General features: G+C 52.7%; 1 protein-coding gene across 3 annotated transcripts; it reads left to right on the plus strand.

The window, feature by feature from the left end:
- The first annotated feature begins 9,306 nt into the window (after positions 1-9,306).
- SLC9A3 (solute carrier family 9 member A3) lies at positions 9,307-59,956 on the plus strand. Of its 3 annotated transcripts, XM_066375190.1 has the most exons (18): positions 9,532-9,670; positions 36,485-36,689; positions 41,242-41,544; positions 44,970-45,130; positions 46,999-47,077; positions 47,774-47,951; positions 48,659-48,879; positions 49,961-50,163; positions 50,730-50,819; positions 50,944-51,014; positions 51,870-51,999; positions 54,142-54,257; positions 54,988-55,117; positions 55,430-55,606; positions 55,831-55,903; positions 56,067-56,180; positions 56,511-56,754; positions 58,101-59,956. In XM_066375190.1, exons 3-18 carry the CDS (start codon positions 41,421-41,423, stop codon positions 58,102-58,104), a joined length of 2,115 nt encoding a protein of 704 aa, XP_066231287.1. In that variant the 5' UTR covers positions 9,532-9,670; positions 36,485-36,689; positions 41,242-41,420; the 3' UTR covers positions 58,105-59,956. The 3 variants fall into 3 exon arrangements, with proteins under 3 accessions (XP_066231271.1, XP_066231278.1, XP_066231287.1); XM_066375174.1 differs by lacking the exon at positions 36,485-36,689 and having other exon boundaries at positions 9,307-9,670; XM_066375181.1 differs by lacking the exons at positions 36,485-36,689; positions 58,101-59,956 and having other exon boundaries at positions 9,307-9,670; positions 56,511-56,758.
- Positions 59,957-60,948: the final 992 nt, after the last annotated feature.

Raw genomic sequence — 60,948 nt, forward strand, 5'->3', positions numbered from 1 at the left:
CCTAAAGGGGGTCCCATTGTGACATTTCCAGGCCCCCAGAGAGAGCTCTGGCCAACCAGCCATCCCAGCCTCTCACTTGCTGAGGACAGTGAGGGCTCTCCGGGCCGTGCTGCTGGGTGACCGGGTCCTGATTTTGCCAGCATGGTTCCCAGCAGTCCACAGTGGAATCATAACAGATGGAGGTGAAAATAGAGCTTGAAAGGGGCCATGGGACATGCTGCAGCTTGACCTGTCCCTTGGTACACAGCCCCCGCTTGAGCCATGACAGAGGCTGCTGGGGTTCAGCCCTGTTCCCCACTCGCCTGCCCCCTTGATCAAGGAGCCTACGTCTCCTAGGTTCTCCAGCAGCCTGAGGCAGGAAGACTGGAGGGACAGGGCAGGACTGAATGTGTCCCCGTGGCCCCTGCATCTCTGTGCCAGCTCACCCCCTATCTCCTCAGCACCTTCAGGGATGAGGGAACCCAGCCCTCACTTTGAGGCCTCCAGTTCTCTGGAGGCTGCCAATCAGACTTGAACCTTTGATTACATTTAAGAATATAAATAAAAGTACAAATGCACAAAAATGTTAATAGCCAGTTTTCATCACACGTTAGTAGGAGTTCTAAAGTTATTCTCATCAATAAAGTTGCTATTCCTAGGAGAAATCTCTCTGGATTCCTTTCAGGAGAAATGCTATCAGGAGTGAACATGTTAACAAAGCTTCATCTACCTCTGTGAACAGGGGCTACCGGTCTCTCCAGGGACACTGTGCGTCCCCAGGACAGCACTGGCTCCGAGGGTCCTAAATCCTCTGGCATACTCTACAGCCTTAGACAAAGCCCGGCTGTCCTGCTCTCCCTGTCAAGCCATTGCCACCACGTTTCTGGGTGTTTGCTCTGGTACTATTGACCGACAGGTGAGGTGGGGTCCCAGCCAGGCAAGGCCCACGGTGGTTTTCAGGCCCAAGGGGACCACCAGGCCCACCTCTAGTGTCCCCTGCAAGGGTTCTGAAGGCTTTTTCACACAGTGATATGTTGGTTGTATCTCTCCCCATCTGGGAGGTCCAGGGAGCAGGAGACAGGCTAGCATTCCTGCCCTAGGGCATTTCCAGTTTCTAAATGAGGACCCACCCTGGTGCACAGCACAGGTTGCAGATGAGGCCTCTGGGTCCAGCGCAAAGCCCTATTTATGTTCATGCACCACAGTGGGTGGCCACTGGGGGAAAAGTGAGGCTCTTCAATGTAAACAAGAATGTCCCCAAGGCTGGTGAGAGCCTGGGCCCAGGGTCTGTCTCCCATATCAAGTTCTGGTAAGAAATGCCCAGTGACTTCCAGGCATTTTTAGTCCAAAAGAAAACTATGGAAGTTAGAGTAATGGGAGCATCGGAACTCTCCTCTGGAGGGTGAGTTAGTATCGAGTGAATAATTGCCTGATAAATCAGTTCCTTCCTTCTTCAATAGTGTCCATGGAGTCAGAGTGCAAGGGCCTTAGAAGGCAGACACAGTGATGACCAGGGCCCCATAAGTAGGGCCCAGCTCCTGCCTCTATGGTGACTGGCAGGAATTCCATGAGCAGATAGATAGCAGGAGTGAGTGTCATTGTACGCAGGCCCTCCACATGCCCACTCTGAGCGCAAGTCAGCATTCTGAATGATAATTCACTCCTAGCAGGCACAGCCTCGTGGTCCAGACTCTCAGCCTACTGAGGTGGATGGGAACAAAGAGAGGGCAGGCTACTTACAGTGGATGGTGGGGCCAACACTGGGCCACCCCCTCCTGAGTATCTGCTCCCAGCTGCTTCACAACACCCTGGATGAGTCCAGGGATTCTAAGTACCTGAGTGGGTCCTCAGCCAGCACAAAGCCTAGGGTCAGCTGAGGGCTGCTATGTTGTCTTTGTGGGTAAATAAACCCTCCCAGAGGGTGGGCCTTGCAGGGCTGGAGAGGGGGCCAAAAGCAAGTCTTCTGAAAAATGGGCAAATCCACACATGAGCCAGGTCGAAAAGCCCAGTCCAGAAAACCCAAATGTGTCCAGCTAAAACTTATTCCGGAGCTCCTAGGGTGGGATGGGGGTGGGGTGCTCTAGGCTGGGGAAGAAGCTGAGGAGGAGACCTGGATGACCATTCAAGTGTAGGAAACCTCTGCGGTTTCCCAAAAGCTGAATTCTGCATGAGCAGTGACTGAGAATGCAGCTGTGCAAAGCAGTGGACAGGCCTGGATCTCAGGGACATGGGTGAGGCCCCAGTTGTAGTGCTGCCTCCTGGATCCCTCTTCCTCTGTGTCTCCAGGCTCAACTCTGTGTGCTGTCCTCTGACTGCTACGTGCGAGGGTCCATTTCCCATACATTGACGGAGGACATGTCTGTGCTGCACACAGAACCTAGCAGTCCCAGCCAAGCTGGCATAAGAGAAGTGACTATGACAAGGGAGCTCGGAAATTTACAAGGCCCAAAGGAAGAAGAAAACATTCAAGAACAGACATGCGAGTGAATTCACTTTTCATTGAGCAGAGTCTGAGTGAGTGATGGACCAAACAGAGCTAAGTCTGAATCAGTGATGGACAGATGGAGCTGAGTCAGAATGAGTAATGGACCAGATGGAGCTGAGTCTGAGTGAGTGTGAACTAGACGAAGCTGAGTGATGTGATGGACCAGACAAAGCTGGGTCTGAGTGAGTGGTGGGACAGACCGAGCTGTGTCTCTGGCAGGGAAGTGTACACAACCAGAAAGACAAACGTCTGCTACTCATGTAAACAGCAAGAAGTTAACTGCAACATCCAGATCTTAAATATAATATAGATCAGCCATTTGTGTGTTATTAGTTAAGAATAGATGCATGAGGATAAATCATGTCAGACTTGATGAGAAAACAAAAAAATGCACTTTAAATATACTACTCGCAAAAATTAGGGGATCAGAGAATGTGCAGATACTCCAGTACTTTCAGCCTTTTGTATAGTGCCTTTCCACCAATGAAATAAAAGTTGGTTTTGCATCTCATTTACATAATCAGACAACTGTCTGACTTGTCGTTTGCTTTTCTGATGTTCTTGTTTAATAAAAAAAAATCAAGTGCTTCTTTTTTTAATCTCTTCATATTCATCTTGAAATATCCCTTAATTTTTGTGAGCAGTATATAAGAACACCAGTAGGTTGCAAGCAAATGAATGGGAAATTGTAGACCTTACATGCATTTGGCAAAAGAAAATGGCAAAAGAAAGTCTGAATAGTCTTAAATTTATTTAATAAGTTAAAGCCATAACTTAAAATCTTTCTACCTAGAAAACTGTGGAGCCAGCTGGTGGGTTGGCGAGAACCCTACCATAAGAATCTTGTATATCTTATTGTTGGATTTCTTTTCCCCCAGGTGTTTCATAGTTTTTGATGCCGTATAAATAGTATTTTCATGTTAACTTTTATTTTCTAAAACATTTGTTGTAGTGTACAGAAACAAAATGTTGAGTTTGTAGCCAGAAATCTTGCTGACCTAACTCTCCTTAATTCTAATAATTTGTAAGTCTTTTTAGGTGTTACATACATATACACAGGTGACATTTCACATGCTAAGAGCAACTTTGTTCCTTCTTTTCCCATTCTCATAGCTTTTCTTCCTTTCCGTTCACAAGCATGGAGAACAACAGTGAGCAAGGCATCTGGGCCATTCCTTACCTCCGGGAGACAGGTCCCAGTTTCATCAGCGCTGGGCTCACTCTGTGGTTTGTATGTGCTATTTGTCAGTATACACAAACTTGCTTCTGTTCTAAGTTTACTAAGAGTTTTCCTTCTCACATGTTTTGTCGTGAATGGATTTATCATTTTCCCAAAGGCTCTTTCTGCCCCTGTTGGAACATCGTTGAGCTTTCTCCCTTAATCTATTGAAGTGATGACTCACGGAGCAGCTCTTCCAGTATAAAGCCAGCTCCATGCCTGGCACCTTCTCTGCACTTTGCCGGATTCAGCTGGTCCCTTGTGTTTAGAATGCTTCCAGTTGTTGGTGACTGGGCTGGTTTCTGGGCTGGTTGACAGGCCTTGGATGGGGGCAGATGAGGGGACACAGTTTGGTCACTGGCCAATGAGGAGTTCAGTTTGAGGGTCCTTGATGATCATGGTGGAGGTAGGGGGCTGGGGACCACTGCGCAGGCAGGCTGCAGGGCATTTCCAGGGAAGGGGATCCAGCCAGGGGATGTCAGGGGGCATGGCTCATGGAAGGGGTTCCCTCCCAGGATGGGGGTCTTACCTCCATAAAGGAGAGGGAAGTCAAGACACCTTGGAGGAAGGGGAAAGCCTGGCGCCCACCAACGGGTGTGGCAGGGTTAGCAGGACATCATCACAAGGGCAGGTTGTTGAAAAAGGGAGTGATAGAAGTGATTGGGGGAGGGGCTTTCATAGAGCTTAGTGGGGCTGGGGAGTCCCCCTCATGGAGGGTTCCTGGTGTCCCCGAGGGTGGATGGGGACCTAAGCCAGGGACACAAGGGTCAAGACAGGCCCAAGATCCCCTGGACCTCAACTCTACTTCACACTGCCTCACCCACCTGCTGCCAAGCTTCCCACCAGCAGGGCAATATGGAGTAGGAGTGCAATGCCAGCCCCCAGGTGACCCCAGGCCCTGGGGACTCTGTGGCTGAGGTAGCAACATTGGCGCTGCTGCTCAGCCGGAGACCCTACTGCCCCAGACACTTCTTCACCTGTATGCTGGTCACTGGCCTGGGCTGGAGAAGCTTCAGGCTCACCTGAAGCTCCAGGGTCACCACAGACTGACCATGGAAGAGGCTCTGCTCACAATTTATTTTGAGAAATACAGATGTGTTACAGCAATTAGATAAGGAAGGACAAACACTTGCAATGGTGGTCTGCTCCCAGAGTGGCCTGGTGTCTAGGTAGGAACTGGGCATAGCAGGCCCTCAGTTGGATCACTGGTTGGGAGTGAAATAACACTGGGGTCCTTTCCCTCTTGAACAACTAGTGTGTGGCCCCTGGAGCACCGAGGTAGCAGGGTTTTTTTGTTTGTTTGTTTGTTTGTTTTGTTTTGTTTTTGTATTTTTCTGAAGCTGGAAACAGGGAGGCAGTCAGACAGACTCCCGCATGTGCTCGACTGGGATCCACCTGGCACGCCCACCAGGGGGCGATGCTCTGCCCCATCCGGGGCGTCACTCTGTCGCGACCAGAGCCACTCTAGTGCCTGGGGCAGAGGCCATGGAGCCATCCCCAGTGCCCGGGCCATCTTTTGCTCCAATGGAGCCTCGGCTGCAGGAGGGGAAGAGAGAGACAGAGAGGAAGGAGAGGGGGAGGGGTGGAGAAGCAGATGGGCACCTCTCCTGTGTGCCCTGGCCAGGAATCAAACCCGGGACTTCTGCAAACCAGGCCGACGCTCTACCACTAAGCCAACCGGCCAGGGCCAGAGGTCACTGTTTTAGTCCTGGTCCTAGGCTTGATCACAGGGTCACTGGTTCAAGCCCCGGTCACGGCATATATGAGAAGCAATCAGTGAGTGTGCAGCTAAGTGAACAACAAGTAGATGCTTCTCTCTCTCTTTCTCTCTCCTTCCCCTCCTCCCTTCCTCTCTCTCTTTCTCTCAAAAAATAAAAAGTTAGTGGGTGAATTTTTGGGTTTAAAAATAAAATTTGAAGATAGGTGGTGAATGCCTGCGTTTGTGGCCTTAAACATTTTAAAGTTACATGAAAACTTAACTTTCATTTCTTGCATATTGTCAGCAAAACCATAAATAGATTCTAAAAGTTTTGTCTCTTTATTCACAAGATGTTTGTCACAAGCCATGTGAATGAAATCCATAAGCAGAAATTAGCATGATGAACTAGATACAATGTTTTCCACTTTCATTTTCTTAATTTAGAATTTCAGAAGCTCATGGCAGGTTAGATAAATTGTAGTCCTTCTTGGACTGATTACTTTAATTATTTTAACATTTTTGAGTCAGTCATGTGGTCATGGCATCTCCACATGTGCTATGGGCTGAATGTTTGCGTGCTCCCCAATCCATATGCTGAAGCTGGAGTACCCACTGTATTTGGAAGTGGGGCCTTTGGGAGGCAATTAAGGTTAAGTGAGTTCACAAGGATGGGGCCTTAACCCAATAAATAGGGTTGGTACCCTTATAAGAAGAGGATAAGAAGAGATCTCCCTCCCTATCCTCCCCTCATACCTGCACCCTGAGGAAAGGCCACGTGAGGATATAGTAGTTGTCACCAAAACTGGAAGAAGCTCTTACCAGAATCAGAACCTGGTCCAAAACTTGATCCAAAACTAAAACAATGTGTGCAAGCAAACCCACAGGTGATCCTCACTACTGGGGAGCGGAGAGTAGGCAGGTCTGCAGTGCTGCTCAGCTCTGCCTGATGGCCGTGGTAAGGCGGCTGTCAGATCATCACACACCCACAGGACCCTGAGAGTATCACACACACAAACAAACCCAGGCCTCTGGCTACATTTGGGCACATGGCCATTTGGATTGTGCACTGTATGTTCATAATGGAAACCCTGGAGTGTGGAGTGGTGGTGGGATGTTGCAGCCCTGCTTAAAAAACCACAGCCCTGTTGGGGGAAAAGAGGCCGTGGGGGCTGCCCATCCACCCTGCGGCCCCAGTCCTCATCGAGGGGGTCTCTATGGAGAAGTGGGTCAATGCGTAGGTGGTGTGTCAGGAGGAATGGGGCAGTGCACACACTCCCCACCCACCTAAACTGACTTCTGCTGTGAGGGCGGCTGGTATCGTCACCACTGCATCATTCTCAGCCACGGGCTGAGCAACATCTTCTGTCCCGCAACCTTCCAGCCATCTGGACAAAGGTGTTCATTTTACATGTCCCCAAAGATTCCCGCAAACAGCCTGCTTCTCACGGGAACTTGCCTCCCTGTGCGGTCACACCGTGCTCCCACCATGCCATAGCAGGGGCTTGCTTCCTTTCAACTCTCCTTTGCTTTAGGAAGCCAGTGGCCACCTCTGCCGCACACCATTCAATGTCCAATGACCAGCATCAGCCTTCACTCTGAGTCTGAGAGTGCATGCTACAGTGCTCTGCTCCTCTGCCCTTTGAACTGGGTCTCAGAAGCAACTGCTCCAGGAGAAATGTCGTGAGCTCTTGGGATAGGCTCTGGTAAAAAAATAATAAAAAATAAAAAATACGAGAGTAGCATGGCCAGAGGGTCACTGGGCATCACAGTACATGCCGTCTGGTGAGCATTTGGCCTTCCTGTGGAATGAAAGTGCATCGTTTTTAAAGAGAATACGCTTGTTAAGGCTTCACCCAGGAGCCACGAGAAAGGACAAGAAGGATGTCTGGGTTGTAGGTAATATGATCATGTCCAGCTGTCTCTACATCTGGGACAGGAAGCTGAAAAATGGAGCTGGGAACAGAAGCAGGTGTAGTACGGACAGGCTTGAGCTGGGAGTGACTACCACTCACCCTGGACCATCAAGCAGAGCCATCCTGGCAGCCACCAGTCTCACACTCCCATTGCCAGGTGCTGTGGACCAGATCCTGTGCTCAGCTCAATCCAGCTTCGCCGCCCCCCATGCGCAAAACAACCCTTGAGATGGGCCTTTCTCTCCCAACAAAGACCCCTGTGCTACTACAGAGGCCCTTAGCACTGGCAAGTCCTCCCAGACCCAGCGTCCTCCCAGTGGTCACCCAGCTTCACTCGCCATTTAGCACCCATCCATGCAGCCAAGTGAGCATGATTTGAATTTACTCTCTTTCCACTACATGACTGATGGCCACCTCTCATCAGTAAGGACGTCGGGAGAGAACTCAAGGAGTGAAGTCCTCCAGTTCAGTAGTGCCCTCCCCACCTCCTGAGATGCCAACATATACTCAGACTTTAAAGGATATGCCTTTTCACCCCTCTGTTGATCCATTGTCCGTCCATCTAACCAATGTCTCCTGAGTGCTCCTGTGTGCCAGGCACCATTTCAGGCACCGAGGATGCAGCCACAAGCCTGGTGGGCTTTGTGTAGCCCCTCACTCGGGGACAGACGTTCCCATGGAGAGGCCAGACAGTCAACAGGCCAATCGAGTGGACAGCTTGTGGGAAGCCTGGAAGGCATGGAGGAACATGAGCAGAGGTGGAGGGGGGAGCTGAGAGACCAACGAATGGGACAAAAAGGTGACATTGGAGCAAAGACCTTCCAGAGCTAAGGGAGCCTGGGAGCAGAGCTCCCCAGAAGGGAGGAGCCTCTGGCAGGCGGAGGCTGGGAGGAGGTTAGGGGCCTGAGTCATGAGAGTTCCCCTTAGTTGGAGGGTCCAATAGGAGGGCAGGGCCAAGCAGTTGAAGGGGGTATCTTTGCAGCAGTGGGGGTGGCCAGAGGTGCTAAGCAGTGGCTGGTCCCCATTGTATTTTGCAGGTAGAGTGCCCGGGTTTGTTGAGATGGAAACAGTGGAAGCTGAGGAAGTCAGGTATGCCTCCTAGGTTTGGGGCTGAACAGGAGACAAGGCTGCTCCAGTGAGGGTGCAGGGTGGGTTTGGAGAGGAAATGTGAGGTGCCTTTGCATGTGGAATCTGAGGTGTCCAGCTGAGCCATCTGCAGATTCAGTGCAGGCAGCAGGAGCTTGAGGGCAGAAGCTCCTGACCCCCACGTCGGTCTGAAGCCCACCCTGTGGTATAACGGGCATTTAACATCTGATGCTAGAGGTCTGAGCAGTGCTGCTGGGCTCAGGTGGGGAGGAGGACGAGGGACGGGTCTCTCACAGAAGAAACAGGGGCGATGCCTGGAGAAGGGCAGCGACTTAGATTCTGCACCCCATGGTTGCGGGGTGGGGGAAGGGCTCTAGTTTCTGACAAGTTGTTGGATTTTGTTATGCATGTTCCTGAGGAAGACAGCACGAGGTTGGGGCCCTAGGTCGTGCGTTTATGGAGGAGAGGCTTTGGGGCCAGTGTGCCCACAAGTGGCCTCAGACAACTTCAGGAGCTGAATGAACGACACCGAGGGGCACCCGAAGCACTCACTGAGCGCACACCACCCGTCAGCCAAGCGGGCAGGGACCCCCAGCCCCCGGCGCTGCGTTCCGCCCCCAAGGGAGGTGGCACCCATTGCCCAGCGATGGCGCGTACCTCCCGGCCTGTGCCCTGTGGCCCTGGGCTCCAAGAGAGGGCGGGAGTGCGCAGAGCGGAGAATGTGCAGGCCAGTGAGGGAGGGGGACAAGGGGGACCGGGTGCGCGGGTGTGGGAAGGTCAGGTCAAGGGGCTGGTCAGGCCGGAGGTGGGCGTGCCGAGAACGCGCTACGGTGTCTGCGCTCTCCGGTGCGCAGCGGGGGCGGGAAGGCCCCGCCCCCCGGGGCGGCGGGATTAAAGGCCACCCCGGCGGGCGGGGACCGAGACAGCAGCCCTCACCCGCAGTGCTCTCGGCTGCGCTCCGCCCAACGCTAGTCCTGCCGGCCGGCAAGTCCGGCGGCCCCGGCGCAGCGCGTTCCGCAGAGCGCAGCCGGACTCCCACGACATGAGCATCAAGAGAGGGCACTAATCTGTGGCGACGATGTCACGGTTCGGGGCCTCAGGTCCTGGTTGGGGGCTTCTGCTGGCGCTGCTGCTGGCGCTGGGAGAGCTGCCGCAGGCGCGGGCCATCGAGAAGGACCCTAGCCAAACTTCAAGCCAGGGCTTCCAGGTGGTCACCTTCAAATGGCACCACGTCCAGGACCCATACATCATAGCGCTCTGGATACTCGTGGCTAGTGTGGCCAAGATCGGTAAGCGACCCCGGGTCGGACGGTAGTGGAGTTCTAACTTCGCCGCGACTTTCCTTGCATCGATCTCGTCTACGACCCCATGGACAGAGCGAGGCGCCCGCCTCCCTCCGGGTCTGTGCCGGGTCCACGGTCTTCCCTGTGAAGGGGGCGCGTCCAGCATCGGATGCCCCGGAGGTCGGTCCAAGAGCACCGCGCCCAGGCCCTGGGAATCAGCCCTTGGGGTCAAGCAGGGCGAGGCTCAGCGGCTGCGAGCCTGGCCGGACCCGGAGCGGCCTTGCTGGTCACCGATTCTGCCGGGCAGGTGCAGTCTCGGAAGCCCGCGCGCTCCGGGCTCCCCGGGCCCCGCGTTGGGGACTCAGTTTGCCCATCCAGGCCTGCGTGCCGCGTGCGGCTCTGCTCCTGCGCCCGGTTTTCTGTCTGTCGGGCTCCTGGGGCTCGTTCCTGCCCTGAGAGAGGGAATGCACTTGCCATCAAGCACTGAAGTGATACTTTGTTCCCAGAGCAGAAGGGAAGACGGTGCCACTTAAAATTAAACCCAGTAAATTTCTATTTGTAGGAGCGATTTTCCCATTGAGAGTGTTTCTCTTTTTAAAACCCCTGTCAGTTTTCTCCTAATTTGCTCCAGAGAACCAGCAAAGTGGGGATTGCCCTTACTCCTGGGCAAGGTGATGGGAAGGTCAGCTTCCCTCAGAGCTTAGAAGGACTAAGGTGTCTAAGTGTTGGTGAACACCGGGGAGGTCTTAGTTGAGGTGGTGGAACTGTGAAAGCATTTGTAACTTAACTTGAGGGGACCCGAGGGAGAACCCATTGAGAGGTGGTGTGAGGTCCCCTTCGTCCGCCGACCCCCCACAGAACAGTAGGTGGCAGGGACAGATCACCAATGATTTTGGAATGGGAAGGGGCATGGCAAAGAGAAGAGGGCCCCTTCTGGCACCTTGGGGAGTACTGACGCCCTGGGCAGGACAGGAGGGACAGATTTGGGGCAAGACCTCAGAGGACTTTGGACCTGGAGCTGGGGGGTATCTGGCAGAGTCCGGTTGCAGCTTGTTTTCCCTTCACTTCCTGCTTGTGCCAATGGCCTCCCTTGACATCCCTCTCACGTCTGCTCTTAGAAACTCTCTGGATCCCTCTGCCTCCTCCCTCCTTGTTCCTGGTGTGTGTGCAGCACCTTGGCCCTGCCTGCCTGGTCACCTTGTTTACTTTGCTCCCCACTGGGCTTTCCAGTGGGGGTTGGGGTTGTGATGTCAGGAGTGAAATGTGAGCACTAAGAGGGGGGTCTCATGCTGTGTCTCTGACAGATGCCTCTGCCATGGGGAGACCACTGACACTGGTCACGCCCAATGTGACATTTACTGAGCAAATCCAGACAGACTCAACCTGAGGCTCTGGGCGCATCCTGCACTGATATTCATACTGCCCACCTAAGAACTACATGTTTCTGAGTCAGAGTGTGTGTATATGTGTGTGTGTGTGGGGGGGGGTGTCTCTTCCTCTGCCACCTCTTTTCTCTGTGAAACTGCCACAAGGGTAATGACGTGTGCAGGATGGCCCCGCAACACTCTGGGAGGCGCGGCACCCCTGTTGTGCAATCAGACGTGCACTATCTGTCTGGTCCCAGTATCTGCACAGGTATGGAGCCTGGCGTATGAAAATCCAGTGACAACCATTAGGACACTAGCTGGTCAGCCTTGAGTGGGGCTGGGGGCACTGGGAGGGCAGCACTGACCGAGAAATTTGTTACTGGCCCAAGAAGAGCCATGGCCTGCAGGTCTGTGAGCCCTCGAACCATCGGAAGAGGGCCTTCTCTGGATGGAGCCACCCACTCCAGCAGCTCCAGCTTCCTCTCATGGGCAGGGCAGAATGTGTTTTCCTGCCAGCTCTCACCATTTAAAAAGGCTCACCTTAACAGCACCACACCCCATATGTTGCTGTAATCCTGGCAGGCTGGGGGTGGGGGGCTCTCAGGAGGATCCCAGAGAGAAGACCCATGGCGCCGACCAAGCATTCCTGGAGTGCCCTCTGGCCCGGCTAGGCCTTGCCCCATCCCTGCCCACACAGTTATTCTGTATTTGGAGGCTCCTGCTACAGGGGCATCAGGGCCTCGTCCATGGATAGGCAGCCCTGCAGACTCTCAGTCTCTCCATCTTAGAAAGTAAGCTAGGACTCTCCCCACGCCCACGCCTCTCCCATCCTTGCTCCCTCTCTGTCCTTCCTTGTGCCCCCATAATTCTATCCCCTGGGACCCACTGTACTGACCTTCCCTAGGTCCCCAAGCTCCTCTTCATGGCTCAGCATGGGCCTCACATGACCCCACTCTTTTCCCCAGGCACAGGAGTGCTCCCACCCCTACTGTCTTGTCCTGTCCCCATGTCTAAGGCTGCTGTTCTCTCCACCTTGGGGCCTGTTCCTGGGCCTGGCCCCAGGCCTACCCTAGTCCACTCTCCCTGCACTGTCCCACGCCCAGCACCTCCTGGTACTGGCTTGGTGCCAGGGCCCCATCTCTAGCCCGGGGTTCCCTATAAGTGCATCAGGTAATCAGGCATCTCGGCACAGACATCTCCCCACACTTCAGATGGACCCCCCACACACACACACACACACTTCTTGGCTCTCTAGGCTCAACACCAAAGCTTAACAAATAAGCGGGACCCACTGCTCACACTTAGCCCCACAAACCAAGAGTCAGCTTGAGCCAGTCACCTCATCCTCATGGTCCAGACTCACTCCCGACCAGACCCTGCTGTGCTCCAGGCCCTCCATGACTTGGGCCCCACCCTCTACTGTGCTCTCTGCAGTGAAAAGCAGAGCTCTGACCCGATTACTGCTGGACTAAGCCAGGGGCTTCCCACTGCCCAGCCCTCTGCATGTGTGTTCCCCTGTCCCTGAAATTCTGGACGTACAGTTAGGACCTGACTCAGGGAGCAGGCTTCCACAGACATCTCCTTTCCTGTGCAGCCATCCCTAGTGCCCATCACTCAAACCCCTAAAGACCACTCACACCCATGCCTTCACCTGACTGGAGGCTGCATGGCTGTGGGTCCAGCCTGTGCACAGATGAGGGACGTGTTTGGATCATAGTACACTTCCTGCTGCCCTGCAGTCCAGGGTTCACACTTGTGAAGTTACTTGGCCCCTGTCATCATTTAAAATGGTCAGGGATCATCTAGACTATTTGAGTCTCAAGTTATAGGAACAGGAAAGCTGGATTGATAATGATTTCCAAACATTTGTTGTGCCTCACACATGGTTCTCAGTTCTCAGCCACATATGCTCCTTGTGTTGGAAAGGTTAGACTGTGGGAGAAACAAGGTACAGGGACCATGAGACACAGGCTGTAACTCATGCACATGTTTCGAGGCGGCTTCTCTGCTCAATGGCTAGGAACAGAGAGCAGTGGAGAGTAGGATCCTGGACTGGGTTCTGCCACTTCACAATGCAAGGAGCAGGTGTGCCTGCTGTGCCCATAGATGCCTGAGACCCCATGTCTGCAAGCTCCCTACATGTATACATTTGGGCTTATTAGTCAGGTAGAGAATGAGATTGAAGATCCTTACACAATGGGATGGTGTCTACCCCTGGGTGGATGGGAGGCTTCCTCTAGAGCAGTGGTCCCCAACCTTTTTTGGGCCACGGACCAGTTTAATGTCAGAAAATATTTTCACGGACCGGCCTTTAGGGTGGGACGGATAAATGTATCACGTGACCGAGACAAGCGTCAACAGTGAGTCTTAGATGGATGTAACAGAGGGAATCTGGTCATTTTTTAAAAATAAAACATCGTTCAGACTTAAATATAAATAAAATGGAAATAATGTAAGTTATTTATTCTTTCTCTGCGGACCGGTACCAAATGGCCCACGGACCAGTACCGGTCCGCGGCCCCGGGGGTTGGGGGCCACTGCTCTAGATCAGCCTGGAACCCTGGGACATGTGCTTCCCTGAGGGTCCCAAGTCTATAGCTGCCCACACCAGGGTCATTTTGGACCTTGGATCAGGCCAGGCTTTCTCTCTCTAATAGTGTTTTCAGTCCTCAGGCCTCCCCTGGCTGTGTGGCTTCTGTCTAAACACCCTGCCTAATAATGGATTTCTCTGAGGTATAGCTATTGGGCACTGGGCGTCTGCCCTGACCATGTTCCGGCTGTGGGGAAGGCTTGGGGTAGTATTTACCTCCTGGGGTTAATTCCATGTGCTCTGGGCCCCTGGCTGCACCTGACCCCTGTGCTGCTCTTTCCTCTGGGCTCCTGAGCACCCCCTGCCATACTCTCCTCCCTGCACCTACTGAATTTCCCTTGTTTCTCTGAAGGTAACACATGAGAGGATCTGGAGGAAAAGGATGGCCTAGAAGGACAGAGCGACCAGCAAGAGTTCCCAATGAACCTTATCCTACCAAGAGTAAACAAAGTCAGTGGGCCCTAGCAGACCCCAGCCCTGACAGGACAGATGGAGTTAGAGGACGCATCATCCGAGGCCTGGAACCAGGGACTCTCCCAAGAGTCTACAGGAGGGAGGGTTCCATGCTGGAGGTATAAAGTCTCCTTTCTCAGGAACTGCCCATGGGAGAATTAGCCCCTGGCTGTAAAATAATCCATGGGCATTTGGAGCTAAAGTATTCCTCTGGAATATACTGAGGAAGGGGACAAAGGTCGGGAAGTACGATAGCACCCAGTCCTGCCTGCTCCGTGGAGGGGACTCCCCAGGGAGTCTTCCACCTGGGCCAGCTTCCCGTAAGTGTCCAGGAAACACTCACTACCTGTTCCCAAGACATCAAGCCCTTCTTTGGAGTCTGGCCCTAGGTCAGCCTCGGCACACACAGGTTCTGTGACGTGAATGTAGGAGTTTGCTGAAATTTATTTCTGGGCTCTTTAATCTGGCTTTCAGTCAGTCTCACATTTTCTTTCTTCACAGATGTATCAGCCCCCCGTCCCCCAGCTCTGGCACCTCCAGAAAGGTTCTACTCTTTCCTAGTTGGATGGAGGCGGGTTTTCCTGCCACGGGTGCAGAGGCCTTCGTCATGTGCTCCCCAGGAGCCAGGGAGTGTTTAAAGTTGGAGTTTCCATCCACACATCCTTTCTCCAGTGTCTCCCCACTCCATTTCAGCAGCAACTTCTACCAGGAGATGTGCTCCCAGAGAGGGTGGGGTGCTCCGGGTATGACGAAGGAGGCCAGCCAAGGTCAGGGCCAGCCAAGGTCAGGGCCAGCTCTCCTCAGCTCCTCCACCTGCCCTACCCTGGCAGGTGTTGTGAGTTTCTCTCAAAGAAGGGGCTTTCTGGCTCTGCCCCGGCCGGGGTGCTGTAACAGGCTGCTCCCAGGACCAGCATGCCCATGGCTCTGAGTCTGGCAACTGGCAGCTCTCTGGTGTTGGGTCTCAGACACCAGGCCTTGGGGTGCTGGGTACTGGGGTGTTGGATCTCAGGTACCAGGTGTTGGTGTACCAGGTCTCAGGCAACATGTCTTGTTGGGCACAGGCTCTAAGTAGAGCCTATTTCCCCACCCCTCAGCATTAGAGCCCAGACTGGGTGCTTTCCTGCCTGAGCCGTGCTAGGCACAGTGGGTCCCAGTCTCCTGCGCTAGGAAAAGCTTCAAGGAGGCTGAAGGGTTTTCCTAGTGTTTGGGTCCGAGGTTTGCTCAACTGGGGCAGGTTGCTGCCCCCACCTGTGCCTGTACCTTGCTCATCCTCTGACTTCAGCCCTTCTGAGCTCCCACCTTTATTCCTGACCTCATGCACTTATTTCCAGCCCTTCCCTATCTCCTCATAGCTTTATCTTCTATCTCCCTCCTCCTGTCCCTGTTCCGGCTGAGGAGAGAGCAGCGCTGGGTGAGTCCAGGTGCCTGCAGTGCCCTCCCCACCCAGCCCTCTTGCACTGCCCAGCAGGTTGGGGTGGCGAGCTCCAGGGGCATGTGGGCTTGGGCTGGGGGATTGCATGGCAGCTTCCCATCCACCCCACTGTCACCCTGCGCAATGGCTTTCCTTGGCTTTACCTGAAGCTCAGATTCTGCACACACACCCCTACACACACACACACACACACACACACACACACACACACACACTGCCCAGACAGGCAGTTCGCCATCGTGCTGAGCCCCACCTACCTGGGATCTCTCCTGCCCCACCTCTTCTGAGCTCAGAACCCTCTACCCCCCTACCCCCAGCTCCCGAGGATCCCTCCACAACCAGGACAGTGCTACAAAGGCAGGGACTGTGTCCTTCTGTTCCTGCTGTGTCCCCCAAACCCGGAGCCTTTGCCACCCCCAGCAGTGCTCCTGCACATCTGCTTGTGCAGAGGTGATGAATGAATGAATGAATGAATGAATGTTCTGATGAATGTCAGCTTCTCACCTGTCTATAAGATTTCAACAAACCGTTCAGATGCTAGGCCTGGGAAGTGGCTACATAAGCTTCTCAAGCAAATTTTTTTCCTCCAAATTGCCACACAGCCTTGGTGAGCTGAGCGGCACACCCTATGACAACACCCTCCAGGCAGGCAGACCATTGACAAGCAGCGCCAGCATCAGCTCAGAGCACCGTGGGTGTGTTGGCATTCAGGGTGGGGAGCAGCATCACTCCACAGAGAACTTGCCTGGGTGGGCCGGGTCTCCGGGAGTCGGCACGTCCATCCATGTAAGTCTTAAGTGCCCTCTACCACAGGCTGCAATCTGCTGCCCTGTTTGCATCACCATCAGACATTCTGAAACAAGACAGAATGAATCTGCCAGGTCCTGACATGTTGGCGTCTAGAGACACAGGCACCTGCACAGGTCTTGGCTCATGCACCCTCCTGGGATGCAGCCTGGAACTTGGGTTCCAGGCAGGCTGACCACTTCAGTACAGTGCCGATTCTTTGGGGCTTGAACAGTTTGATTTATCAATGCAATTCAAAATGCTTGAGCTTTTAGCAGCCACAGCTCTGGGAACTAGATGAGCTCTTACCAGTGTGAATTTAACAAATGCTAGTGTCGCTATCTGCCGGGCATTGTTGTAGGCCAGGAGGCAACTTGGAGCAAAACAGGCCCGAACCTTGGAGGGTAGCATTCCTGTGCAGGAACAGACAGACACGGTCATGCCACGGGATAATGGCGTGAAATGCATTAGTGAACAAATGACAGGAGGAGTGAGCCCTGTGGGTGAGGGGGGAAAACATTTTCAGGGGTGGAACAGCCAGTGCAAAGGCCTGCAATGGGCGTGTGTGGGTGTGTCTGAGGAGCAACTTGGAGGACCACCAGGGGACAGGTGGGAAGTGAGGTCAAAGGGGACAGGGAAGTGGGGCCGTGAGGGCTTCTGAGCCTGGGAGAACTTGACCCTAATGGGAGAAATAAGACACCAGGGAGGGATGAGGGTCACCTCATCAGCCCATAAGCTGAGCTACCCCAATGTGATTTGTAATGTGGCAAAACCACTCTGATTGTATACGTTCTTTCCAATAACACTTTCAGAATAAACAAGTGAGAAAACCAGTGCGTATGTGTGCTAGGGTCTGGTCAGAGGTGCAGGATCTTTCCTGAGGAGCTGCTGATGGCCCAGGTGAGACAAGGCCCACCAGGCTGTGGTTTGGGCCTCTGTGCCTCCAGCATCCCAGGAGGGCACAGGCCTGGGAGGAAGGAGGGTACATGGTGCCCAGCTCTGTCAGACCCGAGCTGCATGCAGGGGTGGTGTCTACATACAGTGACCACTGGCAGCACCAGGGCTGTGGGACCCTGTGGCTAACCCCTGGGCAGCACCGGAGCAGGGGCAGTGCTGAAGTGGCCATTCTTCAGGTCATGGAAGGCAAGGCACGTGGGCGGGCCCAGGGTCCTTCTCTGGAGTTGATTGTGTCTCAAGTCTATACATCTATAACCCAGGTATTCATTCAGTTCTAGAAAGAGGTGAGAGCCCCATGGTTTACTGGGTGAGGGGTCAGATGGTGGACAGGTGCAGGCTTCCCTTTGGGGGGGCAGTCAAGATGGGCCTCAGAGGACAAGAGAGGGCTGGGCTGAGTGAGAAAGGCTCAGAGGAAGAATGCTCAGACAGAAACACCAGCCCAGGGGGCCCCGGTGAGTGGGGGGCCAGGCTATTTGGGCTGTAGTGGTAGGTGGTCAGATCCTGAAGATGGAGATGGGGGACAAGGAGAGGTTGAGCCAACTTGTCTCTCAGGCACCCCCCCCCCCCCAGTAGAAGGCTCTGCTTCAGGCACAGACATGGCGCCTGCAGACACACCAGTGTCAGCTCCAGGAAGGTGTCCTGTGAACCGTTCTGGCCCCAGCCTCCAGGCTCCAGCCTCTGGGGGCAGAGGTAGACCAGCTCCCATCAGGGCCAAACCGGAGAAGGGCAGGGCTGCTGGGGGAGGGTCGGGCTCTGTGTCTTCCCTTCGCGGACCCACCACCTGCCGAGCTGTCATGCCAAAGTCCAACCAGGTTTGAGTTCTCAGCTGGAAAGGGCTTTCTTGCAAAGGCAGGATGGGAAAGCTGGAAGTGCCCGTTTCTAACTGCTTTTGGAACAATGTAAAGGGTGGGAACCACCAGCTCAGGGGCTCTTGTTCTTCTTGGATTTAGTCAGCCCCAGTTTTGGGGTGCAATAAGCACAGTGCTCTGACCTCTCCCTCATGCTCTCCCTTAGAACTTGGCCCCCATGTGCTAGGCACTTAGCACAGTTCCCCTCCCGCCACCGCTTGCTATATAGACATGCATGTGAACAGGGCAGCACCACCAGGGAGGCCCGCGTCTGTGCATTTCCATGTGTGTGTCCATGTGTGGCTGTACATGTGTGTGCACGTGTGCGTGTATGTGCACATGTGCATGTGTGCACTGGTTTTTGTGGGGCTGAGGGTTTCAGTCTGCGGCACTAAGATTTATTCCCCATGTGTCCCTAAATGCTGGGCCTGGGTTTGAATCCTGGCTCTGTCACTCCCTGGATCCGTGGGACCCTCAGTTACCTCTGTGGCACCAACACTTCCTGGGGGAGGTCAGTAAGGAGTGGGTGAAATTTGGGCCAGACAGATGGTGGCAGGCGCTGAGGGGATATCCGCCTAACTATTGAGTTCTTGTCACCCCCACACGCATCTGATGGGGTGTTGGCGTGGTTGCTGTGGAACCCTGGACACGGGGTCACCAGGGAGATTCTCTGGACCCAGCCTAATGGGAAAAGCTGGGTTCTCAGGGGAATAGGCTATAGACAAGCCTGGGGGTTCAAGAAGAGGCTGAAGCCACCCCTTGGCCGTCCCTTGGCTGCGCCCGTTGGAGGCTTGGTGCACTGAAAGTATGTTGTGGGGTCACAAAGACCTTCCCAGCACCCCCAGGGCAGAGCCCTAGAGCAGGCCTGTACAGGGTGCTCAACACCAGTGTACCAGAGAGGCCTCAGTCTCCTGCTACTTCCCAAAGGCCAACTCAGAGGCTAGGCTCCCTGAAGGCAGATGTCAGTCTGTGGTGACAGCCGTCACTCAATAACTGAGCAGAATATGCCATTGAGTGCACATTCTGAAGCAAAACCACACTTCCTTGTATGGAATTGTTGCCCATTTCCATGTCTTGCTTCTTCAGCCAAGAATCTGGATGAGAAACCAACTGCCCACATCGCCTGGGGCAGCAGCTAGAAGCCTGATGGGACCAGCAGAGCTTGGCCTGTTTAGTTGCCTGGGGGCAGCTTCAGCCATCTCAGATCAGAGCTTAGGGGGTTGAGGCTGGGCCAGGACCCCAGCTCATAGATCTCCTGGGGGGAAGCAGGAAGGAAGAGGCTGGTCATTGTCCCCAAGTTGATATCACTCTACCTGCAACTTCATGGAATTTGAGGACTCTTCAGGGCCTCCCACACCATGACTCCTACCTGGTTTGTGGCTGCCTCTGAGAGAACTCGTGGTCACCTTGTGCAAGGGCAGGCTGCTGTCCCCTCTGGATCTCGGTCTCCACAGCAGGAGTGTGACCACCAGCAGCACCTCTCTCCGGTGTGGCTGTGAGGGTGGACTCAAGCAGGTGAATGAGTGCACAGAAAGTACAAGGGGCCTGACTAGGCGGTGGCGCAGTGGATAGAGTGTCGTACTGGGATGCGGAGGACCCAGGTTTGAGATCCCAAGGTTGTCAGCTTGAACGCGGGCTCATCTGGTTTGAGCAAAAGCTCACCAGCTTGGACCCAAGTTCGCTGGCTTAAGCAAGGGGTTACTTGGTCTGCTGAAGGCCTGCGGTCAGGGCATATATGAGAAAGCAATCAATGAACAACCAAGGTGTTGCAACGAAAAACTAATGATTGATGCTTCTCATCTCTCTCCATTCCTGTCTGTCTGTCCCTATCTATCCCTCTCTCTGACTCTCTCTCTGTAAAAAAATAAATAAATAAAATAAAAAAGAAAGTACAAGGGGCCTGGTGGGCTTTCTGTGAGCATCGTAATTACCCTGCACAGTGCCCAGCACGTAATAAGAGATCAACGAACAATAGTCGATTAAAAATGAAAATGTCAAGACAGTTTTACAGTAGCCACAGACACCTATATCTGAGGTATGCCTTACAGGACCCAGCAGGGTCAGGGGCCAGTGTCCTCCGATGCCATGTAAGGAGGGGACACAGCAGTTCTGCCCCCATACACCTTTTACCTGTAACATCTTGGTCCTCACCTGTCCTTGAGGTAGGAATGATTTTGTGGTCCCATCCAGGTGGATGCTGGCTTCCACCCACTGTACCCTCAGCTACAGGCTAACATCAGGTAACTTCACGGACCTGGCCAGGCTTGTAGGGAGTGCATCTCCTGTGATGGTGTTGGCCCCACCCAGATGCACCTCACACCATGCCCGCTAATTTACCTTTTTTATTCCACCATCTAACAGTGCTGGCGCTGGCTGGTACAGTGTGGTTAAGATTTGTAGGGATCATCATGACTGCCATTTAAAAACAGAGCAGGGGTCAGGTATGGGGTGGGGCCTCTGGACACTGGCACGACGTGTAGGTGCTGGCCAGTCCAAGCACAGCCCCCTCGCTGTATTCCCCCTGCCCCCATAAAGCTTACTTTTCTGGAAATAAACTGGAAAATGAAGACAGTGTAAAGTTTCTGAGAAGTCCTTGGGGTTGTCAAAATCTTTTACTCATTAACTCAATAATGCTGAGAATGTGCAGACGGCCAAGGCACCCTCAGCCCCGGTCTGGCACGAGCATTGCCCCGCACCCTGCCTCTCAGGGTCCCGGGGTCTGAGAGGAGCATGTCCTGACCAGCACTCCCTCTGGCTTTGGGTGTTCTCCATAGGAGGCACTGGCAGGTGAGGATGGATGCATGTGGCCAGCCATCCAGGGATGGGACAGGCTATTTTCTCTGAATGAGAGAAGCCACTCCAACGCCCTGACCACCAGCTCGGGGTCAGGAAGCCCCCAGCCCCAGCCGGTGCCCCAGGCCACTTCCCAACCATCTGTGGCATCCTCCAGCTGGTGTGGGGTGGGGCAGGGGAGGAGAATAAGGGGATTTGTCTTTGCACTCACCTTCCCTCAAGAGCCTCTCGCGCTACCCACATGGGGGGCACCTCCAGCGGGCTTTTTATTTAAATTCCTGTTTTGCTCGTGATCTGAAATTTTGTTTCCGTGTTAATGAGCTGCATTTGAATCTACTGACAGAGCAGGGTGCCTTACCGAGCCCATGCTGGTGTCTTGCTAAGTGTGTGGCGTGTCCTCTGTAATCCTGAACTGTGCTCATGGCCTGTGGCTAACACAGACTGAGTGGAACTTCTTGGGGAGAGACCTGATATGGCACAGAGGTGTTTGCTCCCAGGAGAGAAGCAGGAAGGATGCCAGCTGCCCTGGAAGCTCTGTCCTTGACAGAGGCCATGCCTGTGATCCATGTGTGTGGCGGCCACCATCGGGAGAGGCGCTGAGGGCAGGCAGCCCTTGAGCTGAGTGGGTCCATCTACCAGCCCAGCCTCCTGCACGAGCCTGAGGGCCGTGTTCAGCTGTTTTCAGCTTAAATCCAAGCTGCCGGGCCTCAGTGCCTGACTGTGGGTGGTTAAACAAGACACTCTCCCAGGGAAGAAGGGTCTCCAGCTTCTTGAGGTAGCACTCCATGCCCCCATCAAGGGGAGCAGGGGAGGGTCTGGGGTCCTTGGGAAGCCTGGCCCCAAGCCTACCTTCCTGCTGTGAGAGCCATTTGGGAGCCACAGCCAGGCCCAGGAAGGCTTGTGCACGCCATGGTGAAGGGGTGTACACGTCATGGTAGATGTGTGCATGCTGTGGTGGGGGCGTGTGGGGGCCATGGTGGGGGGGGTGGATGCTGTCGGGGGCGATGTGGGGTGGAAGATCCTTCCTTCTTGTTGCTCCAGCCAAAAAGCTAAAACTACGAGAAAATAATGACAACTTTTCCCTTTTGCTTTCATCAGGCTTGGGAAAGACGCACTCAATACATTTTCCTTGCAGGAGTCTGATTTTCATCTTTACAACAGCTCAGAAAGGTCTAGACTATCACTTTACAATGAGAAAACCTAGTCTAAAAGAGATAAAATACTAATAGCTTGTAGTAAGTGGCAAGACAGGTCCCTCCTACAGAAAGCTGTCCAATGTGCAGGAATGTGACCCTGACTCCCGCATAGGTGCGGCTCCATGGGGGCCCCTGCAGCAGTGGGTGCGGTGGGGGCAGCTCCCAGCCCGGCCCGTCAGCAGGGTTGCCCATGGCCCCCGGCCCTCCTGCATCTGGGGAAAAGACTGGGATGAGGGGACACAAAAGCTGCCCCCCATGAGGCTGTCTTGGCTCTGGGTTTGCCTCCAGCTTTTGCCCGCATCTGCCTCAGTGAACTCTCCAGGCTCGGTGCCTAGGTGGGACCTCCGGCCTGGTGGTGTCTCATCCTCCCACCTTGGGGAGCCCTTTGTCCTCTGGCTGTGCTGCATCAGTATCAAAATCAACAGTGCCGTCACTTCATGCTGCTTTGTGGCCTGTGACAAAGTCCTGACTTCAGGGGATGGAGCTTGGAGCACCCTGATAGTGGTGATTGTGGGGATATGGTGGCCACGTAAGCAGTCACTGCCTTGTTTATGACACCATGGGACACTGCCCACATGTTGTGTCTGCAGGAAGACGTCCTCAGGGAAAGTGGCCTTGCTGGGATTTTTACATGAAGCTATAAAGGTTCATGGGATCCAGAATCGCTCCCCTTCAGAGCATCTGTTTGCCAAATCCTTGTAGCTTTGGGGGGGGGGGTCCGTCTTGTCCCTACAACCCCACCCCAAAGTGAAGTGCCTGCGCTTTTGCTTTGGTGGATTTCACAATGAGTGTGATGGTTACAGTCAGTCTCCAGCCCTCCAGCCAACATCCCCAACTGAGGGCGAGATTTTTCTCCCACAAAGGCTTCCCATGATATAGGGAACCTTTACTTTCCTGAAACTTAAAGCCGTGAGGAAGAACACTCCCCTTGTTTGCCCAGCTGCGGGAGCCTTCAGCTTCCACATTCTGTGAAAGGTGCCCACCACAGGTGCCCTTCCATGACCTTATCTCCATCACGTGCAGGGAAAGGAAGCTCGTGTGGTGCTGGCCCAGACCTGCGTGACTCTAGGTGACACCCTCACTTCTACCTGTCTTCTCTGCTTTTGTCACACTGGGGATCAGTGAGTCATTTGTCGAATATGGTCTCAGTGACCTGATCACCAGCTACTCACTGAAGTCATGCCCATGTGTCACTCAGTCATCAGCTTGATACGTGCCTAGGCTCTGCCCTCCCTCTTCCGAGAGCCTGGTGGGGCCTCCGCCTCCACCCAGCCCACCCCTGACTCCAGGTGCTGTTTTTATAGGCCCCTCACCTCACCCAGATGTACCTGCCCTGGACCCTCAGCTTATCTCACACCTGTTCCAGCTTCACTTGAAGATAAATCAGTAGGAATCATATAATCTAAAGAACTTCTCTAATCTGTAAATTTGTATGTTTCACTAAATTGGGGGCATTTGGCTATTATTTCTTCAGATTTTCTTTACCCCATCCATTCTCTCCTCTCCTCTTAGGACTCCAGTTACTCATAGACGGGCCTTTCCCTGGTGCTCTGCAGGCCACGGGCTCTTCATGGTGTGATTGTCTCTTCATTCTTCAGACTGGATCATTTCTATTGATCGATCTTCAAGTTTACCGTTTCTTCTGTCCTCTCTATCTGCTGTTAAATAAGCCTATACATTGGATTTTTTCATTCCAATATTGAACTCTTTAATTCTAGAACTTCAATTTGGTTCTTTCAGATATCTTCTGTTTTGGGGTCGGTTGACTACAACCCATAGGTTAGTCACCTGTTTTTATAAATACAGTTATTGGAACACAGCTGTGCCCATTTGGTTATGTGTGTTAAGGCTTTTTTTGTGCTAAATGGTGAGCTGAGTAGTTGATAGACTGGACAGCCCACAAGCCTAAATGATTTACTGTCTGGTGCTTTCTGCCATTTATTTAACCCATCCCCCACTCCCTTCTTCTTTGGTAACCATCAGTGTTTCCTCTGTACTGATAGGTCTGTTTCTGATATGTATTTTTCTTTTCAGATCCCACATGTAAGTGAAATCATATGGCTTTTGTCTTTCTCTGTCAGATTATTTCACTTAGCACAATATCCTCTAGGTCCATCCAGGTTGTTGCAGGATTTCACTCTTTGTATAGCTGACTAATGTTCCATTGTATATATGTACCACATCTTCTTTATCCATTTATCTATTGATGAACATCTAGGTTGCTTCCATATCTTGGTTATTACTAGTAATGCTGCAATGAACATAGAGGTGCATATATCTTTTCAAATAGTGTTTTTTATCAGATAAGTACCCAGAGTGTAATTGCTGGAACCTATGGCAGCTCTATATTTAACTTTTTGAGGAACATCTATACTGTTTTCCATAGTGGCTGCATCTTTTCTTTATATTGTCACCAACACTTGTTAATTTATTGATGATAGCTATTCTGACAGCTGTGAGGTTATTTTATTATGGTTTTGATTTGCACTTCCCTGATGATTAGTGATGTTGAGCATCTTTTCATCTATTGGTCATCTGTATATCTTCTTTTGAGAAGTGTCTATTCAGATTCTCTGCCCATTTTTTAAATTTTATTTTTGGCGTTATATTGTGTGGTTCCTTATATATTTTGAATAGTAAATACCCCTTATCAGATGTATCATCGAAAAATATCTTCTCCCATTTGGTAGGTTGTCTTTGTGTTTTGTTGATGGTTCACTTTGCTGTGCAGAACTCTTTAATTTGATTAAGTCTCATTTTTAAATTTTTAAGTTTGTCCCTGGCTGGTTGACTAGTGGTAGAGCGTTGGCCCAGCGTGTGAAAGTCCCAGGTTCAATTCCTGATCAGGGCACACAGGAGAAGTGCCCATCTGCTTCTCCACCCTTCCCCCTCTCCTTTCTCTGTCTCTCTCTTCCCCTTCTGCAGCCAAGGCTCCATTGGAGTAAAGTTGGCCCGAGAGCTGAGGATGGCTCCATGGCCTCCACCTCAGGTGCTAGAATGGCTCCTGTTGCAATGCAGCAACACCCAGATGGGCAAAGCATTGCCCCTAGTGGGCTTGCCAGGTGGATCCTGGTCGGGCGCATGCAGGAGTCTATGCCTTCCTGCTTTTCACTTAAGAAATATACAAATAATAAATAAATTTAATTTTGTTTCCCTTGCTCAAGGAGGCATAGTCAAAACAAATTTTGCTAAGAGAGAGGACAAAGAGTTTACTATCTATGTTTTCTTATAAGAGTTTTATGGTTTCAGGCCTTACATTTAAATCTTTAATCCATTTTTAGTTTATTTTTGTATATAGTATAAGAACATGGTTCCATTTTATTGTCCAGTTTTCCAACAACACTTATTGAAGACACTGTCTTTATCCCATTGTATTTCTCTATCCTCTTTGTCATAGGTTGACCATATGAGTGAAGATTTATTTCTGGACTTTCTATTCTATTCCATTGATCTATATATCTGTTTTTATGCCAGTACCATACTATCTTAATTCTTGTAGGTTTGTAATGTAGTTTGAAATATGGAAGCTGAATTCCTCCCACTTTGTTTATTTTCAATGTTTCTTTGCCTTTTTGGGTTTTTTTTTTGTAATTCTATATAAATTTCAGGATTACTTATTCTAGTTCTGAGACTATGCCATTGATATTTTAATAGAGATTGCATTGAATCTGTATATTGTTTTAGGCAATTAGGACAGTTTAACAATATTAATCCTTTCAATCAATGAGCAAGGTATAGTCTTCCATTTATTTGTATCCCCTTCAATTTCTTCAATGTCTTATAGTTTACAGAGTACAGGTTATTCAATTCTTTGGTTAAATTTATTCCTAGGTATTTATGCTTGTGGATGCAATTATAAATTGGATTATTTTCTTAATTTCTTCTGTTGATCATTTATTATGATATATAGAAATGCAACACAGAGATTTCTGCATACTGATTTTGTATCCTGAAACTTTGATTTCACTAATTAATGCTTAAAGTTTTTTGGTGGAGTCTAGGATTTTCTATATATATATAATATTATTTGCAAATAAGAGTTTTACTTCTTCCTTTCCTATTTGGATGCCTTTTACTTCTTTTCCTTGTTTGATTGTTCTATCTAGGACCTCCAATACTATGTTGAATAGCTGTGGTTAGAGTGGGCACCCTAGTTTTGTTCCTGATCTAAGAAGAAAAGCTTTCAGCTTTTCACCATTGAGTATGATGTTTAGCTGTGGATTTGTCATACATGGCCTTTATTATGTTGAAAAATGTTTTTTTTCTATGCTCACTTTGTTGAGAGTTTTAATCACAATTTGAATTATGTCAAATGTCTGAATTTATTGAAATGATAATGTGATTTTTGTTATTCACTTTGTTAACGAGGTGTATTATGTTGATTGATGTACTAATGTTGAATCAACAGTGCATCCCTGGTATAAGTTCCATGTGGTCATGGTATATGGTCCTTTTAAAGTATTATTGATGCCTGACCAGGCGGTGGCACAGTGGATAGAGCATTGGACTGGGATACAGAGGACCCAGGTTCAAGACCCTGAGGTCGCCAGCTTGAGCATGGGCTCATCTGGTTTGAGCAAAAAGCTCACCAGCTTGGACCCAAGGTCGCTGGCTTGAGCAAGGGGTTATTGGTCTTCTGTAGCCCCCCTATCAAGGCACATATGAAAAAGCAATCAATGAACAACTAAGAATGCCACAACGAAAAATTGATAATTGATGCTTCTCATCTCTCTCCATTCCTGTCTATCTCTCTCTCTGTCTCTGTAAAAAAAAAAAAAAAAAAAAAAGTATTGTTGAATCAGTGTGCTAATATTTTGTTGAGGATTTTTGTATCCGTGTTCATCAAGGATATTGGCCTGTAATTTCCTTTCTTTGTAATGTCTTTACCTGGTTTCATTATCAGGCTAATTCTGGCTCCATAGAATGAATTTGGAAGCATTCCTCTCTCTTTGATTTTTTGAAATAGTTTAAAGAAGGATAGATATTAATTTTTCTTTTAATTTTTGAACTCATCTGTGAAGCTATCTGATCCTAGACTTTTATTTGTTGGGAGTCTTTTCTGATTACTACTTCAATTTTATTGCTAGTAATCAGTCTTTTAGATTTATTTCTTTTTTTTCTGATTCAGTCTTGGAAAGTTATATGCTTCTAGAAATGTATTCATTTCTTCTAGATTGTCAAATTTATTGGCATATAATTGTAGTATTCTTAAATCATCTTTTATATTTCTGTGGTGTCAGTTGTAACTTCTCTTTCACTTATGATTTTATTTATTTGGGCACTCTCTCTTTTAATCTTGATGATTTTGGCTACAGGTTTGTCAACTTTGTTTATCTTTTCAGAGAATCAGCTTTTAGTTTCATTGATCTTTTCTATTTTTATTTTAACTTCTATTTTATTCATTTCTGCTCAGATCTTAATTATATCCTTACTTCTGTTTACTTTAGGTCTTGTTTGTTCTACTTTTTCTAGTTCCTTTAGGTGTAAAGTAAGATTTTTCTTTAATTTGAGATTTGTCTTGCTTGTTGAGGTAGGCCTGTATAGTATTAACTTTCTTCTTAGAACTGCTTTTACTGCATCCCATAAAATTTGGAAAGTTGTGTTTTCATTTTCATTTGTCTCAAGGTAGCTTTTATTTCCCATTTGTTTTCCTCTTTGATCCACTAATTATTAGTAGCAAGGGCATGTTGTTTGGCTTGCACAGATTTGTGGGTTTTTTTCTAGTTTTCTCCCTGTAGTTGATTTCTAGTTTCATGCTATTGTGGTCAGAAAAGATGCTTGATATGATTTCAATCTTCTTGAGGCTTGTTTGTGGCGTAATATATGATCTATCCTGGAGAATGTTCTATGTGGGCTTTAAAAAGTGTGTATTCTGCAGTTTTGAGTAAACTGTTCTATAAATTTCTGTTAAGTTGATCTTGTCTAATGTGACATTTAAGGCCATTATTTTCTTATTAATTTTCTGTCTGGATGATCTGTCCACTGATGTCAGTAGGTTATTAAAATTCCCTAGTATTATTGTATTACTGTGAATTTCTTCCTTTATGTCTGTTAATATTTGCTTTATATATTTAGATGTGTTGGGTGCATAGATATTTATGATTGTTATATTGACCTCTACTTGGATTGACCTCTTTATAATTAAGTAATGTCCTTCTTTTCCTTTTTCTACATTGTTTCAAAGTCTATTTTGTCTGATACAAGTATTGCTACCTCAACTTTCTTTTCATTTCTCTTTACATGGGATATCTGTCTTCATTGTTTCACTGTCAGTCTGTATGTGTCTTTCAACTTGAAGTGAGTGTCTTGTAGGATGCATATAGATAGGCCATGTTTTTTAGTTCATTCATCCAGTCTGTGTCTTTTTATTGGATCATTTAACCCACCTACATTTAAAGTAATTAGCAAGTAGGCATTTATTGCCAATTTGCTAATTGTGGGGTCTTTTTGTAGTTCTTCTCTGTTCTTCATTTCTTTCCTGTGGCTTTCTGGTTTTCTTTAGTGTTTTGTTTGGTTTTCTTTCTCCTTATTCTTTGTGTATCTTTTGTGGGTTATTTTTGTGGTTTTCATGAGGTTTATGTATATCATTCTATATCCATAGCAATATATTTTAAGGCAATAAACATTGAAGTTTAATATTTTCTGGCAGGGAGGCCTGGTGCATGTGGTAGTGAAAAGGCTTTATTTTTATTCCCCTACCTATGCTTTATGTTCTGACATCACATTTTAGATCTTATTGTTTTGTGACTCTCATAATTACTTATTATATAGTTTGAGTGGATTTTGGCACTTTTGTCTTTTGATTGTCATAGTATTTTTTAATGTCTGATTCACTATATTTATTAAATATTCGGCTTTACCTGTGAGAATTTTTTCTTTCTCACATTTTCTTATGTCTGATAAGGCCTTTCCTTTTATGCTTGAAAAATATCCTTTGCCATTTCTTGTAAAGCTGGTTTAATGGTAAGGAATTCCTTTAGTTTTTATTTGTCCAGGACATTCTATCTCTCCTTCAATTCTGAGTGATAACCTTGCTGGATAAATTATTCTAGGTTGTAGGTTCCTTTTGTGCCACTCCCTTCTGGTCTGTGACTGTTGCTTCTGAGAAATTAGCTGATAGCCTTATGTGGTTTCCTTTGTATATGACTAGTTGTTTTTCTTTTGCTGCCTTTAAAATCGTCTGTTTATCTTTAACTTTTTCCATTTTAATTACAATATTTCTTGGTGTGGGTCTCTTTGGGTCCGTCTTGTTTGGGACACACTATGCTTCTTGGACCTGGATTTTCATTTCTTTCCCAAGTTAGACAAGTTTTCAGCTATTTATTTTTTATTTTATTTATTTATTTATTTATTTATTATTTTTTTTTTTTTCATTTTTCCGAAGCTGGAAACGGGGAGGCAGTCAGACAGACTCCCGCATGCGCCCGACCGGGATCCACCCGGCACGCCCACCAGGGGGCGACGTTCTGCCCACCAGGGGGCAATGCTCTGCCCCTCTGGGGCGTCGCTCTGTTGCGACCAGAGCCACTCTAGCGCCTGGGGCAGAGGCCAAGGAGCCATCCACAGCGCCCGGGCCATCTTTGCTCCAATGGAGCCTCGCTGCAGGAGGGGAAGAGAGAGACAGAGAGGAAGGAGAGGGGGAGGGGTGGAGAAGCAGATGGGCGCTTCTCCTGTGTGCCCTGGCCGGGAATCGAACCTGGGACTTCCGCACGCCAGGCCGATGCTCTACCACTGAGCCAACTGGCCAGGGCCTGTTTTTCTGTCTTTTTAATTTGTTTGGCTTTCTATGTTTGGTTATATGAATTAGACAAAATAACTTCTTTCCAGTCTTAAAAAATTAGCCTTGTGTAGAAGCGACCTCTGTGCTGGCTCCGTGTGCTGGGTAGTTTTGGCAGGCTGATTGGGGCCTGACAAGTGCCTACAGAGCCTGGGGCACTGGCCTGTCAGGCTGGAGCAGCTCTGGGCAGGGAGGCCAGGTCCATGTGGTGACACCTGTTGATCCTGCTTGCTCCCTTCAGTCAACAAAAATGGACTCTGAGCAGTGTGGCTGGGAATGTGCTATAGTGGTGATGTAGGCAGGGCAAAGCACCCGAGTAGGGCTCCCACCTGCCCTATCAGGGTGGAGAGGGACGCAAACAATGGTGCTCACCGGCACCCCTGATTCTGGAGAATTCCCGCAGCTCCCAGAGTGCTCCCACAGCATCCAAGTCTTCTCTATTTGGTCTTTGTCACTTATATGTTTTTCAGAAGCTGTTCCTTCATCCTTTATTTGTTTCTCAGAAGAAATTTCCCTCTGTATACATGAATATTTCAGTGTGCTTGTGGGACAGGGTGAATTCACTGTCCTTGTATGCTGCTGCCATCTTGCATCCCACTATCTAGCCTTTTAGAAAAAAAATTGCCAACCCCTGTTCTATTCCATCGCTAATATTTACTAATTTTTAACTTATTATATTTTCCTTAATACCCTTCAGCATATTATAATAGGGTTTCTTAAATCCTTGTCTGCTAATTCCAACATCTATGTCATCTTGAGGTCTCCATTGATTTATGGGTCCCCCATTTCTGGTTCTTCATATGTTTAGTGATTTTGGAGTGTATCCAGGACATTATTACGGATACATGGTAGACACTCTGTGTTCAGTTAGGTTCTTCTGTTCTTCTGAATATCGATTTTTGTGGTGGTCATTGTTGCTACATTGTCTTACCAGGACTGAACTGAAACTTTAAATAAATCTTTCCTGTGGTGACAGTAGCTGACATCTCTGTCCAGTTCTCTTGGCTTCTGTTGGCACTTGGGCCTGCCTCTCTCATGTGTAATTTAAAGGCCAGCCAGAGATCTGGAAGTTTATACACAGACGACTCTGGGGTTCAACCCCTCCAACTCTTCCCTTTGGAGATTTGCCCCCCTCACGCCTCAGCTGCTGTGCTTACACTGATCTTTGTCCGCCGTTTTTCAATCCAGAAGAACTACAGGCTTCTTCCTAAGTTTAAGCTACTCTGCATGGCCCTGGCTGGGATCTGCTCTCTGGAAAAAGCCATTAAAAAAAATAAATAACAGGGAAATTACTCAGTGCTTGTTCTTTCCTCGAAGTTTAGAGCCCTCTCAGTTTTTGCTTTCTTTGGTCTCTCCATAGCATGTTAAGTAGTTGATATATTTTCAGAGTTCAGGCTCGTTAATTGAGGGAGGAGAGTCCACCAACTTCCAGCCATAAAGATGTACAGGTCCTGTCCCCACCCCCCTCCGCAATTCTAAAATGGAATGTTACTATGAAAACTTTCTTAAGCCAATATGACATAAAGGGGAGAAGCAGTTACCATTCATTTATATGAAAAAATTTTGAGTGTTCTCAGACTGAGAAAATAACCTGCCAAATCATGCCAAATAACACATAAGACCTAAAATAACATTAACATGTAATAAAAGCATTGCCACTCTCCCCGCTGAGGGTGTCGCTGCCTCTGTAATGGCCACTGCAAAACAAACACTAAATGCTTTTTATGCTTTTCGCCATTTTTCATAAAAACAAAAATCCTCTTTGAATTTCTTCCAATTAGCAAACATGGGTACTAGTATAGGTCTTTCATAAGAGCGAAGTGGCATAATGTAAACTTCCGAAAAGCAGGAGGTACCTGTAATTGTCACAAATCCTATCTAAAGTCTTTAAGTTCATTTGTATACCCCCTTGCGCGTGGGTCACTCTGGGAGCAGACTGCCGCAGAGGAAGCACTGGGAGGGAGAATGCACCTGGGGAGCAGGATGCTGCCGCGTGGCGGCCTTGCTGCTGCAGGCGTGGCTGGTGCCGGCTCCCATGGGCGCACCACGGCCACCAGCCATCTGCTCGTGGCCTCACCTGACAACACAACACATACTATTTCATACTATTGATGTGTATAACCACATAATATATCAGTAATACCTTCCAGGCTGTTGCTACCTGCCCTACAAGGAACAGCCCGGGGGTAAATGCCTCTGCATACAGGATTAGGGTTATTTTAAATAAAAGTGATCCTCTGGGTCTCTCGCTAGTGCTTGAAGATAAATCTAAAACTGTCCTTTCATTTTACTGCTGTCCCTGAAACCCCTTCCCTGAACCGAGGACTCAGGAGTTACGGCATGAACACCTGACCAGCCACCAGCCGCCAGCCCCCTGCTGGGCACCACGGAAGCAGTCCACTGAGTTTGTCTCACAGTGGCGTTCTAATCTGACCCCAGAGGACACATTTGTTAGTGACCTGGGTCACAGGGAAGCAGTGGGGCTCTCATCAAAGCTGCCCCCAAGTCTATTTGAGTAACACCCTCTACAAACATATTTATGGGAGGTGATATGACAGATAAAGGGAAATAATGAGGATAACGAAATAATTCAAAGCAGCAACATCTGTGATTTAAATGTATTCTCCAGGCCCTGGCCGGTTGGCTCAGTGGTAGAGCGTTGGCCTGGCGTGCGGGGGACCCGGGTTCGATTCCCAGCCAGGGCACATAGGAGAGGCGCCCATTTGCTTCTCCACCCCCCCCCTCCTTCCTCTCTGTCTCTCTCTTCCCCTCCCGCAGCCAAGGCTCCATTGGAGCAAAGATGGCCCGGGCGCTGGGGATGGCTCCTTGGCCTCTGCCCCAGGCGCTAGAGTGGCTCTGGTCACAGCAGAGCGAAGCCCCGGAGGGGCAAAGCATCGCCCCCTGGTGGGCAAAGCACCGCCCCCTGGTGGGCATGCTGGGTGGATCCCGGTCGGGCGCATGCGGGAGTCTGTCTGACTGCCTCCCCGTTTCCAACTCAGAAAAATACAAAAAAGGCCCTGGCCGGTTGGCTCAGCAGTAGAGCGTCGGCCTGGCATGCAGGGGACCTGGGTTCGATTCCCGGCCAGGGCACATAGGAGAAGCGCCCATTTGCTTCTCCACCCCCCCCCTTCCTCTCTGTCTCTCTCTTCCCCTCCCGCAGCCAAGGCTCCATTGGAGCAAAGATGGCCCGGGCGCTGGGGATGGCTCCTTGGCCTCTGCCCCAGGCGCTAGAGTGGCTCTGGTCGCGGCAGAGCGACTCCCCGGAGGGGCAGAGCATCACCCCCTGGTAGGCAGAGCCTCGCCCCTGGTGGGCGTGCTGGGTGGATCCCGGTCGGGCGCATGCGGGAGTCTGTCTGACTGTCTCTCCCCGTTTCCAGCTTCAGAAAAATACAAATAAATAAATAAATAAATAAAAAATAATAATAATAAATAAATGTATTCTCCAGAGAGAATACAGGAGGGGCGTCAGTGCTTCAGTACTCAGGTACACTGCCTCGAAACAGAGGCCCCAAAGGCTGAGCTCATCAGTGTCTGTGACCAAGGGAGGGAGGGTCTCCCTGTCTGTTGGACATGAGGGGCACAAGGTAGACCACAAGCCGTAGCTGACCCAGAGAGGCCCAGCCTTCCTTCTGTCCTCACGTCTGTTGCTCACATTGGCTCAGAATCAAAGAATCTGCTGCTTCCGTAGGAAACCACTAACAATTTTCATTTTTTAATTTAAAAGTTGACAAAGTTTGCTTGAGTTTTGTCAAGATGTGATGTTTAAAACATTCTGTGGTTTGTAAGGGGCCAGTCCTCCAAGCTGTCTGCGTGTGGTGTCGGAAGTGGTCATCTTGCCGCCCGCCAGTGCGCACCTGCCGGGAAGCAGGGCAGCCTGCACAGCCCTCCTCCAGGAGAGGCCGGGTCTCCCTCAGCTCCGTCGCCAGTGCGCACCTGCCCGGGAAGCAGGGCAGCCTGCACAGCCCTCCTCCAGGAGAGGCCGGGTCTCCCTCAGCTCTGTCGCCAGTGCGCACCTGCCGGGAAGCAGGGCAGCCTGCACAGCCCTCCTCCAGGAGAGGCCGGGTCTCCCTCAGCTCCGTCGGCCGGTGACCTCAGAGCACTCATCTGGAACATCCTTGCCGGCAGGAGGTGTGGGGTTAGTTAGGTAATACTTGTGGACACTATAAATATTATTGCCTCCTGCCCCGGACTCGGCTGACACATTTACTATCATTCCTCACAGGGTGCCCAGTGAGTTCAGGAGGTCAGGGAGGAGCAGACTGGTGGGGAGTGGGTCCACAGAGCCAGCCCTGTCCTGGACGAGAGCTGAGGGGACCCCATATCTTGTCTGTAGAAAGTGCTGGAGAGTTAATGCTGAGGACCCATGTGCATGTTATTTGAGTGTGTCCATGTGTGTGTAATCGTGTCTGTGTCTGTATTTTTATGAAGGTGTGTGTATCTGTCTGTCTATGTGCATGTGTGTGTGTTTGTGTCTGTGTCTGCATGTGTGTCTGTATATCTGTGTGTGAATCTGTGCCTGTGTATCGTGTGTGTGTGTGTGTGTGTGTGTCAGTGTATACCTGAGAGTGTGACATTTCAAGACCAACCCTGACCTGCTCTTCCTACGAAGTGACATGGGTCCCCGGTGCCTCCCATCTCTCCTCTGGAAAGGTGTTACTGCTTGTTTGCTCTGGGCACCCCCCCCCCCCCCGCAGGGTTAATTTACCTGGCTCGCACATGTTAAAGTAAAACCAAAGGATTTACTGTGCTGCTGCATTTGCGTGGACTCAGCTGAATCCGGTGGAGAGGTCCTTGGAGGCGGCAGCGGCGCCAGCCTGACCTGTGGTCCAGGGCCTGGCTGAGTCTCGAGGGGCCTGACACACATCAGTGATGACCTTACCAAGCCCCTCCGGGCCAGCTTTGTCCAGGGCCTGCTCCAGAAGTGGCTGTCTAGCTGGCCAGTGCCTCCCGACCTTTAACATTGGTCAGAGGTTGTAATGAGGACTAAAAGTTTGTATCCCCTGTCGTTACCACCCAGTGGCCATGCCATTTGCGCTTAATTAGCTGTAACTCTCCAGCCTCGGCAATCAGTTACCTGTGGGCTTCGAAGTCACTTTGTTGAAGTTCTTTGCTGGAAGACCTGCCACAGCTGGGGAGCTCCATACCCGTCTGGGCCGTCTCTGCTGTTTGGTGGTCTCCTGTCCTTGGTGCACTTTGATTCTGACCTGATTCATGTCGCCTCTCACCGTCGTTGTTATTCGGTGCTGTCGGCCCAGGGCGTGCATGTCAGTGTCTGTAGAGTCGGAGTTGATGCTGGTGAGTTGCTGCCAAGGAAGCATTTGAGTTGTGCGGGGAGCCAGTGCCTCTCTGCGAAGCTTTGTCTTGGTTCTGGCTCTGGCTGCAGCTGCGCAGGCTGACATAGCGCTGAATGGCGCTCTGCCTTTTACACACCATGAGGCGCCAAAGCACAGCTCCTCTGCCCTTCGAATGGAAAGGGTCTGAATTCTGCCCAGCAAACGTGGAATTTTGATGCACAAGGCAACACCACGTGCTCACGTCCCAATCAAGGCCACCCTGGTAGTGCATGGCCACAGGATACTTTTTCTGTGTCCATGGCTCAGGCCTTGGACAGGCCAGATGTGGACCCCAGAGATGGGGGTCCTGAGGAGGTGACCAGGTTATGGCTCACACATGCCTGCTGGTCCCTTATCTTTTTGGATGTAAAGAGAACAAAGGTTAGGCAGGAACTATGGAGCTTCTCACTGCCATTGGTGTCTGGGTGGCCAAGTCCATCTGAGTATGTGGCCCCTATAGCATGGGCTGAGGTGCTGGGTCTTCTGGTGACAAGGACAGTGGTGGGGAGCAGGGTGAAAACCTGAGCCCCTCACTTGACCTCTGTGTCCTGCTCCCACACTGTGGTACCCTCCTGGCAGGCATCCCCAGGAGACCAAGCTGCCCCAGGCGGTGGCGGCAGCCCAGCTGTTAGATTGGGGATTGCTACACAAGTACTGGGCGGTTGTCCTCCCCACCTTCGCTCGCACAGGGCTGAGGGCTGTGGATGGAGGGCTCAGAAAGGGAAGTAAGGCCCCATGTGTGGTGCTGACACTCACTTCCACCCTGTTACCTTGGTAAATTTTCACAGTAACCCTGAGACATGAGTATTATTACCCCATCCTGGAAATGTGCAGGCGGTGGCAGGAAGGAAGTGTGTGGCCTGCACTGACTCGGGTCCTGACGGAGAGCCGCGTCCCCGCCTGTGTCTGTGGACCATGCCGCACTGGCCAGGCCCAGTTCTGGCCTGAGAACCTCGCCATCTGCAGCGGGAGCAACGCTGGAGGGCACTTTGAGCCAGAACTTGGCTTTCTGACTCCTAAAATGTCCATTATGTGCTTAATTGCTAAACCACTAGCAAATTGCCACTTTAAACCTATCGAGTCTTCAGTTTAATTAGCTCGTTACAATGCAGCCTGCCGTCGAGGGTGTTCATGGGAGATGAGGAGAGCCGCCCGGGGGCCTGACCACTGCAGGCGGGCAAGACACGCTCAAGGAGAAATTCCATCAACCGGAGACCTCCACGTTCTGGGTGAGAACGGAGAGCCCAGACCATCTCAGACTGCCACCCTCCCCTTGTCCCCGCGCCAGAATAATAAACCAGCAACCAGAGGCCGACCATTGAAGTAGCAGGAGGACAGCAGTAGCAGCTAAAAAGACGTCCCCAATATTAGGCAGAAGAAGGAAAATCAGCATTGAGAGCTATTCCTGCTACAAGGATGTTCTCAAGGAGATTTCTTCTGACAACCAGCTAGAAAAAAAACAAGCCAACAGGTGACTCGCACAAGTGAAATAAGTGAGTGAAAGCAGCTGACCTGCCCTTCCTGCTCACACCACTGAGCCCAACGGGGGTGGGCAGGGTCTGTGGGAGGGTCTGGGCGGCTCTGCAGCCCCAGGACACGACCCTATGACACGGGCATCAGACAGAGGTCTGCAAACACGCGAAGGCAGAACCCAGCCGCTCTAGGGTGCAGGAAATGAGAAACGGGGTTGCAGGGCAGCAGTGAGCTGTCTGTGCCCAGGAGAGAACATGAGACCATAGCTGGCCGGGCACCCTCAGATGGGACTGTGTGGGAGCCCCAACCACGGCACAGTGAGCTGTCCACAGACACTCAGACCCAGGGAAGCCTCTCTCTGGGGTTAGGCAGGTTCTTCAGTTTTCATGACTATTTTTAAATATTTTCCCTGTTAAATCCAATGTTAAATTGAATGTTAAAAGTTTAGTAGAAATCAGAGGAGACCGAATGGCTTTCTGAAGCATAACACTCAGAAGCCATCAAACAATAGATTTACCCCAAGAGAGAAGATGTCTGCACAGTGCAAAACAACACAAAGTGAAACGACTTAAGTGGCCATAGCTTTAACTGGAAATATCCCTGGACCAGTATATGAAGAGCAACGTTGTTGACAAGAAAAGGCTTGAGAACCTATGAAGTTGTGAACAAATACTGTGAAGAAACAGGTCACAAAAAAGAAAAGAATGTCTTTCAAAAGTGAAGTTAGGGCCCTGGCCGGTTGGCTCAGCGGTAGAGCGTCGGCCTAGCGTGCGGAGGACCCGGGTTCGATTCCCGGCCAGGGCACACAGGAGAAGCGCCCATTTGCTTCACCACCCCTCCGCCGCGCCTTCCTCTCTGTCTCTCTCTTCCCCTCCCGCAGCCAAGGCTCCATTGGAGCAAAGATGGCCTGGGTGCTGGGGATGGCTCCTTGGCCTCTGCCTCAGGCTCTAGAGTGGCTCTGGTCGCAACATGGCGACGCCCAGGATGGGCAGAGCATCGCCCCCTGGTGGGCAGAGCCTCGCCCCTGGTGGGCGTGCCGGGGGATCCTGGTCGGGCGCATGCGGGAGTCTGTCTGACTGTCTCTCCCTGTTTCCAGCTTCAGAAAAATGCAAAAAAAAAAAAAAAAAAAAAAAAGTGAAGTTAGAATAAATCTACCAGGGCGGGGTGTGTGTGTGTGTGTGTGTGTGTGATATTTCCCACCTGCCTGCCCCTGTGGGCAGATGTGATAAGCACTCTCACACAGGAGGACACAGGTGAGTCCTCAACTTTAAAATGCGCCACTCCCAGGATCCTGCCCTCACAGAGTGTGCCCAGCACTGACGGCAGAATTTCAGAAAGAAGTGCACGTGCAACACACTGTGTGGATGTATGTTTCTTTCTCAGTGAGTAAAAAGTGCAAATTATTTTTTTCTGTGGATTTTTCAGGGCTTACTTCTGACCAAGTGCATCTGGTCTGAAGTTGACCTGGCTTTCATTTGCTCATTTCCCAAATTAATAAGATTTTGTAGTAACCAGCTGCCATACAGGAATGCAGCAAAGGATTAGCTGAAGGTGCCAGTGAGGACTTCCAGTTCCTAAAGTGCAAAGTTTGTTGTTGTTGTCTTAAGGATAAGCCTGGTCCTTCGGCACCTTCTGGCCATGCTGGCCCTGCAGTTGTCAAAGGTAAATTCACAATGCGCCTGATCTGTGATGCATTACTAATCTTGGGAGAAACTGTGACTAAACACTAAGTCCTGTCCACACAACCTGAGCCATCTCTGGGGATCCCTCGTGGCCGCCTCAGCAAGGCACCTTCCAGGGTTCAGAGGTCACTCGGTGCCCCCCAAGTCTGGCCCTAGGCCCTGGGACCCACAGTGCTGTATCTTTGGGTCCCTGGATTTTGTCTTCCTAGAGGTCTAAAGACCAGCGAACATGGAAGGTCCTAGCCTCCCGGCTGCCCCGGGAGCTTTGCTAGATAGTCACCCATCGTGTGATCCTTAAAAGGCGAGAGGAACAAGTGAGGAGGTTGCTACAAATACAGTCTCTGCTGGAGCCTGGCCAGGACATGAAGAGGGATAAAGAACATGCATTTTATAGAAAACAGTGACTTGTATGAGTGATGAATGGAGCTAAAGCCTCCAGGAGGGTAGCTCCAACACAGCTTGCATGGAGATCCTGGGGATTCACAGGGGCAGGAGATGGCACCTCCACCCAGGGAAAGGCATTGACTCACCAACGGCCCAACCGAGAACAGAGAAGCGGGGCCAGACAGGGGCAGAGACCACTGGTCTTCTAAACCCAGCTCCCGTACACCAGCCCCTTTAGGAAAGAAGAGAAGACTGTCGGCTTGGCTCTCTCTGGACATTAATAAACAATTAGGGAGAGTCCAAATGGAGGGACACGTGACCCAGTCCTTTCCAGAGTCCATCAGGTAGGGGCCTTTAGACCCGTTAGAATGCAGATTCCTGTGATGGCCCAGGACGTGCTGAGTCTGGTGTCTGGTGGGACCCTGGGACCCAAAGGGGGTTCTTGTGCTGCCCTATGTGCTTGGATGTCAGGGCCACAAGTCACGGGGAGGCAAGGCCTCCTGGATTTTTCCCAAAAGCATACAGGGTAGGCCCCAACGTTCCAAGGCCCAGCGCAGTTGGAGCATGCTGTCACAGGAAGAGGTGGTCTCTCTGTGCCCTTGCCGGTGGCTAGCCCTATGTGCAGATCTGGGAGGCCAGTTGTTGCCGAGGACAGGGACTCTGGGCTGCTGTTTTGTGGGAGAAGAACTGGGCCTAGGGTAGGCTGTGCTGGACACCTGTCCTTTCTCACCCACATCATGGCCCCTCCCAACTCAGGGAGAACACCCCCTAGGGCAGGCACCCCCAAACCATGGCCCATGGGCCGCATGCGGCCCCCTGAGGCCATTTATCCGGCCCCCACAGCACTTCCAGAAGGGGCACCTCCTTCCCTGGTGGTCAGTGAGAGGAGCACTGTATGTGGTGGCCCTCCAACGGTCTGAGGGACAGTGAACTGGCCCCCTGTGTAAAAAGTTTGGGGACCCCTGCCCTAGGGGATGTGAGCCTGTGACTCTGGTGAGGCCAGGATGTTTTCCTGTTGAGCAGCTGGGGCAGGAGGGAGAAACAGCCTCCTTCATGCCGAATGGTTACCCTCTGGTGCCACCTGTTACCCATCCTCAGGCATGTGGCAACGTCCAGGCCCCAGCCTTGTGGGCCTTTGAGTTTCTCCACAAGGGTGGGAATTCCCTCCGAGGGCTTCCTGGGAGGCTCCCCTGGGGTGGAGCGAAGAGACACTGCCTCCATCTGGCTCGTGTGTGTGATCAGAACAAGATGTGCAGCCAGGCTGGGGGCTCCGGGGGCCTGCAGCTCTGTGGCAGTGGGACCCCAAGCAGGTCCTCCGGTCCCAGAAGCACTAACCCATTTTGCCTCACCTGGCTGAAACCTGATCCTTAGCAAGCATGTAGGGGGACCTTGTAAGTCATAGGTCATAAGCCAGAGGCCATGCTACCTAGAAGGGCCTGTGTTAGACTGGTCACTCAGCTTCTCAGGTGATCTGGGGAAGAAACAACAGTGAGGCCAGGAGACCTTCTTCCGTGGGGAGCCCCCACAGTGACCCATAATTATAAGTGAGGAAACAGGCCAGGGTGGGGCAAGGCTTCCTGACAGCCAGGGTGGGGCTGGATCAGAAGCAGCAGGACCCAGCCTCTGAGCCAGCCTCCTCCTCCAGCCTCACCCAGGACCCTTCCGAGTTGGGACAGGGTCTGCACAGGGCAGGACCCCAGCAGGACAGCGCCCCATGCTCTGCACCCTCCTCCCCACTGGGGACTGTGCACCCGGCAGCTCGGGAGACAGCTCTTCTTAGAGTTTCCAAGGCCTCTCAATAGGCAGAACCTAAGTGGATGAAAAAGATAATTATGCCAAATATTGCTTAAGCAGAAGGAGTACACCATTTATGTCAACATTCCAACTATTTTGAAATCAGGCTTAACATAGGAATTACACTTTTTTTCTGAGTCTTACAATAGAACAAAGGAGAAATGGGCTCCAATAGGCTCGTGCAAGGGGGGCTTCAATACTCTAAGATCGTTGCTGGGTTGATGGTCCAGGGGATCGAGGGAGCCGAGTGGCCAGCTGTGGGTCCCCACAGTCCCCTGAGAGCTAGAATGTGGGCAGTGGAGCTAGTTCCTCTGGGGAGCCCTGGAAACTCTGGCCTTAGAAAGCTGTGTTTCTGGGAGGGGTCATTCTCTGGGCTGAAGATGGGGAGACCCCTAAAGAGAGTGTACTCTGGCCGGGTCCCCAGGGGGCAGCTGACAGCCTACCAGCTGGGCCTCCAAGCCACATTATTGGGAACAAGAGAAGAGTCCACTGGGTATGGGGCCTTGCTTCTCGAGCCCGTGTCTGTCCTGCGGTGCCAGGACTGCCTCTCCTGTGGGGTCCCTGCCCCAACCCCCTCCCTGTCCTCCCACCCCCATGGGGTCCCAGCCCCCCACTCTCCCTCCCCGTCTCTATGGGGGGTGTTCCGTATCCCCAGCCCCACGCTCCTCCCCCCAAGGGGTCCCGGCCCCGTTGACACCCCTCTCCCCTGCAGGCTTCCACCTGTCCCACAAGGTCACCAGCGTGGTCCCTGAGAGTGCACTGCTCATCGTGCTGGGCCTGGTGCTCGGCGGCATTGTCTGGGCAGCCGACCACATCGCCTACTTCACACTCACGCCTACCGTCTTCTTCTTCTACCTGCTGCCGCCCATCGTGCTGGATGCTGGCTACTTCATGCCCAACCGGCTCTTCTTTGGCAACCTAGGCACCATCCTGCTGTACGCCGTCATCGGCACCGTGTGGAACGCAGCCACCACTGGCCTGTCCCTCTATGGCGTCTTTTGCAGTGGCTTGATGGGTGAGCAGGTACCCCAGGCCGCCAGGCGGGTTCCACAGGGTGGGCGACCTTGAGTGGGCTCCGCAGGGTGGTCTCTGGGCAGCCCTATTGTAAGAAAGCTCAGGGTGCAGAACACAGACGTAAAAGGTAGTGTTTAGGGTCAGTGAGAAATGTCACCTGTGGGTCCACTTAACTCTCCTGTTTGTTTAAAATAAGGTTCAATTCATAAATAACTGGTCCACGTACAGCCCAGCATCCCCAGGCCAGGGCACATGTCCTGCTTGGGAGTGAACTCCAGTTGGACCAGATCAGCCAGTGGGCTGAGCAGGTGGGAATGGCCCACTGGCTGCCCCCCCCCCCCCCGGGCAGGGAGGTGGGATCGGCATCACTCCCAATCACCCAGCCCCCAGAGACAGAGTGGAGGAGGCCCCTCTGGCAGAGGCCTGCATCTGAGCCCCACAGCCCAGGTAAACATCCACCTGAGCAGAACATTTGGGTGTCCTTTCTACCCAAACCTTGAAGGAAAGGCCACACCCTGTTACATGCACTTGAAGCTCCGCCTCTGCTGTGTTTCCTGCAGTTTGGTTAACTCAGCCCTGGCGGACCTGCAAGGTGCACCCCACCCACCAGGGAGTGGGTCATTACCTGGAAAACTGGAGCAGGTGAGGCCAGAGATTCACCTGAGGCCTCGCACAGGTGTGCTGGCATGGTGCAGCCCTTAACGATGACCTGTCTGGGGGCTGCTCCAGCTGCCCCTGTTATATCGCGGGTCTGCAGGTTTGCTGCTGGCCCTGGGGTAACCAGGGTGGTGAAAGGGTGGAGGTCAGCATCCACAGGGCGCCTGTCTGAGCATTCAGCCCCACCTCACGCACTTCCTCCATCAGAGCCAGGCTCATGGCCATGAGCCCAGGTCGGCGATTTCCCTCTGAATGAAGGAAGAGCCTCATACAACACCCCACCACCATGTGTATTAAGACCTTGAAATCCTAGTGACAGAGGAGGTGGATTGAGGAAAAAAGGAACAGAGGCCCCTTGGTGAGAACAGTCACCTCACCTAGCACTCTTGTCACCTCAGGACTTTGTCCTTACCATGCTCTCTCAAGCCCCTCACCATTGGCACCACCCACCAGCCCAGCCCAGAGAGACCTACCAAGAGTGTCAAGGGCCACACACTCCTAGAAGCTGCAGGACCGTGCAGTGCAATTAGTTCATGTTTATTGGCATGCCGTTAGGTAGTCAGGACATACCTAAAATAACATGGCCATCTCTGGCCACTGGGCCCAGGGAAAAGTATCAGGGTTTAGAGCAGGGACACCCGTGACTGGCATCCAGGACACAGCTGGTGAGGCTGGGCATCAGCCCAGGTCATGGAGCAGAGCAATGCCCAGGAGCCAACATGTCTGTTCTGTTCCTGGGTAAACAGAGTTGGGAGCCAATGAAGCTAGGAGGGCAGGGCCCATCTGTGCAGACCTGCGGCTCAAGGTCCGGTGTACCCCTCTGCGGAACGGTCAGCATGGGCGACCTGGGTCACTGTGCAGGCGAGCCAGCTCAGGGATAGGCCCTGCAGAAGCTCTGAACAGTTGGAGAGGCCCCTGCAGGTGGGCGAAGCCACAAGTCTTCTTGCTCTTGGTGGAGAGGGGGCTAGAACACACAGCGTGGTGGCTGTGAGCCCTCAGCCCAGTCCACAGAACCGTCCTGGCAGGGCCAGTGGGTAGTGGACTCCCCCACCAGGGAGGCAGGCAGGCTGCTCCCGGCCCTAGGTCGTGTCCTGCTTGGAGTGGCTGGCTTCTGGAATGTACCACTGGGTGGATCAGGGTCCTCCCTAGCTTGAGGCTGATGTTCAAGACTTTTAAGGATTATCTGGCCTGGACAGAAAGTGTGTGTCTGGAAGCCCCTGGTGTTCGAATCCAGGCAGGACTGTGTTCTGACATCTGCCCACTGACAGTGTCTGGGGTGGACAAGTGAAATCTATGATCCCCATTCCAAACGAGGTATTTTAAACTCACTGAAAGCTGGTTCTTTTAACACCTGTCACTTCTTCAGGACACTGTGACACTGGTACCAGGCTATGGGGCTCACAGAAAACTCTCTCTGGGGGAAAGCCTCTGTGGAGACCACCTTCCCCAAGCAGACCTGGGTTTATGGCTGGGCCCTGAGGGAGAACTTGGCTCCTGCAGATGCCCCTGTCCCAGAACTCAGGGCATCCAACCCATGTGTGTTCAGACTCACCTGCCCTCCCTCTAGCTTCCCTGCCCTATAGGAGGAGGGTCTCTTCCAGCCCTAGGGCCTACCTGGATCCTGGGCTTTTGGGGTCCACTTGGGCTGGGGAAGGGACTCAACTCTAACAAGGCAGCAGGAAGACCCACAGCCAAGGTCCTCCTCCAACCAAGCCCAGCTGAAAGCAGGCCTGGCAACCGGACTAAGCCGGACAGACACCCACATGCACCTCCCTGAGGTTGTGGGTTCTTCACTGGGAAACGGGGTGTACACACGACCTGTTGGTGACCTGGGACCTGAGATACCTCTGGGAGGATTACAAAGGGGGAAAGTGCAGTTCAGCACGACCTCCCCACCCAAAGGCACCCAGGAAGCCCCTGGAAGGAGCTGTGCTGCAGAAGGAAGCTGGGGGCTGGGCTCCACATGGACCCGCTCTCTCCAGGGCCTCCTTCCTTCCCCCTTCCCTTCCCAGCACCCCCAAATATGTCATTCATCTCCCCCCTCCCACTCCCCCACCCTCCTCTAGCCACTTATGTTGGGGGCCCTTGGGATTTTCCAAGGACAATCATGGTTCCCAGGGTCCTGTGAGGCCTGCCCCCACCCCATCACCTCCCCTTAAGCTGGTCCTAGTTGTTCCAATCATAGCTGAGACATCATTTCCAGGGGAGCCTTATTCCACCCTGCCAAGGCCCCCAGTGCCTTCCCAGCACCTATGACCCTGCATCTGTGCTCACGTGGACCCGAGCTGCAAACCCCCCAGGGCCGGGTCTGACTGCATGTCTCATGGCCAGGCATCACCGGAGCCCCTCATCTGCCTGCAGCGGGCTCCCCAGTAAGCCGGCCAGGAGCCTGTGCCTCATTTGGAATGGGGATCATAGGTCAGCCAGGCCCAGGGGGAGATGATAAGTAGAGAAGCAGGGGTGGTCAGTCTCCTGTGGATGGGCTGGAGCTCCCTGCCTTTGTTGAAGGACAGTGGGAGCCCCTAAAGGAGGCCAGTGGTCTGACTCAGATTCCCAACTAGCCAGCCTGAACCCTAAGAGTCAGAGTCCCCATCCCGGGGGGTTCCCAGCCCAGCAGCCCCAGGCAGCGTGGGAAGCCGAGGATGTGCTCCTGCCTCCACTCCCCTCGGCCCCTCTTCTCTCCCAGGTCCTGGTGGCCCTGGGATGCTACAGGGACCCTCAGCTGCCCAGCCCTCTAAGGCTCTCCCTGATGCCCCGCTTGTCTCCCAGGAGACCTGAACGCTGGGCTGTTGGATTTCCTCCTGTTTGGCAGCCTAATCGCTGCCGTGGACCCAGTGGCTGTCCTGGCGGTATTTGAGGAGGTTCACGTCAACGAGGTCCTGTTCATCATTGTCTTTGGGGAGTCGCTGCTGAATGACGCTGTCACTGTGGTGAGAGGATGTGGGAGGGTCCTGGACTTGCCATAGAGCATCTCAGAGCTTTTGGTGGGAGGAACCATGTCTATTTAGTGCTGGAAAATGCAGAACCCCCACTCCCGGGGCATTGCCAGTGCCCCTCTTCAGTGAGCACAGGAAGAGCTTTGCTGAGGTTGCCCACAGAGCTGAAGTCTGCTCGTTGGCCCCAACATCCTAAAGACTTCGTGGTTAAACAACAGACCCCGGGTCAGCTCCTTTCATGGGGTGGGGGGTGGGGGTGGGGAGGCCTTTTCCTCCGCTTCCTGCTAACTTGGAATGACTGGTTGTTTTAATCAGATTGCTCCATTTGTGCTTTTACAGTTCTTACCCTCCCCCCAAACACACACACACACACACACACACACACACACTTCTTCACCATGATGATTTCACCGTTAAAATCCCATGGTCTCTGTTCCCAGAGCAGAGGGTCTTTAACTCTGGGTCCATAGTTGGTGTCCTTCTTCCTGATTTTCCCAAGGGAATAAATAAGTAAACAGACAAAATCTCACCAGAATGAGGGAGCACTGACACTGTGCCCAGGACAGTGGTTTTCCCTCTGGAGGCAGTGGCGCCAGGGAGCTTGTCAGGGCCTGTGGGTGGGCAGGGCCAAGAGGCCAAGTTAAAACTATGGGAAGTAAATAGAAGGTTCATGAACTGTCAGCCATCTTTGTGGCCATCTTTAAGTTTTTGAAACTCATCCCCAAATTGGGACCCAACCTTCCTGGAAGTGACAGTGTCTCTGAGCCAGATCTAGGCCAGGCTGCAGGCCCCACCGTCTACAACATCGACCCACAGACTGCAGACACTGTGGGATCTGGAGTTCCCTGTTTGCTCTAAATTTGCCTTTGGCTTCTCTTAGGAAATTCTTGTCCCTGCCATTCCTTCAGGGTTCAGGAAATTGAAGAGCTTAAGGGCAGATTGCACCAGATTCCTTTTGTGGCAGAGGAGATAATCACCAGGGAATTGAAAGTAATTTGAGACTTAATCGGAAACACAGTGCATGGCCCCTTTAAGGCTGGAGCTGCTCTGTCCTGAGGCTGTCGTGTCTCTGGAGAGGCGTCTCAGCTTATTTCTTACATGAGTCCCCATCTGAGTTTTTATAAAGAATCAGTGGTCTGGTTCCCAGTGTGTGCCACAACCCTGTGAGCAGGGATGTCTCCTTTTGTAAATATGCATTAAGCGCCCACTCCTTGGGGGTCCAGGAGAGCACAGATTTGGGAGCACAGAGATAGTTTCTTCCCAAAGGGCCCACAGCCCACCCAGGGCAACACCTTGGCCTCCCTGGGATAAAGCCTGGCGCCTCATTTAGGAGACCTTAGGCTCAGAAAACACAGCTGTCTCCACAATTGAGGCCTAGGATAAGGTTTCTGGGCGTTTTATCTCAACGTCTTGATGGGATGAAGTTTAAACATCAACATGCTAAGATACCAGGGGGTGTGACCCCACATCAGGGGGGCAACATAACAGCAAAGTCACCAAAGACAAAACTCGGGATTTGTCTTGGAAAATGAAATTGAGACTTGAACGCAGTAGGTTAGCTTTTGGCAGCCCATTTTGCCCAGCATAGGAAAGGGCCAGGTTTGCTCCTGAAGATTCTAGCTCCTTCCAGAATGTTCTGCCTCCCAGATCTGCCCCCCTCCCCGCTGGCTCGTCTTTGGCCTTCTTCCTATTGACCATTACTGCCCCGTGGTGATTTTCCTCCCAGCAGTTTTCAGGTTCCAGAATAGATGACTGCTACAAGCTCCTCTCTCCAGCCGCACGTTCCCCAAGGCCCAAGACAGGGAGGGGTCAGTGCTGTAGAAGGGCTGACCCCATGTCTGGTTTGCCTCTCTGTCCCCCAGGTCCTGTACAACGTGTTTGACTCTTTCGTGACGCTGGGTGGTGACAAGGTGACTGGCGTGGATTACGTGAAAGGCATAGGTGTGTGGTTGGCGGGTCTGTGTGCTGGGAATGCTGGGACCGCATCTCTCTCTTCAGAATGCGGCTACTGTTTGTCAGCGTCTCTACGGGCTGTGGAGCTGGGACAGGACAGGCTTTGGTACCAGCCTGCCCCTGCAGCCCACAGCCTGACAGTCCTTCCTGTCCCCAGCATGTTTCACAAACACGGTTTCACTGGGTTCCAGCCACCCTGGGAAGCCCGAGGGTCATTATTCCTTCAGACCCACAAGGAATTCAAGTTGGAGGATGTGGGTCCTGGTATCCTGGAGGGTCTAGGAGGGCCCTAGGTGTTTCTCTGAGCATGGATAATGGCAGTCTGGCTGTCCCTGTGGGTGCAGGGCTTGGTCCTTACTGCTGACCCACGCCCGAGGGCCAATTGTCACAGTGCTCTCTCTGTAATGAGAACAGGCAGCTGGACCTCTATGAGCCACAGGACTGTCCTCTCCCCAGTTTTCCATGTTGAGGCTGGAGGAGTCCAGGCCTCTCTTCCAGAGAATAGGCCTCTTGTTTACTGAGCTGTTGGCGCCTCTGTGGGGAGGGTTACCAGGCAACTGACATGAAGAATGGTCTGGAAGGAAGGCCAGCCTGACCAGCCTGGCCCACGCCACATGGGTCAGGCCACACTGAGGCCACAAAGGGCCATTCAGGCAGCCCAGCGTTGATCCTTGCCCCTTGCAGTGTCCTTCTTCGTGGTGAGCCTGGGGGGCACGCTGGTGGGGGTCGTGTTTGCCTTCCTGCTCTCACTGGTGACCCGCTTCACCAAGCACGTGCGCATCATTGAGCCCGGCTTCGTGTTCGTCATCTCCTACCTGTCCTACCTCACCTCCGAGATGCTGTCCCTGTCGGCCATCCTGGCGTAAGTTCTCCCTCACTCCCGCAGGCCCCAGAGCCCAGAGCACGCCCTGGTGGCCCTGCTGAGTGGGGTGCGCCCGCAGAGCCACTGAGAGCTAAGCGGGGAGCAGGGCCCGCCCCAATGGGCGGGGCAGGAGTGATGCCCTCGCTCCCCTAGCCCTCCGGAGGCACAGCCTCTCACAGCCCTTCTCCAGCCCTCTGTCTGCCTGGCCCACTTTCCAAGCCAGAAGGAAAGTCCCTGAGGGGGAAAAGAATTTGATCTATTTAGCTTTTTAAATATGGAGTTGGAGTTCTGATGCAATTGTCCCAGCTGCAAGCCAGCTCTGAGCCAAAGGGGAGGGGCTTTGTGTTCCGGGCCCACACCCTGCCCCTCCCTCCCGGGTCTGCCCTGCGCCACCCCTCAGAGCCAGCCCGCCTGGCTTGGCCAGAAACTGGCTGCCTGCTCTGCGGCTCAGGGTTCAGGCCCCAGAGGCTCACGCCATATGGCAGTGATATCAGCTGCCAAAGCCCGGCTCGGGCCCAGCGTAGGGTGTTGATTTTCATTTGGAGCCCAGAGTTCATGGACAGTAGGGCTGACCAATTAGGTGGACATTTGACCAAGACACAGAGACCCTGAGGTGCCACCAAAGAACAGCAGGCAAATGACCTGCACAGGGCCCACGGGGAGCAGGACGTGGCCCGTGGCCTCACAGCGGGCCGTTCTGTCCCCAGCATCACCTTCTGCGGCATCTGCTGTCAGAAGTACGTGAAGGCCAACATCTCAGAGCAGTCCGCCACCACAGTGCGCTACACCATGAAGATGCTGGCGAGCGGGGCCGAGACCATCATCTTCATGTTTCTGGGCATCTCGGCAGTGGTCCCCCAGATCTGGAGGTGGAACACAGCGTTTATGCTCCTGACGCTGGTCTTCATCTCTGTGTACCGAGCCATTGGTGAGGGCGTGGTGCGGGGGTGTAGTGGGGCGATGGTGGGGGACAGTGTGGGCATGGGGGGACCATAGATAATGAAAGGGGTTGGAGGACCATGAGGGACCATGGGAGATGGTGGGGGACAGTGGGGATGGGGCATGATGGGGGGTGATGGAGGGTGAAGAGATGGGGAATAGGAAACCATAGAAGACAACGGGGAGATGGCACAGTGGCGGGGTGACATCGGAACTGGCTGAGGGGAGCCTGTGGGAACCAGGGACTCGGTGTTTGCCCCAGTCCAGGGAAGGGTGGCTTAGGAGCCCCTGCAGAGCCTCAGACAGACCTTCAGTAGTCCTCAGAGAGGGTCCAAGCCATCTCCTGGCCTCACCACAGTGAGACGAAGGTAGGACAGCTGAGGAGCAGGATGGAAGGGTCAGGACGGAAGGTTCCAAAACCCAGGAACCCATTTGGTTTCCCACTGACTCACTCTGGATGTGGCAGAGTGACTCAGACACAGTGTAGTCCCTGAGGAAATGACCATGGCATGTGTGAGGCAGGAGCCCACGTGGCCGCACCCAGCACCTGTCACCATCCCTGCTGGGTGGTGCCTTGGGGGCCAGTAGGGGTGAGAGGTTCCCAGTGATCACACCTGCTCCTCCCTCAGTCTCTGGGGACTAAGGGCTCCAGAGAGCAGAGGCCATGACGGGATAGAGTCACTCTCTTCCTGCTGCCCTCAATGTGGCCTTTGGTCCTGGCACTGCCTGAGGTAGCAAGAGGTAAAGACAGCCTTGGTCCCACGGAGACCGGACAGTGTCAGAGCTGCCCAGCGGCCTGACACCACCCACTTGGAGTGTCAGAGTATCCAGAGAGAGACCTGCCTCCCAAGGGGAACAACGCACGTGGTGAGCAGGACTACAGCATGGCGTTTTCACCATCCCCTATGCTAGATGCTAGATGCCGCTGTCACCTGTCACCGCCTTCCAGTCCAGGAATTCCCAGGATGGAATTCCTAAATGTTACCTTTCCAGTGCAGCAGCTGCCAGGGAGGGCGATGGCGGGGCGCACGGTCCCCTGTGGGAGCTGAGTGCATGTCTGGTGCCTGCAGGTGTCGTCCTGCAGACCTGGATTCTGAACCGGTACCGCATGGTGCAGCTGGAGATCATAGACCAGGTGGTCATGTGCTATGGTGGCCTGCGTGGGGCTGTGGCTTTTGCCCTGGTAGTCCTTCTGGATGGGAACAAGGTCAAGGAAAAGGATCTCTTTGTCAGCACCACCATCATCGTCATCTACTTCACTGTCATCTTCCAGGTAGCTTCCTGCACGGCACCAGCCACACCTCGCTGTCCTCCTGACAGCCCTCCACGCCCCACCCCGCCAGCCGCAGGGGCGGCCCCACCATCGCCAGGCTCTCCAAAGAGCCTTAGCAAGCTCCAGGCCCTAATTAGATTTTATAATTTTAGTAAGTAGGAGCTGTTTTGTAGGTTTTCATGTGGCCCCACAGGGGACACAGCATGATTTGGCCTAAAAATGTCCTTCCTTAGCTGTCACTGGTTAACGGAGCCCTAGTTAATATTTTATCACCCCACCTGACCTTGCTTTAGGCTCATCTGAGGAGCTGATTTCAGGCACTCAAGAGGCATTAGTAGACCTCCAGGGGCTGTTGTGGGGGCTCCTCAGCAGGGAAGGCCACAGACCTGCTGGGTCCCTGGATAAGGTGGCCCACTTTACCGTGTGTGTGTGTGTGTGTGTGTGTGTGTGTGTGTGTGTGTGAGGGGGGAGGGCGTGGATTCACACTCTGGGGGCCCAGTGGACTGGAGCAGGGTACCCCTGGGGCCTGCCCAGGCTCTCAGGGTCAGTGTACCCCCATCTCCCAGGGCCTGACCATCAAGCCCCTGGTGCAGTGGCTGAAGGTGAAGAAAAGTGAGCACCGTGAGCCCAAACTCAACGAGAAGCTGCATGGCCGGGTAGGGGATGGAAGGAAGGGAGGAAGAGGTGGGAGAGAGGAAGAGGGTTGGCGGGAAGGGGCAAGCATGAGGAGCACAGGGAGAGCTGTCAAGTGACACCAACCCTCCTATCTGTTCTGGAAAGGCTTTTGACCACATCCTCTCGGCCATCGAGGACATATCAGGGCAAATCGGACACAATTATCTCAGAGACAAGTAAGTGGCTGGCATGGCCCCTGCCTGGGTGAAATGGGAACCTTGGAAGACACTTTTGTCTCAGCTGCTCCTTTCTCTCCCTCCTCCTCTACCCAGTGTATGACTCGAGACCCTCAGGGTACACAGTGCTGCCTTTCCCTTTAAATCTAACCCCACAAAACCCTAACTACAAAGAACACTGCACTCAAAGGAGCCAAAACGTCCAGGTCCCCTCCTCCTCCCGGGACCCCTTCCTCCCCCAGTGCACTGAGCCTTTTCTGGAGGTTCCTCTTCAAGTCTGGTCCAGCCCCCTCTTCTGACCCAAACGAATGGTCACTGTTCTGTGTTGAATTTAGAAACTTCTTCTGGGCAGCCTGGTTCTGTGAGAGCTGGGGAAGGGGGGTTCTCATCCCCTGGCCTGTGCCTCATGCAGGTACAATGTGCCCCGCCCCCATCACTAGCCTGAGCTCGAGGCCCCTCCCCTCCCCCAGCCCCACCCTGTCCTCAGCCTGCCTTTCTGAAGGGTTACCTAGTCACTTGGAAAACTCTCTGCAATATAGAATTAAATGAGAAAACAGACCCCACAATTCTATGTACATTCTAATGAAACTGTCATCAGGTAGGGACGTAGTAACAAAGTATAGAATTGTGAAATAGACACAGTTCCAGTTTATTGCTTTTATTTTAAAACTCACCTTTGTGGTTGTTATAAATACTATATAAAAGCCCGAGAGAAAGGGGTCTTTTGTGTCCACCCAGCTCTGGGAGACCGTGCTCAGTGAGTCTGGGTAGTGGATGGGGAATGCCCTGCCCCATCCTCCTGGGGCCTTGCCCACAGCTCACCGGGTGCTGACACTATCTGGTTCCATCCCTCAGGTGGTCGAATTTTGATAGAAAATTCCTCAGCAAAATTCTTATGAGAAGGTCAGCCCAAAAGTCACGAGATCGAATTCTTAATGTTTTCCACGAGCTCAACTTGAAGGATGCCATCAGCTACGTGGCCGAGGTACCAGGCAGTCTACGTGTCCTCTGTGTTGGAGGTGGGGGCTGAAGGATCCAGACATGGGATGTGGACAACCACTGGGGTCTTCCTGCACCCTAGGCCATGAGTGGGTGGGTGGCTGCTACAGGTGGCACCATACTGTTCTTGACGATCCACACATAAATCTGCATGAGGCTCAGGGGTCCTCCAACACCCTGGGAAAGTTATATGACAGCTCTCTCTCTCACACAGGCAGCTAAGGCATAGAACCCTCCCCCATTATTCTATAGGACACTCTACAGTGCTGACCTCTGAGGCCAGGTAGGGAGTTATGGGACCATGGCACCCAACATCTACGCACACACATGAATGTGCATACACATGTGTGAGCACACATGCACGCACAGAGAGAAACAGCAATGATGTCTTCTTGAGTCCCATGGGGGGAGCATGGAACACACCCGTGCACAGGCTGTGGTTCTGAGGTGGCCTCCGCATCACCTTGTCCCTCCAGGTGAGCAGGACTCTCCTGCATTCACAGAGCCCCCTGCCTTCTCCAGGTAAATGGGTCCAGCCCCAGTTCTCAGAGAAGGCTCTCCACCTCCATGCATCCAGGGTGTGGCGTCAATGAGCAGGGCTCAAGGATGCCACACCCTCATAAGGGATGAGCCTGTTCTGGAGGCTGCATGGTGACACCCAGAGCACCTTGCTGTTTCTCACACCACTTCCCTAGAAGCAGCCTCCAGCCACTCACAGTTAGGACTCAGGATTGTCAGATGGAACGTGAGTCATGGTGGGTCTCAGGTTCAACCCTGCCCCTCATGGGACATACAGCCTGGCTGGCTACTTCCCCAGTAGCCACACACCTCCTAACAGCACTTCCTAGCTTCTCAACACACGTGTCTACCACATGGCCATTACACTGATCACTAGGCTGCCTCTGCCACATGCATGACTCCATGCATGCCTCTTGGGCCTCAAGGTCACCTGATGCCCTGCACGAGCCTGGGTCTAGGCAGGTCCTGAGCTTGCTCCTCCCTGTCCCCAGTGTGTGATCTATAACAGTGACTTCCAGGCCATCCCACACAGCCCTGCTAGGCACTAGTGCCCACACTGGCACCTGGCATTCACAGCAGCAGGGTCACTTCAGAGCCCTGCCCAGGCCTCCTCTGAGGGGCTCAGACCAGGCCCTCCCTGCCTTCCCTTGCACTCTCAGTCTGCAGGTCTCATGTCCTCCCTATGTCCTCTCCCATGCCAGCTGAGGTCTCAGCAAACCCTGTGGCCTCAACACAGAGGTGCGGTTAGGAGACTGGAAGCGTCTTGTTTATTCAGAGGGAAAATGACTGCTGCCACTGCGGGGCTCCTCTGCCCCACATGCACCAGACACTGATGCCAGGTTACTCAGAGGGATCAGGTGCCCCTGGCATAGGAGCTGGGAGCCACTGGGAAATAAGGAGAGGGGCCCCATAACCATCCACTGAGCCAGCGCCGGCCCAACCCACATGCCCCAGACCTCCAGCCTCACCTATACCTGCTACTCCCCATATCCAACCCCTGACTGTACCCGTGGGCTCCTCCCCGGTCAGGCCTACTAAGTCAGCACCAGGAGGTGAACTTGCACCTTGCTGTCTGTCCTCAGTAGGTTGGCCCTACCTGGCCTCCCTTCCCAGCTCCAGCCCCATCATCCCCTAAGGGTTGACCCCAGCACATGGCCCAGCCCCCACCAATAGGAGTGCAGCTATGACCTTGTTCCTCTCGGGTGCTGCTCTGTGTGTTCTCAGTCTGAAGGTTCAACTCCGGAGGATTTCCATCTTGGAGAAATGAGGACAGCTGGTTTGGACTCCCAGGGGGGACAGGGCCACCTTCCTAATCCCATGGAGTTCTGTCACACTTTCCCCACATGCCCACGGTACCCACTGGGGTACTGTGTCCTTCACACACAGCTGTATGCTTGCTTTCCTCTTCAATGTAATGGCTAACTAACCGCTCAGCTGAGTCAAGCCTTGGCTGTGGCCTCTGAAATCTAGCTCTCCAGGCTGAGGTGTCCTGGATCCGGAAACAGGGTGACATGGCTCTGGTGCTACGGGTTTCCCTGAACTCTGTCGGAGTGCCTGGCCCGGCCTGGGGTGCTCGCTGTCCTCGCTTATGCAGGCTGTCTCCTCACAGGGAGAGCGCCGTGGGTCCTTGGCCTTCATTCGCTCCCCCAGCACCGACAACATGGTCAACGTTGACTTCAACACGCCACGCCCATCCACAGTGGAGGCCTCCGTCTCCTACCTGCTGTATGTGCCCAAGTTCACCCCGTCTCCCCCCCCCCCCATGACCCTGGAGGCTGCTGCAGGCAGGAGTAGGGGATGGGTATTCCCTGCCCAGCACCTCCCAGTTCCTCCTGACACAGTCACACCAGGGGCCCCTCTGAATAGACACCAGTCACTGGGCATGTTGGGGTCACTGAGAGGTGTAAACGGGGCAAGTGGAGACTCCCAGCTCGAACACCATGGGGGAGGCATGGAGTGTGAGGAGGAGTATGGAAAAAGGTGGGTACCAGGTGTTCCCCTGCACAGATAAGTTCACCGTTATGATCCCGTCAGTGTGTTAGTGTCGGCAGAGGGAGAGAGGGAGAGAAGAGGGAAGGGAAGCCAGGCAGCAGATCTGGGGCCAGGGCCTCCAGTCTTGGCTGAACCAGCAGCTTAGCGGGTGCTTGTAGGCAGTGGAGGGCTGTTCTTGGCCTTGTCAGCCAGTGCCCAGGTGCTGGGCAGAGGCAGTGAGTACATGGGCACACAGGTGAGCTCACAGCTGGGATCTTTAGAGGGGCTGTGGGAACTGCACACAGGTAAGGTCAACCTTAAATAGGAGGCCTCCTGAGGGTCAGTCTGACCAAAGCCCCAGGGCGAGGAGTCCCAGGACCAACCTTTGAGGCAGCAGCTAGTGCCCAGGCCAGGGGGCACAGGGGCAGGAGGGGTTGGCAGGAGAGCGATAGAGCTCCCAGACACTCCACATGGTCCCATGTAGGAGGGAAAACGTCAGTGCGGTGTGCCTGGACATGCAGTCCTTGGAGCAGAGAAGAAGGAGCATCCGCGACACTGAGGACATGGTCACTCACCACACACTGCAACAGTACCTGTACAAGCCCCGGCAGGAGGTGGGCTTGCCAGCGGGTTGGGGGCGCCTGCCCAGAGCCCCTCGGGATCCCGGCCAGGGAGAGACTCGGGTGGGGCACAGCTTCTCTTCTCCTCTCCCTGGAGCGAAGGGAGAGATCCTTATCTTTAGGGTAGACACCACTCAGGCTGCAAGGTCAGGGCTCAGCTACCAGACAGGTGGTCTCGGGGCTCTGTCTGGCCAGCATCTCAGGGAGCCTGCCCTGGGGTGACACTGGGTGGAAAGGTTGGGGTGCCCCCAGCTCTGCAGATCACCACCAGCTGTGACTGTCCCTCTCACCTCCCCCCTCCCCCAGTACAAACATCTCTATAGTCGACATGAGTTAACTCCAGAGGAGGACGAGAAGCAGGACAAGGAGATCTTCCACAGGACCATGAGGAAGCGCCTGGAGTCCTTCAAGTCGGCCAAGCTGGGCATCAACCAGAATAAGAAGGCAGCCAAGCTGTATAAGCGAGAGCGTGCCCAGAAGCGGGTGAGGGTGCTAAGCAAGTGACCACGGGACAAGGGAGACCATGAGTCTGGGGGTGGGTGGGGCGGGGTGTGCAGAGTGTGAGGGGAGGCATGTGCGGTTGAGGTTACCATGGGACCATGCTGGTCAGCGATGGAACCACCAAGGCAGCCCCGTTCAGGAAAGGTTGGGTGGGGAGGGGATCGGGCTGTACACTTATCTGTGAGGGGTTTCATTCCATGTTTCAGAGAAACAGCAGCATTCCCAATGGGAAACTGCCGATGGAGAGCCCCGTACACAATTTCACCATTAAGGAAAAAGGTACCTACTGGGGCCACGGGAAAACATGCTTGTCAGGAAGAACTCAGGAGACCCTCTTGTCAGAGTGGCAGCGATGACAACCCTCTGGGCGCGCTAGGAGCCCTGGAGCAGGCCTTCCCTGTCCCAGCGCATTTCCCTTGTGCTGCCCTTCCTTTGCCACCAGATTTGGAACTTTCAGACCCAGAGGAGACTCCCAACTACGACGATGAGGAGATGAGTGGTGGGATCGAATTCCTGGCGAATGTCACAAGGGATACAGCTACAGACTCCCCCTCAGGTGAGGGGATGAGGAATGGCCCTCTGCTGCCTCAGAAGTGAACACAGTGATTGGATAAGGACGGGACTGGGGAGGTCTGTGACTGTGCAACTGCACGTGGCATGCTAGTGCTTTCTGCTCTGAGAGAAGGGAGTTCTCACTTATACTGCCCATGCTGTGGAGAGGGAAAGCATGGGGTGGAGGGCCTGAAACCCCAAAGACCCTGAACTTCCAGGTAATCTCCAGGTGATGGCTGCAGGACACACCGATGTCTGACCCCTGGGCAGCACCCTCCCTCTTGCCATTCCAGGTGCAACTGGGAAGCTGATCAGACACTGCCCTTTCTCCTAGGAGTTGACAACCCTGTATTCTCTCCGGATGAGGATCCGAGCATCCTGTCCAGGGTGCCACCCTGGCTGTCTCCTGGGGAGACTGTGGTGCCCTCCCAGAGGGCTCGTGTGCAGATCCCCTACTCTCCTGACAACTTCCACCGCCTGGGTCCCTTCCGCCTCAGCAACAAGTCCATGGACTCCTTCCGGATGGCTGAGGGCTCCAAGGAGCAGCCCCACGCCCCTCTGCCTGAGTCCACGCACATGTAACTGGATCCTTGCCCTTCCCTAGCCCCTAATGCCTGCTCTCTCCTCAGCTCCTCTCCCCAGGCATCTGCCTCTCTCTTGGTCCTGGACCTGACCTCTGCAGACTTTCTTCAGCTGCTCTTCCTCTCGTTAAGCCTGTTCCCACCAGCCTGTTGTTCTGGCCAGACATTTCTTAGGAGACCATCTGAGTCTCTGCTACTCCAGCTGGGATGCTGGGATACAGAACTGGTTGAGGATTTGTCGTTTTAGCCTATTGGTTAGAATTTCCTCTTATTGGATTGTCAGTTTGAACACTAATTACTCTGAGATAAGTATTTAATCCATGCAGTCAGACCATGAATCTAAGTCACAAGCTCAGAGGAGACTGGCATGGTCTGGGGTGCTATGTGGATTGAGAACATCTATTTTTCTCCGAGGGCCCTGGGAAAACCCACATGACAGAAGTCCAGGAGAGACTGGTCCCCTTAACCCTCATACAGAGAGGAGTGCAGTCAGCGTGCCCACATCCTGTTGCTGGCCCAGTAGTGAGGGTGTCCTCCTGGATCAGGAGTGGGCGGGAAAAGGCAAGGAAAGGGCGGTAGGCGAGGGTGGTGGAAGAGAGGAGGCCCCCATTCAGTAAACGCTGCAGGGGGGCTATTTCTAGGTGCTAGAAGGGGCTGACCCCACGTTGTCTTCTGCACGGAGGAGGGCTCAGCCTCCCTTGAGCAAGGTTTTAGGCTTATTTCACACATACCTTGAGTGTTTGGAGGGAACATGGGAGGACAGAAAATAAGACTTACCCCAGGTGAGGCTGATTTGCTCATGGGGTTTCACTTTGTCTCAACTGAAGAAGTAACCTTTTTTGTTTGTTTGTTTCCTCCTGTGGGCATTTGAAGAGGGGTGATTGTCAGTCCAGCCGGGGGGACGCAATTGTGCTGGCCAGGCTGACGAAGTGGTTTCTTGATACACGGGCTGGTCTTTCTCCCCAGAGGTTGCTGGGACTAGAAGTGATGGAGCACAGAGACTAGACGAGTCTCGCACAGTCCCACTGCCGGTCCTGGCAGAGAGCTTGTGGGAAGGACCTGCTGTGCTTCTCTGTTCTTTCTGCCTCCTCCTGGTTTCCTCCCTCCTCGGGTCTTCTTGCACACTCTGGGTCTCCATGCTGGGTGCTGTACGGTGGCGGGCACAGGGGGTACCTTTGAAGGTCTGCTGACCCTATCACTGAGTATCCTGGTGGTCACACAGCCAGGATGTAGCCTGCACGTGTCCCAGAACATTGCAGGTGGTGGAGTGGGCCCCAAGCTGGGTCTGTGGGGGCTCTCCTGTGCCACCAGGTAACACGCACTCACGCTCGTTTCTCCCGCAGGTGACACAGGCTCTGACGCGCCACTGACGGGACACACGTCCCCGCGCGAGGTACCGCGGGCCACGGAGAAGCCCCGGCGCCAGTTCGTTCCGCCCCCGCCCACTGCGCCCCCGGCCCCGCCTACCTCCCAGAACACTGCGTCGGCCGCACCGCGCGACCTCGACCTGGGGGTGGGGCCCGTGTCGGAGGCGGAGACTGCGTCAGAGGCGGGGTTTGTGCTGGGGGCGGGGCTGGAGCGCCGCGGGTTGCCGGGCGCGCACGCGCGATCGGCGGCGGCGCGCCGCGTGCACAGCCGGCGTTCTTTCCAGCGGCCCCGCGCGCGCCGCCGACCCGCGCTGCTCAAGCTCGCGTCGCTCCCGCTGTCTTACCACATGCCGCCACACGCGCTGGAGCAAGAGGAGACGCCACTGTGACCGTTGCAACTGCCTGGGTATCCTCTCCATGGCCTTGACCCTGGGGATCTTCTCCTGGCCTCGTCCCCCTGGGGTCTTCCTTCAGTGGCCTGGACAGCCTTGGATATGCCCCAATCCAGAATCTCGGTGTGGTATAGGCAGCAGGGGAACCAAATGCCTGCAAAGCCCGAACCTCGAAATTCATTGGTGCCACCTACAGAGGAAGACCTGTAGGGCAGGAAGTGGACAGTGGCTAAGCCTGCAGCTTCTGGGAGGTCTGGGCAGGTGCCCTTGTAAGGAGACTGCACACCTTCTGTACACCTGTCCTGGTTTTGAACTGAGCCTGCACTTGTTTCTACCCTGTTGTCACCCCTCACTCAGGGACAGGAAGGGCCCTGGGACCCATAGAGGCCAGGCTCCATGTTTGAGCTCTTGCCACTTTGTGTCCATTCTCTCATCAGCTCTGCCAGGGAAACCGAGACCCAAGCAAAATGAGATTTGCCCTCCATAATATCAACCTGATTCCAGGCCCAGGCTGGCTTCTCTCAGGACCCCAGGAGGTCAGAAGCCATGACTCCAGGAGTTTACAGGCCAAGGGAGTGGGCCATGTCCTCCATTGCACTGTGTGATATGTCCAGTTATCAGTTCTGTGAGCTGCCTGTCATCTTATGAACTGGGACAATTGCAGAACATGTTTGTTCATCCTTTTGTGTTGAGATTCCTAGAGCCCAGCACTTGTTCTTCCTGGGTATTCAGCGCCTCTGGGTACCAGGTGCTGCCCCGTTGTCAAACACCTATTCTCTGGCCTAAGCTGCCCCCACCTGACACTAGCAGATGGCCCAGGCTGGGTTAGAGGTTGCTCTAGCTCCAGCTAAGGCGAGTAGGGCCTTCATTTAGCAACTCTTGTTCAGAATTACAGCCAGTCCTTAAGTGGACCTGGGCCAGGTGGTTGCTCTGGCCCCTCCTAACCACAGCAGGGAGACACTGGTGGAACCCCTGACCTTGGGAGCTGCTGTTTTGTGGAAAGCTAAAGGACTTGAAGGAGGGGTCAAACCCTTGGCCCCACGCTGAGGATGTTATAGCACAGACCTCCTGCCACCTCCTCCAGGGTTTCAGGGATGTGGCCTTAAAGCTGCCCCACCCTCATCCCCCTTGCCAGACCCACTGCCCACCTGTTCTGAGGGGAGCAGTGAGTCAGGAAATGGGCTACCAAGTTGGCCCTCATCTGCCCTCCTGTTCCTCAGATGTAAGGCTTTGTGTGAAGACAGGTAGTGAAGGATGAAAGGGGCAGTAGACTTCAGGACACTCCTAGAGGCTTTTCTGAAGAAACCAGACTCAGCTCTGCTCAGGAAAGGAGACTTTATGCTGTTTAAGGTCTCACAGCCATCACAGGTAAGGACTATTAACAGTCTGTAGTGTTTTCCTGGTGCACATTGAGTTCCTGATGGAAAAGTCTCTACAATTTGCTGTTGAGAAAAACAAGTGACAGCAAAAGGGACATTCAGTGTGGTGTTTGTTCACCAACACAGAAAAGGCTCTTTATCCCAAGGGGAGCAGAGCTGCTCATTATTTGACTCATTAGCTCAGCCATCACAGATAAAGGAGTGATGTGTGGTTTTCAGTAGTTGTTCCCCATACTCTACAGCTATTTTAATCAACACAAAACCCAGCCATCATCTGCACAACAAAACTGCCCGTTGAGTGATCCCAGGCCAGCTGGTGCTGAACCACAGCCACTAACAGCAACTTCAGGAAGTTTGTCTGCTCTCTGCAGGAGTGGTTTGTCCAGAGAAGGCTAGGTACAGGTACAGATGGTCATCCAGGGTCCACAGTCCAACATTTCCAGCTGCCTTAACAACTCCCCTGGGCCATTGGACCCAGATCCACTTTTCGGCTGCAGGGCCAGAGGCTGAGTAGGGTAAAACAGCGCAGGGGCAATTCCTGGATGTCCTACTCACCTCAGGTGGTAAATCTGTTTGACAACTATCTCCTGGACAAAACCTTCAGCCCTGTGTTTCTGTGCTGGGTGGGCAGATTTTGTTTGCTGAACTGCACAGACTAAGCACAGCCATAATGGAACATAAGTTCCAGACATGAAACCTCATTTTGCAGAACCCCAAACCCTACATTTCAATAATCGAAAGACAACTGTCTATTGACACAGTGTTATAAACCCTAGTACTGTGGATACATTTCATAAATGAGAATCCTAGCTGTTCTTGTCACTGTAAAACAGAATGCAAACAATGTCTTATGAATGTATTTCCTTAGGAAAACTGTTGTAAAATTTTTTATTAGGAAAGAATTCCTATTTATTTAATACTGAACTTTGGCCTACTTTGTGGTAGACTATAAAGTACACAAATTTAGGAGTTTCTATTTCTCACTTCTGTATCTTGAAAATAATTTTGTCATAGTGCTCACATACTGTGTACTGTTGATCTATTGTGAAAGGA

Source organism: Saccopteryx leptura, chromosome 1, assembly GCF_036850995.1.
Source record: "Saccopteryx leptura isolate mSacLep1 chromosome 1, mSacLep1_pri_phased_curated, whole genome shotgun sequence".
In the NCBI taxonomy this organism is placed as follows: Eukaryota; Metazoa; Chordata; class Mammalia; order Chiroptera; family Emballonuridae; genus Saccopteryx; species Saccopteryx leptura.

What these genes read in the sequence shown, in the direction of transcription:
- SLC9A3 (XM_066375174.1), top strand. Translation starts at nt 9,460, where the DNA reads ATGTCACGGTTCGGGGCCTCAGGTCCTGGTTGGGGGCTTCTGCTGGCG. An exon ending in GGCTAGTGTGGCCAAGATCG is followed by an intron (nt 9,671 to 41,241) that starts GTAAGCGACCCC and finishes TCTCCCCTGCAG; the next exon opens with GCTTCCACCTGTCCCACAAG. An exon ending in GGATTACGTGAAAGGCATAG is followed by an intron (nt 47,078 to 47,773) that starts GTGTGTGGTTGG and finishes TGCCCCTTGCAG; the next exon opens with TGTCCTTCTTCGTGGTGAGC.